Below are 72,089 nucleotides of genomic sequence, written 5' to 3'. Positions count from 1 at the left end.
CCATGCATAGATGTCTTTGATGACAATCAACAAACACAGAATAATCCAGAGTTCTTATTATCCCAGTGGAGTCCCACTTTCTGTCTGGTTTTTGCATGCTGCTCTGAGCTTCATTTGTTCCAGGCAAAGAACAAAAAAGAATGCGTTCTCTGTTTCTCATTTAGAGAGATCCATAAACACATTCTCAAGAAGCAAGAACTTCAGCCCCTTGCAGCCTGTAAGCTCCATGTTTCCACAAAACCTATACTCAGAGAAGGATTGTGAGCCAGGCATAATGAAGTTCACGTTTCCAGGCAAGCAGTGAGCAGGAGTTAGTGAATAAGTAATGGAGCCTATATCTATGATGTTTAATTTTTTTCATCTCTCTATACTTCAGTTAATGATCCTTCTAGTCATTTCAAGTGTTTGATGTTCCTCGAATTTCAGTCATTAGGAAGATTTACCATAATTTCCTGAAAAAAAAAAGTTAGATTTCAGGTTGTTCTGGTTAACTTTTTAGAACAGCTTATGTAAAAATCAAATTCTCTACTTTTCCAAATTTATATTCAGGTTATTTCTTTAAACCATGTTTCTCAAGTGTGAAAATAATTTTTCTCCAATTTTTATTACTTAAATATTTTATGCTTTTGAGAGTGTGTCTTCTATGTATGTCATGTTTTATTTATTTCTTTATTTTTTGGCCATGCTATGCAGCATGTGGGATCTTAGTTCCCCAACCAGGGATTGAACCCATGCCCCCTACTGTGGCAGCACAGAGTCCCTAACCACTGGATCATTAGGGAAGTCTCCTATGTTTTTTAAAAATGGAGTAAACCACACATTCAGCAAAGTAAAATGGTAAAAATTTAATTCAAGTAGTTTTCACATTTATAGTGAAATTTTTGTTGTTCATTCAGTCATTTATTTAACAAATATCTATGAAGTTCCTTCTATGTGCCAGGCAGTGTTTCAGTCCTGGGGACCAGCCAACAAGTTCTCTGCATGCATTATGGTGGAAGAACATAACAGAAATAAGGACAGGCTGGATAAGTAACGTAATAGAATGTTTCATTTTAGCTAGTAATATGTAGTGGGGCTTCCCTGGTAGCTCAGATGGTAAGGAATCCACCTGCAATGCAGGATAACCAAGTTCGATCCATACAAATTTGGATATTGATTTGAAAAGATCTTTAGAGTATAGTTAACCCTTGAACAATACAGGTTTAAAGCACATGTATATGTGGATTTTTCAATGAACTTGTAGTACAGTACTACATGTTTCGTGATTGGTTGAGTCTATGGACATGGAACCCTGGATACAGGGCCATCTTTAAGTTATATCGGATTTTGACAGCACACAAGGTCAGTACTGCTCATCTGCACATTGTTCAAGGGTCAACTGTATATTGTTAAATGAAAAATGGGAGTTGCAAAATAATAAGATATAGGGATCTCAGCTTTATAGCGATCTCGTAGGTGCCTAACCAGAAAAAGAAAGCATATACACTAACATATAAGTATATAAAATGCTAAAAAAAAAAGAGAGAGAGAGACCTTTTGAATTAGGGATATCCCAATATTAAGCACAAAGAAAATAAAGTTGCTGAGTTCTCTGGGACCTTCAAAATATCTATCAGATTTTATGGCCACCTAGAGAGGAATTTTTCCTGATGGCCTGGAGCCTTACTGACAAAAATAATTGTCAGGGTGATAATTAATGTAAGATCTCTATTTGTATTGATATGCTCCACCTTTATGGTCACATTGTCACATTATCTGAAATGCTTTGCGGGTAGTAGGTGCTACATTAGTATTTGCCGCAAGCTGGCAGGAAAGAATGTATGAACTCACTGTGGAATGAAAAACAGATGTCACTACTTTGGAAATGTAATCAAGCCACTTTTGAGGTACCAGGAAGAAGCATATTTGCAAATCAGGAAATACTCAACCTCAAGAAGCAGATGCTAATACGCTTTTGGTCAAAACATCTTTTTCATAGAAAGCCCTGGGTCACCTTTTTACTTTGGTGATGTTCAAAGTTTTTAATCTGTCTAGGGAATTTATTTCCAAAATGACATTCTGAGTGACTACTTCCACTCCCAGCAAGCTGAGTTTTGCAATAATTGACTTTGATGTCTGTTCTGTGGCTTTTCTCCTTTTCCTCAACCCTGTCTCTATCAATTACTATGGGAGGCTGCCCTAACAACGGAGACTATGGCCTCAGTAGAGGCAGTATCCTTGGTGCCAGAGGCTGCAGACACTGCCAAAGGCTATACTGAGAGCAGAGGGAACTTCCAAGGGTTTCCTTACACTGAACTATATGATTTTCCTTTCTAAAATGTATGCTCACGTTCCTTTCTAAAATGTATGCTCATGACAATCACGTTGTCACGTGATTTGGGGTTGCAGTTTCATCTCAACTCTCCTTTGGCTCCCCAAGCTGTGGGCAAAGTGATTTTTAATATTGCAAGGCTGCATCTGGAGTATTCAGAGGGCAGACAGAGAAAAGAGATCATCCTTAGAGTGATAATAGTGCCCTAGGGGCTGTTCTTCATAAACCATTTCAGCCTTCCACACCCAGCAATCTTTCTTGAAGGATTAAGATATTTTATGCTCTGCCAGAGAAAGGAACTAACATTTCCTGAGTAATGATTATGGGCTGTTGGCTGTATATAGATCAGTCTTAATTTTCCCTTATTTAGGAGGTATTATCAGTCTGGGGCCTTCCAGGTGGTAAAGAATCTGCCTGCCAATGCAGGAGACACAAGAGGCATGGGTTTGATCCCTGGGTTGCGAAGATCCCCTGGAGTAGGAAATGGCAACCCACTCTAGTATTCTTGCCTGGAGAATGCCTATGGACAGAGGAGCCTGGCGGGCTACCGTCCATGGAGTCACAGAGAGTCAGACATGACTGACCACACACATATACACACACATCAGCCCACCTCACAAATGAGAAAAATGAGCCTCCCTTAGGGTCTATACTAAGATTTCTTGATTCTAAAATTCATGTTGTTTATACTACAAGGAGAGAGGGGAGTGGGAGTCAAGATTGCTGGCTTCTTTGGTATAGCATGCTCAGTAAATGACACCAGAATGGTACTTCACAAGGATGAGCATAAAATAATCTAGTTATACCAGAACAAAACTCTCACCTTTAATGCATCCTGATTTGGGGAAAATAACTGAAATTTTATGACAATTGAAAGTGCCCCACTATGAAATTTTTAACAGCTTAATAGGTGCCTTGATCCCTAGCTCATCACACCTCTACAATTATCAAGGACCGGGGGCTCCTTTTTCAGATCCTAACTCTCCAGGTTTCCACCGTTGGCCATTTCCCAGTAAGACAAAGGAAGATGCCAGCTATAATGGGCAGAGTTGTACTTTGAATTCTGACTACTTTCCATAGTTCATCACCTTCCAAATATGCCCGAGCAGCAGAAGTTACACTCACCATGATGAACTTCTCAACATCTTTCTGACCCCACCCCTAAAATTGTTTAAAATTGACATATTGTTTCCTATAAATGAAACTGAAATGTACTTGCAAACCTGACAGAGTTGCAGGTAGCAACGGATACAAAGAATTCTTTGAAACCAAAATGTTGTGAAAAGCAGAGACATTACTTTGCTGACAAAGATCTGTAGGTCCACCTAGTCAAAGCTACGGTTTTTCCAGTAATCATGTATGGAAGTGAGACTTGGACCATAAAGAATGCTGAGCGCTGAAGAATTGATGCTTTTGAACTGTCGTGTTGGAGAAGACTCTTGAGAGTTCCTTGGACTGCAAGGAGATCAAACCAGTCCATCCTAAAGGAAATCAGTCCTGAATATTCATTGGAAGGACTGATGCTGAAACTGAAGCTCCAATACTTTGGCCACCTGATGAGAAGAACTGACTCATTAGCAAAGACCCTGGTGCTAGGAAAGATTGAAGGCAGGAGGAGAAGGGGATGATAGAGGATGAGATGATTGGATGGCATCACCAACTTGATGAACATGAGTTTGAGCAAGCTCTGGGAGTTGGTGATGGACAGGCAAGCCTGGCATGCTGCAGTCCATGGGGTCTCAAAGAGTCGGACATGACTAAGCAACTGAACTGAGCTGAACTGAAGATGTAGAAAGGAAAATTATCAAACTCTTGATTGTGTAGAATAGTACAAGAACAAATCCTCATAGAAAATGCTAGGTTGTCTACAAGCAGAGAAAGATGAGTTCTTTAGAAATAGAATAAGATGTTTTTAAGTGGCAACCACTGATTTGGGGAGGGGAAAAAAGGAGATATGACAAGAGAAGCCATTTGACTTCTATTTGACTCATGTTCTTGTAGATGACTTTGTCCCATGACAGAGTTTAAAATAATGTTTCCCTTCCATTGTCATTAAATCCTACTTATCAATATGAAAGGCCAGCTCTCTGAAAAAAGTTGAATACTTAAAAAGGAGCTTAAACTCTGTAGCAAGTCACTAGTATGAGTATACCAAATGTCACAAATTATATTTTGAACTTACAAATCTGATTTTGAAAAATATCTGCTTTTGGAAAACATTTTAATGGTAGATTTAGTTTTAATTTTCCCTGCTTCTGTGCAAAATACCTTGGAGTTTTTGCACAGGAAATTTCTCCTGAAGTTCTCCTAAGTTCCTTTTACCTCTTTTGTACCAGCGCCTCTTAAATTTTAATGTGCAGAGACAGCTTGTCAAAATGCAATTTCTGATTCAGTAGGTCTGGGTTGGGCTTCAGATTCTGCATTTTTAACAAGCTTTCAGGTGATAACAGCATTGCTGGCCCATAAACTATGTTCTGTATGAGACCTAAGATCACAGAATTCTTAAAACTCAGTGGGACCATGTTTCAAAAGAAGAGACTAAATGGAAGACTTTTCATAAGGGGACATTTAAGAGTGAAAAAAATTAGTAGAAATTATCTTAAGCCAGGACTTGTTGAGGGCTTTACTGTGGAGAAACACTGACAAGTTTTAAACAAGGAGAAACTTGATTAGATTGGTTTACTATCATTCCTTTCTTGTTAAGTAGGAATCTATAGCAACAACACACAAACACCCACTGGGGAAAGTAGCCAGAAAACTGCAACAAGGCCATATCGAAGTCTTCATCTCTGTCTGTCTCCCTCATGGCAGGTAAGTGCAAGCTAAGAAATTTCATCAAGTGTTGGAGAAAAGATACAGTCTTTGCTCAAGATATATATTAATATGATCTCAAAGCTACAAACTCCCAGGCCTTTACAGTTTTGTAAAACACAAGAAAAATTATTTAAGAAAGATTTCTGGATTCCATAACAAACTGCAATATCTTTTCTCTGATTCTTTTTAAGCCTTGATATCTTTGCAGTATATCCTCATAGGATCATTATGAGAAAAAAATACATATATATATATATATATATATATATATATATATATATATATATATAGTCTAGACAAAGATCAAGAATCACTGCAATGGGGATCTTTCTTGGGCCCTTACTAGGCCAAGCAACCTCTGAGTTCTCATAACCCCAATGCCTGCTTTGATCATGACATTTAATACCTTGTATTTATAAATCTTTTTTAACTATTGGAAAACATAATAATAAAGGTGGCAACCCCCTCCAGTATTCTTGCCTGGGAAATCCATAGACAGAGGAGCCTGACGGGCTGTAGTCCATGGAGTTGCAAAAGAGTCAGACACAACTTAGCAACTGAACAACAACAAACATTTATTCAGTACTTACCATGTGCAGGCTTATTCTCAATACATTTTATCATTACAACAGTCTAATGAAGTAGATGCTACATTCCACGCCCATTTATAGACAAGGAAACTGAGACTCAGAGTTGTGATAATTGTCCAAGGTCCTTGAGCTAGTTAGTGAAAGGGCTGGGATTAGAGCCCAGGCGGTCAGGGCCTAGAACCCACATTCCACTTGAGCTGATGCTTCCTCAAGCAATGCTCTCATTAATTCTATAGCATAGCACAGTGGGGTATGTAGCAGGCATCTATTTTTGTGGGACTTCACATTGGTGAAATCATCAGGATTTTGCCAGGGATGTAATTAAGGTTTGTAGAGTCTAAATCATTTCCAGAAGTCTCAAGTAGCCTTCCTTTTTTTTTTTTTTTGGCTGTGCCACGCAGCATACAGGATCTTAGCTCCCAGTTCAGAGATCAAACCTATGTCCCCTGCAAAGGAAGCGTGAAGCCCTAACCACTGGACTGCCAGGAAATCCCTGCCTCATGTCTTTAACTTCTGTCCAACCCATTCAAATCCAGCCAGACTTCTGTCTTCATCTCTCCACACTGTGATGTTTTTAAAGGCATGGCTGTCTCCCATTTTGCCATATCTAATATATGCATTCTACTCCTTATCTGCAAAGAGATCCAACTAGTCAGTCCTAAAGGAAGTTAGTCCGGAACGTCCATTGGAAGGACTGATGCTGAAGCTGAAATTCCAATCCTTTGGCCACCTGATACAAAGAACTGACTCATTGGAAAAGACCCTGATTCTGGGAAAGATTGAAGACAGGAAGAGAAGGGGATGACAGAGGATGAGATGGTTGGATGGCATCACCAGCTTGATGGACATGAGTTCGAGCAAACTCTGGAAGTTGGTGATGGACACGGAAGCCTGGCAAGCTGCAGTCCATAGAGTTGCAAGGAGTCGGACACAACTGAGCAACTGAACTGACTCCTTATCTGACACAGCCTCTCAGCAGCATTTGACACAGCCCTCTGGTTTCTCTGACACTGTACTGTTTTGTTCTCTGATATCTCTGTTCCCTCTCCAGTCACCTTTGCTACCTCTTCATCCTCTGTGGGTCTCTAAATACTGGAGTTCCAATTCGATACTGTATCACATCAACTATTCTGTGCTGGTCTTTATTTCTTCTCTCATTCTTTTCCCCACTCCTTCATCCCTGTTTATCCTCATGACTTTAAATGTCTTCTTGATGATGCAAATGACTCCCAAACTTATATTGTCAACCCAGCCCTCTTTGCTGAACTCTAAGCTTAGAACTTTCTTGACTTCTCTACTGGCATGTTTAATGAGCTTTTAAAACTCCTTTGTTTGGGACTTCACTGGTGACCCAGTAGCCAGGATTCCACACTCCCAATGCAGGGGCCCTGGGTCTGATCCCTTGTCAGGGAACTAGATCCCGCATGCTGCAACTAAAGATCTTGCATACATCAAAGATCAAAGACATCATGTGTCTCAGCTAAGACCCAGTGCAGCCAAATAAGTAAGTAAATAAAAGAAAACTCATATGTTCAATATTAAACTTTATTGTAAGGTATAAGCAGAAAAAATAAACCCCATAAGCTGTGGAAACTGAGCAAATCTTTTATCAAAGAAAATGTCTTTTCCCACATGACGTTGACTACAAAGAGGAAACCAACGAGTAAGAAGAATATTTATTAACTACTTGCCCAAAGTTAAAATATGGCTCCCAGATATGTGTGTGTGAGAGAGATTTGTTTAACTTACCAGTAAGGGAACTAGTGGGTCAGGAAGATCCCTGGAGAAGGAAATGGCAACCCACTCCAGTATTCTTGCCTGGAGAATCCCATGGACAGAGGCGCCTGGTGGGCTACAGTCCATGGGGTCACAGAGCGCTGGACATGACTGAATGACTAACAAACAAGGGAACTGGTGAACAACAGGGAAGCCTGGTGTGCTGCGTCCACAGGGTCACAAACAGCTGGACACGACTGAGCGACTGAACAACACAAAGGGAACTGGCAGACAGTAAAGCTGTTCCAAAGACCATTTGAAGAATAGAGATTTATAAGGTCACCCAGGAAGGACATCTGTTTCTCGACAGGAAAGCTATGATAAACCTAGACAGTGTGTTAAAAAGCAAAGACATACTTTGCCAACAAATGTTCGTATAGTGAAGGCATGGTCTTTCCAAGTAGTCATGTATAGATGTGAGAGCTGGACCATATAGCAGGCCAAGTGCAGAAGAATTGGTGCTTTTGAACTGTGGTGCTGGAGAAGAATCTTGAGAGTCCTTTGGACTTCAAGGAGATCAAACCAGTCAATCCTAAAGGAAATCAACCCTGAATACTCATCAGAATGACTGATGCTGAAGCTCCAGAACTTTGACCACCTGATGCTAAGAGCTGACTCACTGGAAAAAAATCACCCTGATGCTGGGAGACATTGAGGGCAGGAGGAGAAGTAAGCGGCAGAGGATAAGATGGTTGGATGGCATCATCAGTTCGGGGGACATGAACTTGGGCAAATTCCGGGAGATGATAAAGGATAAGGAAGCTTGGTGTGCTGCAATCCATGAGATTGCAAAGAGTCGGACATGACTTGGTGACTGAACAACAACCGCAGCCCAGAAAGACATACTAAATAAATTTGCAAGGTGAAAGACACAACTAGTTAGTGTCCTACAGGGCAATAAGACTGTAGCCATTTGGAGATAGCATTTTTGCTGGAGAGGAATCATTTGTCTATCAGACAAAAATCTACAAGTTAACATGTAATTTCCCAGAGTCTGGCAAAAGTGATCATTTCTCTAGAGAATTAAATCATCCTTGGGCAGGCCTGTAAGATAGACCTGAAGTGTGACATGAGAAAGATACACAGCCTTCTTTTTGCCTTATTTCCATGTTTTGGATAATTTTTATTAAGTGTGAGAATCTTTACAAACTTTTTTCTTGAGCACACAGTTTATAATAAATTAACAGAACTGGAATTTTTCTTCCAAAGCTCATATTTCTTCCACCATACACCACTGACACATGGCTTTTATTTAGGAGAGGTGCTATAGAGATTTTCAGGCTCTAAGGCGGACAACTGAATATCCATTACCAGAACAGAATGCTCTTAGAACTCTGAAGGTTGAGCCTTATCTGGATTTTTTTCAAAGCCTGCTCTCTTGAGTCCCATTCAGTTTTCTGCTCCCAGAGACCTAGTAAAAACTTCAGATTTATATCATTCATTCTCCAGGTTATGCAATGTTTTATTTATTGATGTTTAATGTACATGTCTAGTCTTCTCGAGGAGACTAAGTCTCTCAAAAGGAGGTTTTCTTTCTTAATACATTACTGTAGTTACAGCTCCTTGTATATGCTCTACAATGTTCAGTAAGGATTAGCAGTACTGAGGCCATACACAGGTGAAAATGAAAGCTAAAGAAGTTGAGAAAAATAAAAGACACATTGTAGGGACATCCCTGGTGATCCAGTGGTTAGGATTCCTTGCTTCTACTGCAGGGGGTGTGGGTTTGATCCCTGGTCAGAGAACTAAAGTACTGCATGCTGCATGCTGCATGACAGAAAAAAAAAAGACATATTGTCAAGTAAAATAATTTTGCTGTTATTCAGTCTCTAAGTCCTGTCTGACACTTTGTGACTCCATGGATTGCAGCATGCCAGTCTCCTCTGTCCTTCACTATCTCCTGAAGTTTGCTCAAATTCATGTCCCCTGAGTCCCATCACTTCATGGCAGATAGATGGGGAAAAAATAGAAACAGTGACAGATTTTCTTTTCTTGGGCTCCAAAATCACTGCAGCTGTGAAATTAAAAGACACTTGCCCCTTGGAAGAAAACCTATGACAAACCCAGACAGCATATTAAAAAGCAGAGACATTACTTTGCCAACACAGGTTCATCTAGTCAAAGCTATCTATGGTTTTTCCAGGGTTCATGTATGGATGTGAGATTTGGACCATAAAGAAAGCTGAGCACCAAAGAATTGATGCTTTGAACTGTGATGTTGGAAAAGACTCTTGAGAGTCCCTTGGACTGCAAAGAGATCCAACCAGTCCATCATAAAGGAAATCAGTCCTGAGTATTCATTCTGACTAATGCTAAAGCTGAAACTCCAATCCTTTGGCCACCTGATGGGAAGAACTGACTCATTGGAAAAGACCCTGAGGCTGGGAAAGATTGAAGGCAGGAAGAGAAGGGGACAACAGAGGATGAGATGGTTGGATGGCATCACTGACTTGTGGACATGAGTCTGAGCAAGCTCCAGGAGTTGGTGATGGACAGGGAAGCCTGACGGGCTGCAGTCCCTGGGGTCGCAAAGAGTTGAACACAACTGAGCGACTGAACTGAACTGAACTGAAATGAGTTGGTGATACCACCTAATCATCTCATTCTCTGTCACCCCCTTCTCCTTTTGCCTTCAACCTTTCCCAGTATCAGGGTCTTTTCCATTGTGTTGGCTCTTTGCATCTGGTGGCCAGAAGATTGGAGCTTTGGCATCATTCCTTCCAATGAATATTCAGGGTTGATTTCCTTTAGGATTGACTGGTTTTATCCTCAGTATATACTCATTATAGCACATCAGCAAGCTAAATGACATCCAGAGGCACCGTGACAGTTCCCAGGCCAACCATCAAAGACCCAAAAGTTTTTATAAAAAAGCCCAGTTTCTATAAATCTCCAACCCTTCCCCAAAATAGTTGGAATAATCCTCCCACTCATTAGCCTATGAAATTTGTTCTTGTTGTTTAATCACTAAGCTGTGTTCAATTTTTGCGACCTCATGGTCTATAGCCCACCAGGTTCCTCTGTCCATGGAACTTCGCAGGCAAGAACACTGGAGTGGGTTGCCACTTCTTCCTCTAGGGGGTCTCCCCAACCCAGGAACTGAACCAGAGTCTCCTGCATTGGCAGGTGGATTCTTTACCACAGAGGCACCAGGAAAGTCCCCTATGAAATTACCCAGCTCATAAAAGCTAACCATGCCACATTCTGAGGCCACACTCACCCCCTGTGATGGCCCACACTGTCTGTAGCGTGTGTTCCTCTCTAAATAAATCCACTTCTTACCTTCCACTTAGGCTCTCACAGAATTCTTTCGGAGATAAGACATCAATAACCTGAGCTTCCTTAGGTCCTGAGCCAAGTGTCTGATCTCAGTGGGAAGTCTATGGGTTTGGGCCTGGTTCAAGTCCCAGCACGTGAGTTCAGTTCCCAATCTGAGGTGAATGGTTTCGGTTTCACAGACAAATCCTGCATTCATTCAGCAATTTTGACTGAGTGTCTGCAATGTATTAGCCGCTGGGACACAGCTATAAGTCAGACATGGGCATAAACTTGATTACGGTGTACTGGGAAAGAGTAATACTAATTTCACAAAGAGGATTAAATTACTGTTAAGAAATTATACTTAAAAATAGGGACTTCTTAAGCCAGAAAGATAAAGATCATTACAGTATACTAACACATATATATGGAATTTAGAAAGATGGTAACAATAACCCTATATGCAAAACAGAAAAAGAGACACAGATGGTACAGAACAGACTTTTGGACTCTGTGGGAGAAGGTGAGGGTGGGATGTTTCGAGAGAACAGCATCGAAACATGTATATTATCTAGGGTGAAACAGATCACCAGCCCAGGCTGGATGCATGAGACAAGCGCTCGGGCCTGGTGCACTGGGAAGACGCAGAGGGATGGGGTAGAGAGGGAGGTGGGAGGGGGGATCGGGATGGGGGATACATGTAAATCCATGGCTGATTCATGTCAATGTATGACACTACATACCACTACAATATTGTAAAGTAATTAGCCTCCAACTAATAAAGATAAATGAAAAATTAAAAAAAAAATAGGGACTTCTCTGCTGGGCCAGCAGTTAAGACTGGGGTTCCAGTGCAGGGTGTGTGGGTTCAATGCCCGGTTGGGGAACTAAGATCCCACATGCTGAGCAGTGTGGCCAAAAAGTAAAACAAACAAGCAAACAAAAACAATGCAATATGTTGGGACCAGGACACTTGAAAACATCAAAAATAAAGAACTTCTGAGAAATTGTCATCACCTTAGGAAACATGACAATGTGTAAATGTAATATGGCATCCTGAATGAGATTCTGAAACAGAAAAAGGACGTGAGGTAAAAACTAAGGACATCTGAATAAACTACATGATTTAGTTAATATTAATGTACTGAAGGTAACAAATGCGTCTTGGCTCATTAGCTATAATAAATGTGCCCTTTTAATATAAGATATAACAGGGAAAATTGTTGGGATGAAAGTATATGGGAACTCAGTACTATCAATTCAATTTTTCTGTAAATCTTAAACTATTCTAAAAACGTAAAGTCTCAAGCAATTTAAATGCTTGCATTGTAAATAAAACAGAAATTATTTCTGATAAACAATAAAAAGGCAAAAAACTGGATGCTTGTTGTTTGTTAGTGTCTCTAAAGGTGGCAAGGAACACTTCTTGGGAAATCACATAACAGCTGAGACTTGAAATTTGAAAAACAGTTGGCCAAGAAAAGAGGACATTAAGACTCTTCTAGGCCGAGATTACAGGGAATTCTAAGACTGAGAAAATCAAAGCAAGTTCAGTGAGGTCACAGCAAGATCCCCGGGCAAAGATGATAAGATGAGGCCGTGACTGCCCCAGAGAGGCCTTGGAGACCAGGCTAAGAATTTTTCAATTTATATTAAAACCAAAAAACCATTTACTCAATTACCAGTATGATCAGCATGGCTATTTGCAGCTCCGCTAAGCTTTTGGCCCTGTTATTGTTGTTTACTCACTAAGCCATATTGAACTCTTTGTGACCCTGTGGACTGTAGCTTGCCAGGTTCCTCTGTCCATGGGTTTTCCCAGGCAAAAATACTGGAGTGGGTTGTCATTTCCTTCTCCAGGGTATCTTCCCAACCCAGGGATCGAACCGAACCTGTGTCTCCTGCATTACAGGAGGATTCTTTACCACTTGGCACCCTGGGAAGCCCACTGGCCCCATAGCAATGAACAAAACAGTAAAACTCCTGCCCTAGTAAAGACCTCAAGGACAGGGCGGGAGATGCTGGAGGGAAGAAGATGGGGAAATGGACTGAGCACTGAAGGGCCTTTGGTTTTACTCTGAGATGAAGGCTTTTGAGTCAAGGAGTGATTTGACCTTCTTGTGCATTATCTATGAAACCTCACTCAGGCCACTACTCTTCCCCAAATCAACTCCCTGTGTCAGCCACAAAGATCTTTTGCAAACAGACCTAGTCATTCTCCTGCTCCTGCTTTAAAGCCCTATTTTTGTCTCCTTGCAAAGACATAAGAATCCAGACTCCTAAAAGCTTAAAGAAACTCCTAAACACTTAAGACATTTCTGCAAAATATGTCAATCTGAAAAGAAAATGTGATTTTTTTAAAAAATAAGTTTTTATTTATAGTGGTTAAAGGGGGAAAAATTTCCTCTCCAGATCAAACCAGGTCCCAGAGGAATCTTGAAGGCCATTCTGAAACCAACTGCACATGCAAACAAATGTCCTTTAGTTTATTCTAGCAAACCCTCATCTCAGGCTTTTCCTGGTGGCTCAGTGGATAATAGTCCTACCTACAAATGTAGGGGACAAGGGTTCAATGCCTGGTCAGGGAAGATTCCCACATGCTGTGGAGCAACTAAACCCACGTGCCACAACTGCTGACGCTGTGTACCACAATTACTGAAGCCTGCACACGTAGCCGCTATGCTCTGCAACAAGAGAAGCCACGACAACGAGAAGCCTGTGTACTGCAAGGAAGAGTAGCCCCACTCCCTGCAACTAGAGAAAGCCTGCACACAGCAAGGAAGGTTTTCTACGAGAACTCTACTTTGAGGAGAGTTTCTCCAAGAAATTCAATTTCATTTTTTAATGTATTTGGTGGGTTGTATATCTGAGCAAATTTGCTGGAAACTTCCTACGAGATGCAACTGAATAAAAGTGATAAATAAGTACATTTCATTTCTACAACATGATGGAGACAATTTCAGCTCAGCATGCAAATTTTAATTTTGGGGGGAATGTTATAGAATTTTAATAAATGGAATACTGAGAAGTTATTAATAAGAACCAGACATTTGGGCTGATTCATGTCAATGTATGACAAAACCCACTGCAATGTTGTGAAGTAATTAGCCTCCAACTAATAAAAATAAAGGAAAAAAAAAAAAAGAACCAGACATTTGAATATAATAAGTTTAAAATATTAAAGGAAAATTGTATATGTGTATTATAACTAAAATTATTTCCTTCTATCCTGAAATTTTCCTTTAATATACATACTGTAAATGTATATTGTATATGTATTATTTTATATATAATATTAAAAGGTTATATTATATCGAGGTTGGGAGAAAGCCTCAAATGATATGACTATTGATACTACTTATTCTTGAGTATCAGTAATACATAACATTTTAGTTTTCAGATTGTATGTTACTGAAATATTTGACACTTTCTACAAATTTGTTTCTGGTTAGTTGTAAATGCATATTTATAGGAACTAATAAAACAGAACTAAATTAGACACTACATAAAATGACAGCCAATGATTATACTAAAACTTCTCTCTTGGTGTGAATCACGCATTTTATTTGGACTTCCATTTCAAGATGACCTATACTTGTTGACAAATTATCAGTGATTATTCTCAAAAAGAAAAAACGTTATGCCTTCATTCTGGACCTTAAATTAAGAAGCTAATCTTAATTATAATTCCCACTACCCTATTTTTAAAAAATGGCTTACCCAGTTCCTACCCATTACCAACCCAACCCCATTTAGAACTGACCCATAGTTGCTCTGCTCATCATCCATTCTATGAGTGGGAAAAGAGAGATGACACTTGCCTACAGGCTAAATTAGTCTAAGGGAATCAACTGGAAAGGTCACCATCTGAATATTCTAAGAGGTCACTGAGAAAGTTCCCTCCCCTACTCATCCCTCCCCACTTATAGGACTCTATAGGAGGCTTGTGGAATCGATTTCCCCTACGATGTCACTGTCCCCTTCAGTAAGCCTATCTTGACCCAGACTGGGTTGCTGCCGCTGCAGCTGATAAGTCGCTTCAGTCTTGTCCGACCCTGTGCGACCCCATAGACAGCCCATCAGGTTCCCCCGTCCCTGGGATTCTCCAGGCAAGAACACTGGAGTGGGTTGCCATTTCCTTCTCCAATGCATGAAAGTGAAAAGTGAAAGTGAAGTCGCTCAGTCGTGTCTGACTCTTAGCAACCCCATGGATTGCAGCCTACCAGGCTCCTCCGTCCATGGGATTTTCCAGGCAAGAGAACTGGAGTGGGGTGCCATTGCCTTCTCCACCAGACTGGGTTAGATGCTCCTTAAACAGACCTGGTTTGCTGCCACGCACCTCTTCATCCATCTTAACACTTCTAGAAATCCATTGTCATTTTTCCATGAAATTCTCCCTTGCCACTAAACTATGAGCTTCTTTTATCCCTAAAGCTTAGCGACCCAGGGATTGAACCTGGGTCTCCGGCATTACAGGCAGATTCTTTATCATCTGAGCCATGAAACCCGGACCTAAAGCCTAGCAGGGACTAGTTATTTGGCCACAGATATTTATTTGAAGGCCTATTCTGTACCAGGTGCTGTGCGAGATTCTGGATTTATGAAGGTGACCAAAGTAGTAAAACTGACATGGAATTTACAGTCTGGTGAGGGAAATCAGTTTTTTAAATTAATATACAAGTAACTAATCAATTAAAATAGTTTTTAGAGCCACAACATCCAAGTAACAGGTGGTAATAGAGCGCACAGAGGCTTCATAGGACTTGATGCAGTTCAGGTGAAGGCTTCCTGGGAGATGTGACATTTAAGGGGCTTCCTGAAACGAGAACAAGTTGCCCAAGCAGACTGGGTCTGTGTTGGAGTCGGGGTAGGTACTGAGGCCGAGAAGAACCATCCAGATAGTTGAAACAGCACATGGAAATAGTCTGAGACTGGAAGTGGCCAGTGTGGAGGAGTTGGTGGCAGGAGAGATAGCAGCCCAGGTCAGGCAGCTCCTTATTGAACTTGTTAAGCAGCTCAAACATTGCCCTAAAGAAATGAGAAAGCTGGGAGGGGATTTTAGCCACAGGAATGACGTGATCAGATGATCTGATTTGCATTTTTAAAAGTTGAATTTCTGAGGCCTCCAGATGAAGAATGGAATGTAGAAGAGCAGGAATGGGCGAAAGGATTTTAGCTAAGGCAACAGATAATGGTGGCTTAATGGATGTAGACAGCGGAACTTTAGAATCGAAGTATAGGACACAGCGCCTGGAAAGTCCCCGCACATACCTTTCAGGTTCCAGGTTTTATGTCTCAGTGAACAAGGCACCATGAATTATTCAATACTAGCTTTTTCATAGCAGAGCTAGGACTACAAGCCAATTGTGCATTTTTCTCCTGCTACCTTTATTCATGGACCTCATGACTCAACAAGCTTTTTAATTTTAAAAAAGCAGTGCCTTACTAAATGATGGATATATGAACTTCATTACCCTATTCTCTCTACTTTGAGATGTTTGAAAATCTTGATAATAAGAGGTTTTATGAAACAATACTTTAAAACCTTTGGGGCATAGGTATGAATTCAGAGCATTTGAAATCAGTTTAGCAATGGAAACCAGTCCAGAGCTTCCTAGGGCTCTCACATTCACACGGCGCCCTCTGGGTCCCAGCCTGGTAGCCTCAGACAGGTGGTATCTGGACTGAATGCCACAGTCATAGATAGTGCTAGATTTCTGGACTCCATGGCACTTACCTGGGGCAAGACATGGAACCTCCCTTTGAATCTTCTGCACAGTGGGAGTCCATACTGTCAAATGACAAAAATAATAGTTTAGTCATGAACTTGATGTCCCTTATTCATGGCAAAACCATCCATGAATCGAGGAGTACACTACCTTACAGACAGACAATAGAGCACTCTTCCAGAGGGAATCTGAGCAACAGCAGGTTTATAGAGCTTCTAAGAGGAAACAGGAAACAGGACAAGATAGTCTAGGAGGTCAGTCATTTCCTTATAAGCTTAGCAGGTCCTATTTTCCAGGGTAAGGTGAGCTAGGTGAAGCTGAGCTAGGGGATTGTAATGGGTGTATGTTGACAGTGGGGCATTTCCTGGAGGTGCAGGCTGGCTTAAGTTTAGATTTGTGACTTGCGTTGGGCTGCTGGTGTTAGGGCAACCACTGACCGAAACCACCCACCCTGGCCAGGACTGATAGCAACTACTTGCAGGAGTTATCTTACAACTGGAGGTCCTGGTAAGGAACATGGAACTAACAAGCTACCACCAACCGGAAGGAGTCAGGAAAGGTCAAAAGGAGAGAGGAGACACCAGTCCATGCGTCTTACCAACCTCTCAGAATCCTCACTGGAATGCATCCTGGCTGAGAGATGCATGTGCCACCAGGAAAGACCCTGAGTCAGAACGACTGGCAAGAGATAACCAGGAAACTCATGGCATCACCATAAACCTGAGACAGTGAGCCGTGTGACATAGAACTTCTCCTGGGTTCCCTCACTCTGCTGCTCGCCACCCCTTCCCAGAAAAGTCTCTGGCTTTGTTAGCACATGTCTCCTCAGACAATTCATTTGAGTGTCAAAAAAAAGCCCACTCTTGGGCTCTGGAAGTGGTCCCCTTTTCTGCAACAGCACATTTCCTGATCACTTAACATTCTTTTCTCTAACTCTTCCTAGACATTAAGTAATCAATGTCACCACAGCTGTATGCATAAACCCCCCAAGAGTGACTATACAGTTGCCTATTTATGATTTAAATTACATGCTAGAATAAATTTGAAGAAGTTCTGGATTTGTTTTATTTAAGCTAGGGACTGTTACTCATTTAATAGTTTTGGAATACAGAAAGCAAAGGGAAGTGTTTATATTCACTAAAACAACTATATGGAAGGTAGGCTGTGATCATATAGTGGTTAGTATAATCATATAGTGATTAGTACTTTGCACTCTGGAGAGTGGATGTGTGGTGAGGTAATTCTATTGACTTTCAGCCTGAAATATCTGGATCTTGGAGCGTAGTGGTTGACAGTTAAAGGCATTACTTTAGCTATTAGTTTCTCTTAAAGTGACTGTTGTGGCAGGCATTCCTTGGGCTTAGGATCAAAGAACTCTTGAAATAGCATCCTCTATTTTATCTTCTACCCAGTCTTTCTGCACCATGTGATTTTCTTGGTACCCAGAAAACATTTAGTTAGTCATCTCCTTATTTTCTCTCCTTATTAAAATTATTTTTTCACCCTAGTTTTACATTAGCAAGGGAAGATTCAAAAGAGCAAACCCAACGCACTGTAAGTACCAACTAACTGTTAGTGAATGAAGCAATTTACAAGCAAACTTGAACCCTATAATTTGAATATAGCATTACAAGCTGCATAATATAGAAATGCATACTAGAAGATGAAAATTTCCTCTTACATGTGCACTTTACAAAATAATCCTGGCTAATACTTTGACTACTAGTTTTTCTAAAAACACTGGACTGGGTGTTCTTGTATATCTCTATGTGCTATAGGAGGTTATGTTTTGTCAAAAGGTTTCTGTGTGAGTATGTATTTTGGTAGTGTCAACTTACTCTCCAAAAAGTTGTAATAATTTTGACTCCCCTAAACATAGTGTTGTACAATGGTCCATGATTATTTTACTTTAAAAATTCTTGTTTTCAAAAAAATTAAATAAATAAATAAAAATTCTTGTTTTCTAAATTATAAAATTATGTATCCTTTTGAGAAGAGTTGGAACAACTTGGGAACATTTAAAGTAGAAAATTGAGGCATTTCCTATCCCCTAATTTGGCCTTGGAGTATGGAATGAAGCAGGGCGAAGGCTAATAGAGTTTTGCCAAGAGAACGCACTGGTCCTAGCAAACACCCTCTTCCAACAACACAAGAGAAGACTCTATACATGGACATCACCAGATGGCCAACACTGAAATCAGATTGATTATAATCTTTGCAGCCAAAGGTGGAGAAGCTCTATACAGTCAGTAAAAACAAGACTGGGAGCTGACTGTGGCTCAGATCATGAACTCCTTATTGCCAAATTCAGACTTAAACTGAAGAGAGTAGGGATAACCACTAGACCATTCAGGTATGACCTAAATCAAATCCCTTATGAATATACAGTGGAAGTGAGAAATAGATTTAAGGGACTAGATCTGATAGACAGAGAGCCTGATGAACTATGGACGGAGGTTCGCAACATTGTACAGGAGACAGGGATCAAGACCATCCCCATGGAAAAGAAATGCAAAAAGGCAAAATGGCTGTCTGAGGAGGCCTCACAAATAGCCGTGAAATGAAGAGAAGCAAAAAGCAAAGGAGAAAAGGAAATACATTTCCATTTGAATGCAGAGTTCCAAAGAATAGCCAGGAGAGATAAGAAAGCCTTCCTCAGTGATCAGTGCAAAGAAATAGAGGAAAACAACAGAATGGGAAAGACTAGAGATCTCTTCAAGAAAATTAGAGTTACCAAGGGAACATTCCATGCAAAGATGGGCACAATAAAGGACAGAAATGGTATGGACCTAACAGAAGCAGAAGATATTAAGATGAGGTGGTGAGAATACACCGAAGAACTGTACAAAATAGATCTTCACGACCCAGATAATCATCATGGTGTGATCACTCACCTAGAGCCAGACATCCTGGAATGTGAAGTCAAGTGGGCCTTAGAAAGCATCACTGCCAACAAAGCTAGTGGAGGTGATGGAATTCCAGTTGAGCTATTTCAAATCCTGAAAGTTGATGCTGTGAAAGTGCTGCACTCATTATGCCAGCAAATTTGGAAAACTCAGCAGTGGCCACAGGACTGGAAAAGGTCAGTTTTCATTCCAATCCCTAAGAAAGGCAATGCCAAAGAATGTTCAAACTACCGCACAATTGTGCTCACCTCACACAATAGTAAAGTAATGCTCAAAATTCTTCAAGCCAGGCTTCAGCAGTACGTGAACTAAGGACTTCCAGATGTTCAAGCTGGTTTTAGAAAAGGCAGAGGAACCAGAGATCAAATTGCCAACATCTGCTGGATCATCGAAAAAGCAAGAGAGTTCCAGAAAAACATCTATTTCTGCTTTATTGACTATGCCAAAGCCTTTGACTGTGTGGATCCCAATCAACTGTGGAAAATTCTTCAAGAGATGGGAATACCAGACCACCTCACCTGCCTCTTGAGAAACCTATATGCAGTTCAGGAAGCAACAGTTAGAACTGAACATGGAACCTCAGACTGGTTCCAGATAGGAAAAGGAGTATGTCAAGGCTGTATATTGTCACCCTGCTTATTTAACTTATATGCAGAGTACATCATGAGAAACAACTGGGCTGGAGGAAGCACAAGCTGGAATTAAGATTGCCAGGAGAAATATCAATAACCTCAGATATGCAGATGACACCACCCTTATGGCAGAAAGTGAAGAGGAACTAAAGAGCCTCTTGTGAAAGTGAAAGAGCAGAGTGAAAAAGTTGGCTTAAAACTCAACATTCAGAAAACTAAGATCATGGCATCTGGTCCCATCACCTCATGGGAAATAGATGGGGAGATAGTGGAAACAGTGTCAGACTATTTTTCTGGGCTCCAAAATCACTGCAGATGGTGACTGCAGCCATGAAATTAAAAGATGCTTACTCCTTGGAAGGAAAGTTATGACCAACCTAGATAGCATATTAAAAAGCAGAGACATTACTTTGCCAGCACAGGTCTGTCTGGTCAAGGCTATGGTTTTTCCAGTGGTCATATATGGATGTGAGAGTTGGACTGTGAGGAAAGCTGAGCGCTGAAGAATTGATGCTTTTGAACTGTGGTGTTGGAGAAGACTCTTGAGAGTCCCTTGGACTGCAAGGAGATCCAACCAGTCCATTCTAAAGGAAATCAGTCCTGAATATCCATTGGAAGGACTGATGCTGAAGCTGAAACTCCAATATGTTGACCACCTGCTGGGAAGAACTGATTCATTTGAAAAGACCCTGATGCTGGGAAAGATTGAGGCAGGAGGAGAAGGGGACGACAGAGGATGAGATGGCTGGATGACATCACCGACTCGATGGGCATGAGTTTGAGTAAACTCTGGGAATTTGTGATGGACGGGGAGGCCTGGTTGTGCTGCGATTCATGGGGTCGCAAAGAGTCGGACACGACTGAGCGACTGAACTGAACTGATCCAGTTTCTGAAATTACTTTGCAACAAGATGACAATGTGGTCAATTTGATTTTTGTGGTCAAAAATCAATTTTAGATTTTTTTCTTCTTTTTCCTCCGGCAATGTAAACAGTATATGTCACTCCTAAGAAATTCTGGGAAAGGCCTGCCTAGGCCTCTGAGTCCTCAGACATGATTGTATTTTGAAAAGCAAGGCTCTACCTTACTACCAATCATCTTTAAATGCATCAAATACATATTAAACAAAAAAGTAATAATTTAGCATTTTTTCTCTTAAAAATACTTGATTATAAGTAACTTTTTGCCTTTTCATACTGTAAAAAAGTAAACAATGGAAACAGTGACAGATTTTATTTTATTTTTTTTGGACTCCAATATCACTGCAGATGGTGACTGCAGCCATGAAATTAAAAGACTCCTTGAAAGAAAAGCTCCTTGAAAGAGAAGCTATGGCCAAACTAGACAGCATATTAAAAAGCAGAGACATTAATTTGCCAACAAAGTTCTGTCTAGTCAAAGCCATGGTTTTTCCAGTAATCATGTATGTATGTGAGAGTTGGACCATAAAGAAAGCTGAGCACCAAAGAATTGATGCTTTTGAATAGTGGTGTTAGAGAAGACTCTTGAGAGTCCCTTGGACTGCAAGGAGATCCAACCAGTCCATTCTAAAGGAAATCAGTCCTGAATATCCATTGGAAGGACTGATGCTGAAGCTGAAACTCCAATCCTATGGCCATCTGATGTGAAGAACTGACTCATTTGAAAAGACCCTGATGCTGGGAAAGATTCAAGGCGGGAGGAGAAGGGGATGACAAAGGATGAGACGGTTGGATGGCATCACCAACTCTATGGACATGAGTTAGAGTAAGCTCTGAGAGTTGGAAGCCTGGCGTACTGCAGTCCATGGGGTCGCAAAGAGTCGGACATGGCCGACTGACTGAACTGATTGATAGTCTTTTAATTCAATAATTGTCCATTTGTCTTGCAATTCATTTTTCAAGCTTGGAGCATAAGCTTTTGTAAGGGTGGCTGATCTGGCTTAGAAATGGAGAGAAATTTATTCTTTCACAGTTCTAGAGGTCAGAAATCTACAATCAAGGTATCAGCAGAGCCATGCTACCTCTGAATGGCTTCTAGGGGAGGACCCATTCCACGTCTCTTCCAGTTTCTGGTGATCCCCATTTCCTGGTCTTGTGGCCACATCACTACAATTTTTCTCCATCTTTATATTGCTATCTCTGTTTCCTCCTCTGTGTGTCTCTTATAAGGACATCTGTCTGTGGATTTAGGACACAATCAGATAATCCAGAATGATCTCCTCATTTCCAGATCCTTAAATTAAGTACATCTGCAAAGGCCTTCAGATAACATTATTCCAGGCATGTGTGCCTGGAACCCAGTAAGTGGGGTCAAGAAAAGGAAGAGGTACAGTGGGAGATGTTAGGGGAAAGTAGGAGGAAGTGACGCAAAACTTAGATTACTAGTTGTTAAGTGGCTTCACTGTCACTTGAAATCAAAGTATAGACAGTACATATATTGAACTGTGAGTTACTTTGTGAGCATGGACTTAATGTCAGGAGAGATAATCTTCACGTCTACTCTGAGTCAAAAAATCTAAGTGAATATCCTTGTTCTAAACTTAGGTGATGCATCTCTGCCTGTCCAGTTCTGTGTCTCAATGCTCTGTGCACAGCGTAAGGTAAATAGTGCCAAATTTTCCCTTTTGTTTTCCTCTTTTCTAGGTTACATGCAGACTAGGTTCTTAGGGAAACATTCTATTTTCTGAGCACCACACAGGAATTTAGATATCATTTTTGCCCAAGTCAGTATACTGAATTTGGTTAAAGTTTCATGGCGTGACCTTCACAACTGTGATTGGATTACAGTGGTCTGATTCTGTTTTTCGGGGAGACTTCATCACTGCTTGTTTAAGACTTCCTGGTGAAAAGTGACAATGTCAGCTGCTCAATTATGTTCCGCTCTTTGCGACCCTCTGAACTGTAGCGCGCCAGATTCCTCTGTTCATAGAATTCTTCAGGCAAGAATACTGGAGTGGGTTGCCATTCCCTTCTCCAGGGGATCTTTCTGACCCAGGGATCAAACCTGAGTGTCCCGCGCTTTGGGCAGATTCTTTACTGTCTGAGCCACCAGGGAATCTCTAAGACTTCCTTGGAATAAGCCAAATTTATGCTTAAAATGGTGTCTGTTCTAGACTAATGCCACGCACTTTATCTTCAGTCTTGATTTGCTCCAACCCCAGCTGGCTTGCCACTCTGGTTTATTTGACTTTCCTGCATCCCTTCTTCTGACTCTTCATCTTTCAATAGAGGACCAGTCTTCTCTCTTCTTGGATGACATATTAGGAATGACCTTAAGGTAACTGATCTCTAGACTGGAATTTCTGTTTATAAGCTGTGCCCATGAGTTGCTTACTTCCCTCAAATAAATACTCTTCCTCTTCCTTGAAGCTTAGCCTAGCTAAAAGCCATTTCTCCTCCAAACTCTAAAAACTCTTATTGTTCGTGCTTTTACTGAAGCAGGATAAGTTTTATTTCCCCATCTAGATCATAAGTTTGGTGAAGGCCAAAACCTTGTTTATACTTCTTTTTTTAAAATTATTTATATATTTATTTTTGGATGAACTGGATCTTTGTTGCTGTGAGATGGCTTCCTCTACTTGAGGTGAGCAGGGGCTACTCTTTGCTGAGATGCAAGGATTTGTCTTGTTGCAGAGCACATTCTCTAGAGTACAAGCTCAGTAGTTGTGTTCCATGGGCTGAGTTGCTCCACAGAATGTGGGATCTTCTAGGACTAGAGATCGAACCCATTTCCCCCGTATTAGCAGGTGGATTCTTAATCACGGGACCACCAGGGAAGTCTGTAGTTGATATTTCTTTACTTGCCCTCCACCCCGTACTATGTTTTACCTTAAACAGAGACAATGCTTGATAAATACCTGTTGAATAAAACAGCTTTAAGGATAAGAATTGAATTTATAGTATAAATTGGTAGAGACTCTCAAGAGGAAAATCAACATCCATAGATACAACATTTTGTGAAAAAATTTGGAACACTTACCAAATTAATGCAAATAATCAAAACACCCCAACAAAAAAAGTTTCCATTGTTTATATTTTTTCAGGTCAGGTTTACTGAGGTATATTTTGCATTTAGTAAAATTTGCCCTTTTAAAGTGTTCATGTCAATGAATTTTGAGTAATTTTTACAATTATGTATCTATTACCACAGCCAAGAAATAGATCACTTATATCATCCCCCAAATTCCCTTATACCCTTTTCATAGTGAACCCATTTCCCTCACCACCAGCTCCGGGCAACCACTAATTCCCTTTGTATCTCTATCACTTCAGTTCAGTCGCTCAGTCGTGTCCAACTCTTTGCGACCCCATGGACTGCAGCATGTCAGGCCTCCCTGGCCATTGCAAATTCCCCGAGTTTACTCAGACTCATGTCCATTGAGTCAGTGATGCCATCCAACCATCTCATCCTCTGTCGTCCCCTTCTCCTCCTGCTTCAATCTTTCCCAGCATCAGAGTCTTTTCAAATGAATCAGTTCTTCCCAGCAGGTGGTCAACATATTGGAGTTTCAGCTTCAGCATCAGTCCTTCCAATGAACACCCAGGACTGATCTCCTTTAGGATGGATTGGTTGGATCTCCTTGCAGTCCAAGGGACTCTCAAGAGTCTTCTCTAATACCACTGTTCAAAAGCATCAATTCTTTGGTGCTCAGCCTTCTTTATAGTCCAACTCTCACATCCACACATGACTACTGGAAAAACCATGGCTTTGACTAGACAGACTTTGTTGGCCAAGTAATGTCTGCTTTTTAATATGTTGTTTAGGTTGGTCACAGCTTTTCTTCCAAGGAGCAAGCGTTTATTAATTGGGCTGCAATCACCATCTGCAGTGATTTTGGAGCCCCCCAAAATAAAGTCTGCCACTGTTTCCACTGTCTCCCCATCTATTTCCCATGAAGTGATGGGACCAGATGCCATGATCTTAGTTTTCTGAATGTTGAGCTTTAAGCCAACTTTTTCACTCTCCCCTTTCACTTTCATCAAGAGGCTCTTTAGTTCTTCTTCACTTTCTGCCATAAGGGTGGTGTCATCTGCATATCTGAGGTTATTGATATTTCTCCCAGCATTCTTGATTCCAGCTTGTGCTTCCTCCAGCCCAGCGTTTCTCATGATGTACTCTGCCTATAAGTTAAATCAGCAGGGTGACAATATACTGCCTTGACATACTCCTTTCCCGATTTGGTACCAGTCTGAGGTTCCATGTTCAGTTCTAACTGTTGCTTTCTGACCTGCATACAGATTTCTCAGGAGGCAGGTGAGGTGGTCTGGTATTCCCATCTCTTTAAGAATTTTCCACAGTTTGTTGTGATCCACACAGTCAAAGACTTTGGCATAATCAATAAAGCAGAATTAGATGTTTGTCTGGAACTCTCCTGCTTTTTCAATGATCCAATGGATATTGGCAATTTGATCTCTGGTTCCTCTGCCTTTTTGAAATCCAGCTTGAACATCTGGAAGTTCACGGTTCACATACTGTTGAAGCCTGGCTTGGAGGATTTTGAGCATTACTTTACTAGCGTGTAAGATGAGTGCCATTGTGCACTAGTTTGAGCACTCTTTGGCATTGCCTTTCTTTGGCATTGGAATGAAAACTGACCTTTTCCAGTCGAGTTTTCCAAATTTGCTGGCATATTGAGTGTAGCATTTTAACAGCATCATCTTTCAGGATTTGAAATAGCTCAACTGGAATTCCATCACCTCCCTTAGCTTTGTAGTGATGCTTCCTAAGACCCGCTTGACTTCGCATTCCAGGATGTCTGACTCTAGGTTGGTGATCACACCATTGTGACTTCTGGGTTGTGAAGATCTTTTTTGTATAGTTCTTCTATGTATTATTGCCACCTCTTCTTAATATCTTCTGCTTCTGTTAGGTCCATATCATTTCTGCCCTTTATTGTGCCCATCTTTGCATGAAATGTTCCCTTGATATCTCTAATTTTCTTGAAGAGATTAGTCTTTCCCATTCTGTTGTTTTCCTCTATTTCTTTGCATTGATTGCTGAGGAAGGCTTTCTTATCTCTCCTGGCTATTTGGAATTCTGCATTCAAATGGGAATATATTTCCTTTTCTCCTTTGCTTTTCGCTTCTCTTCATTTCACGGCTATTTGTAAGGCCTCCTCAGACAACGATTTTGCCTTTTTGCATTTCTTTTCCATGGGGATGGTCTTGATCCCTGTCTTCTGTACAATGTCACGTACCTCCGTCCATAGTTCATCAGGCTCTCTGTCTATCAGATCTAGTCCCTTAAATCTATTTCTCACTTCTGCTGTATAATCATAAGGGATTTGATTTAGGTCATACCTGAATGGTCTAGTGGTTATCCCTACTCTCTTCAGTTTAAGTCTGAATTTGGCAATAAGAAGTTCATGATCTGAGCCACAGTCAGCTCCTGGTCTTGTTTTTGTTGACTGTATAGAACTTCTCCATCTATGGCTGCAAAGAACCTATAATCAATCTGATTTCAGTGTTGACCATCTGGTGATGTCCATGTGTAGAGTCTTCTCTTGTGTTGTTGGAAGAGGGTATTTGCTAGGACCAGTGTGTTCTTTTGGCAAAACTCTATTAGCCTTTGCCCTGCTTCATTCTGTACTCCAAGGCCAAATTTGTCTGTTATTCCAGGTCTTTCTTGACTTCTTACCTTTGCATTCCCGTCCCCTATAATGAAAAGGACGTCTTTTTTGGGTGTTAGCTCTATAGCCTTTCCCAAAATGCTGTATAAATGGAATCATAAGGAAAGTGGCCTTTTGTATCTGGCTTCTTTCACTTAGCATAATGCTTTTGAGATTCGTCTGTGTAGTTGCCTGTATTAGTAGCTAGTTCATTTTCATTGTTATTGAAAATTATTTTTACCAGAAGACATTTGAATTCCTGAAATTACTCATCTTCCTAAAAGCAGAAGTAAGAAGAATTCAATGATCACAAATCCCTTCCCCTAGAGGCCATCTGTGGGATCCACCAAGGATGCCTGAGGCTTATCATGGGTAATGAGAAGTCTCCACACTACATGTAAACATACATTATCCCAGAACTATCTTATCTCCAGTCTATTCTCCTCAGGTCCATCTATCTTTCCAAAGGTCAATTTGCTTCCCCTTTCTCCCTCCCCTTCCCTCATTGAGAACTCACTTGTTTCCCCTTAAGTATCTTTCTCTCCCTCCCCTTCCCTTATTAAGATGATATAAAAAAAGTTTTCGTTGCTCAGTCATGTCCTACTCTTTGTGACCCCATGGACTGTAGCCCACCAGGCTCCTCTGTCCAAGGAATTCTCCAGGCAAGAGTACTGGAGTGGGTAGCCTTTCCATTCTCCTGGGGATCTTCCCTACTCGGGCACTGAACCCAGGTCTCTGACATTGCAGGTAGATTCTTTACTGCCTGAGCCAACAGGGAAGCCCATTAAGATGGTATAAATCCCCAAATTCTAATTGCCCCTTGAGTCACACATTTCTCTGAACCCATACCTCAACAAAAATATGGTGATTAAATGTTATCTTTTGCTAATCTGTCTTCTGTCAGTTAAATCTGAAAGATCCCTATCACTGAAGGGGGCTTCCCTGGTGTCTCAGCTGGTAAAGAATCTGCCTGCAATATGGGAGCCCTGTTCAATCCCTGGGTTGGGAAGATCCCCTGGAGAAGGGAAAAGCTGCCCACTCCAGTATTCTGGCCTGGAGAATTCCATGGACTGGATAGTCTATGGGGTTGCAAAGGGTCCAACACGACTGAGCAACTTTCACGTTTGATCTCTAAAGCAATACAGGAAAAGTTTTAATTCCCTGACACTTTATTTCGTTGTATGGGTGTATTAAAATTGTTTATCTATTCACCAGTTGGACATTTGGGCTATTCCCAGTTTTGGGACACTTCCCTACCAGCTCTTTGCATAACATAAAATTTCAGTTCTGTTCTGGAACAGGATATCCAGATTATATACTTCAAGTCTCTATAGGAAACATCAAGACTGTTTTCCAAAATGGTTGTATGGCCAGTTTGCATTGCCATCGTTAATATATGAAGCTCCAGTGGCTCAGCATTTTCATCAACACTTTATATTGTCCACTGTTTTACTTCTAGCCATTCTGGAAGGTTAAGTGTTAATTTGAAGACTAACAAGGAAAACATACAGATTACTCATCAAAGAAATACTTATTGATAAAACCAGTGCCTCGTTTTAGCTTCAGCTGAGTTCAACATTTTTTTATTTATTTTTTATTTTTTTTATTTTATTTTATTGAGTTCAACATTTTATCAGATGTTTGATTTTGTTGACTGTCAGGAGTAAGTAAGATCATGTGGAGAACATATGACACAGTACCTTATTTCACAGTCCTCAGGGTCAGGTCAAAGGAACACATGAAAGAAAAGTGTGTGCCCAAGTATACTTGCTATGGCACACCAGGAGCAGAGTAGAAGCTTTCTACCTCTTTCTCAAAGGAAGAGAAAGGCTTCAAGAAGCTGTATATTTGAGTTAAATCCCCTTTCCCCTAAACTAATGATGAGCTTTGTACTTTAAAATGTCAATCCCATATCTTCAGTATTTTAAAAGCTATAGAAGTCAACAAGGCTTCTCCTAGCCAAAAGACAAATAATTTTAGCATAAAAGTATACTTAAGAGATAAGGAAAGATGGCTTGAAGAGACTTCTTGCCTCAAACACCCTGTCTGTGGGGCCATTGAACAAAGTAGCTCATCAGGTCCAGAGGAATTTTCAGAAAAGGATGTTCTTGGGGCCAGGAACAAACAGAAGAATACTGGAGAGTTTGAGACAGAAAGATCAGTGGACCAGCTGGAAATCTCTGTCCCTGGGTCTCAGTTCCAGCTGTGTTCCAACTAGGTGAGCAAACCTAGACAAGCCAAATGCTTGCAGGCCTGCCTTTCCATCTATAAAACAGAGCTTAGACCCCTGAGATCTCTTTCAGTTGTGACATTTTGTGGTTTGCATATCACATGGAGGGAGAATTCTTGAAAAAAGGACATTGGGGAGGGCCTGGGCAAAGAAATGAAATGAGGGGAGGGGCAGGGCTGTGCAGGGAGAGAGGTGTGGCTTGTATGTAAACAGAGGTGGATGGAGGCACTCCTAAGGCTCAAACAGACTCTTCAATTCCCCCAAGGCAATGTGTGGAACTAGGAGTATGCTGGGAATACATATGCAAAACAGCAGGAACATCTTTTGCTGCATCCCATTGGTTTTGAGTTGTGTTTTCATTATCATTTGTTTCTAGAAATTTTTTTATTTCTTCAGTAACCTGTTGGTTATTTAGAAACATGCTGTTTAATGTCCATGTGTTTGTGTTTCTCACACTTTTTTTCTTGTAATTGATATCTAGTCTCATAGTGTTGTGGTTAGAGAAGATGCTTGATACAATTTCAATTTTCTTAAATTGACTGAGGTTTGATTTGTGACCCAAGATGTGGTCTATCCTGGAGAATGTTCCACGTGCACTTGAGAAGAAGGTGTATTCTTCTGCATTTGGATGGAATGTCTTGAAGATATCAATGAGATCCATCTCATCTAATGTATCATTTAAGACTTGTGTTTCCTTAATAATTTTCTGTTATGATGATCTGTCCATTGATGTGAGTGGGGTGTTAAACTTTCCTACTATTATTGTGTTCCTGTCAATTTCTCCTATTATGTCTGTGAGTGTTTGTCTTATGTTTTAAGGTGCTTCTACGTTGGGTGCGTGCTTTCCTGGTGGCTCAGATGGTAAAGCGTCTGCCTGTGATGCGGGAGATTCGGGTTCAATCCCTGGGTCAGGAAGATCCCCTGGAGAAGGAAATGGCAATCCACTCCAGTACTCTTGCCTGGAAAATTCCATAAACGGAGGAGCCTGATGGGCTACAGTCCATGGGGTCGCAAAGAGCTGGACGTGACTGAGCAACTTCACTTTCTATGTTGGGTGCACAGATATTTACAATTGTTATGTCTTCCTCTTGGGTTGATCCCTTGATCATTATGTAGCGTCCTTCCTTATCTCTTGTAATCTTCTTTATTTTAAGGTCGATTTTGTCTGATATGAGGATTGCTACTCCAGCTTTCTTTTGCTTCCCATTTGCATGGAATGTATTTTTCCATCTTCTCACTTTCAGTCTATATGTGTCCTGAGGTCTGAAGTGGGTTTCTTGTAGAGCATATATAGGTCTTATTTTTTTAATCCATTCAGCTAGTCTGTCTCTTTTGGTTGGAGCATTTAATCCATTTACATTTAAAGTAATTATTGATATATATGTTACTATTGCCATTTTCTTTTTATTTTTTTATTGCCATTTTCTTAATTGATTGGGGTTGATTTTGTAGATCTTTTTTCTTCTGTTGTATTTCTTGACTATATAAATCCCTTTAGCATTTGTTGTAAAGCGGGTTTGGTGGTACTGAATTCTCTTAACTTTTGCTTGTCTGAAAAGCTTTTTATTTCTCCATCAATTGTGAATGAGATCCTTGCTGGGTACAGTAATCTTGGCTGTAGATTTTTCCCTTTCAGTACTTTACTTTAAATATATCCTGCCATTCCCTTCTGGCCTGCAGAGTTTCTGATGAAAGATCAGCTGTTAAGCATTTGGGGTTTCCCTTGTAAGTTACTTGTTGCTTCTCCCTTGCAGCTTTTAATATCCTTTCTTTGTGTTTAGTCTTTGTTAGCTCGATTAGTATGTGTCTTGGTGTGTTTCTCCTTGGGTTTATCCTGTATGGGACTCTTTGTGCCTCTTGGACTTCGTTGACTATTTCCTTTTCCATGTTGGGGAAATTTTCAACTATAATCTCTTCAAAAATTTTCTCATACCTTTTCCTTTTCTCTTCTTCTTCTGGGACCCCTATAATTTGAATGTTGGTGCATTTGATATGGTCCCAGAGATCTCTGAGGCTGTCCTCAGCTCTTTTCATTCTTTTACTTTATTCTGCTCTTCAGAAGTTATTTCCACCATTTTGTCTTCCAGGTCACTGATTTATTCTTCTGTTTCAGATATTCTGCTATTGATTCCTACCTAGACAGCATATTAAAAAGCAGAGACATTACTTTGCCAGCAAAGGTCTGTCTAGTCAAGGTTATGGTTTTTCCAGTGGTCATGTATGGATGTGAGAGTTGGACTACAAAGAAAGCTGAGCACAGAAGAATTGATGTTTTTCAACTGTGGTGTTGGAGAAGACTCTTGAGAACCTCTTGGACTGCAAGGAGATCCAACCAGTCTATCCTAAAGGAGATTAGTTCTAGGTGTTCATTGGAGGGACTGATGTTGAAGCTGAAACTCCAATACTTTGGCCACCTGATTTGAAGAGCTGACTCATTTGAAAAGACCCCGATGCTGGGAAAGATTGAGGGCAGGAGGAGAAGGGGACGACAGAGGATGAGATGGTTGGATGGCATCACCGACACAATGGACATGGGTTTGGGTGGACTCCGGGAGTTGGTGATGGACAGGGAGGCCTGGCGTGCTGTGGTTCATGGGGTCGCAAAGAGTCGGACACGACTGAACAACTGCACTGAACTGAGAGTATTTTTAATTTCAGTAATTGTGTTGTTTGTTTCTGTATGCTTATCCTTTAATTCTTCTAGGTCTTTGTTAATTGATTCTTGCATTTTCTCCATTTTGTTTTTTTCAAGGTTTATTTATCATCTTTACTGTCATTATTCTGAATTCTTTTTCATGTAGTTTGCCTGTTTCCTCTTCATTTATTTGGACTTCTGTGTTTCTAGTTTGTTCCTTCATTTGTGCAGTATTTCTCTGCCTTTTCATTATTTTTTTTTTTAAGTTATTGTGTTTGAGGTCTTTCCCAGGCTTCAAGGAAAGTTGAATTCTTTTCTTGAAGAAGGTTGGATTCTTTCTTCGTTTTGGTTTCTGCCCTCCTGAGATTGGCCCAGTGGTTTGTGTGAGCTTTGTATAGGGTAAGATTTGTGCTGAATTTTGTTTGTTTGTTTTTCCTCTGATGGGCAAGGCTGAGTGAGGTAGAAATCCTGTCTGCTGATGATTGGGTCTGTATTTTTATTTTGTTTATTGTTTAGATGAGGTGCCCTGCACAGGGTGCTACTGGTGGTTGGGTGATGCAGGGTCTTGTATTCAAGTGGTTTCCTTTGTGTGAGTTCTCATTATTTGATAGTCCTTAGGGTTAATTCTCTGGTACTCTAGGGTCTTGGAGTCAATGCTCCTACTCCAAAGGCTCAGGGCTTGATCTCATTTTTTAGGCTTTGATAATGGTTTGTACTTGATGTATTTTACACACCATCCAAGAACTTCTTTACAACACTGACACACTCCATCATGAAGTTTTGCATTAATTTTTCATGTGACTCCTCACAGAGGTCAAAGGACACCCTCAGGCCCCTCAGTGCCAGCAAGTCTCTTTTAAACAGGCCTAGTCTTGATCCTTTCCCCTTCACAAAGCCTCTCTCTCTCAAACCTGGCATTAAAAAACTTTTTTTTAGCTAACAGAATTCAGCAACACATCAAAAAGCTCATACACCATGATCAAGTTGGGTTTATTCCAGGGATGCAAGGACTCAATATTCACAAATCAATCAACGTGATACACCATATTAACAAATTGAAAGATAAAAACCACATGATAATTTCAATAGATGCAGAAAAAGCCTTTGACAAAATTCACCCATTTATGATTAAAACTCTTCAAAAGATGGGCATAGAAGGAACCTACCTCAACATAGTAAAAGCCATATACAATAAGCCTACAGCAAACATTATTCTCAATGGTGAAAAACTGGAAGCATTCCCCCTAAGATCAGGAACAAGACAAGGGTGTCCATTTTCACCACTATTATTCAACATAGTTCTGGAAGTCCTAGCTATAGTAATCAGAGAAGAAAAAGAAATAAAAGGAATCCAGATCAGAAAAGAAGAAATAAAGCTCTCATTGTTTGCAGATGACATGATACTGTACATAGAAAAACCTAAAGATAGTATCAGAAAATTACTGGAGCTAATCAGTGAATTTAGCAGTTTCAGGATACAAAATCAATACACAGAAATCACTTGCATTTCTATATACTAACAATGAAAAATCAGAAAGAGAAATTAAGGAATCAATCCCATTCACCATTGCAACAAAAACAATTAAATGTCTAGGAATAAACCTACTTAAGGAGACAAAAGAACTGTACACAGAAAATTATAAGACACTAATGAAAGAAATCAAAGATGACATAAACAGATGGTGAGATATTCCATGTTCCTGGGTAGGAAGAATCAGTATTGTGAAAATGACTATACTACCAAATGCAAGCTACAGATTTAATGTGATCCCTATCAAATTACCAGTGGCATTTTTCACAAAACTGGAACAAAAAATTTCACAATTCATATGGAAATACAAAAGACCCCAAATAGCCAAAGCAGTTTTGAGAAATAAGATTTGAGCTGGAGGAATCAACCTTCCTGACTTCAGATTATACTGCAAAGCTACAGTCTTTAAGACACTATCGTACTTGCACAAAGACAGAAATATAGACCAATAGAACAAGATAGAAAGCCCAGAAATAAACCCATGCACCTATGGGTAAATTATTTTTGACAAAGGAAGCAAGAATATACAATGGGGCAAAGACAGCCTCTTCAATAAACAGTGCTGGGAATTTGGACAGGTACATGTAAAAGAATGAGACCACTTCCTAACACCATACACAAAGGTAAACTCAAAATGGATGAAAGACCTAAATGGAAGACCAGAAACTATAAAACTCTTAGAGGAAAACACAGGCAGACCACTCGATGACATAAATCAAAGCAAGATCCTCTATGACCCACCTCCTAGAGTAACGGAAATACAAACAAAAGTAGACAAGTGGGACCTGATTAATCTTAAAAGCTTTTGCACAGCAAAGGAAATGTTACGCAAGGTGAAAAGATAACCCTCAGAGTGGGAGAAAATAATGCAAACAAAACAACTGACAAAGGATTAATTTCCAAAATATACAAGCAGCTCATACAACTCAATGCCAAAAAAACAACCAACCACTCAAAAAGTGGGGAAAAGACCTAAACAGACACTTCTCCAAAGAAGACATACAGATGGCTAACAAACACATGAAAAGATGCTCAACATTGCTTATTATTAGAGAAATGCAAATCAAAACTACAATGAGATATCCCCTCACACCAGTCAGAATGGCCATCATCAAAAAGTCTACAAACAATAAATGCTGGAGAGGATGTGGAGAAAAGGAAACGCTCTTTCACTGTTGGTGGGAATGTAACCTGATACAACCACTATGGAAGACGGTATGGAGATTCTTTTAAAAACTAGGAATAAAACCACCATATGACCCAGCAATCCCACTCCTAGGCATATACCCTGAAGAAACCAAAACTGAAAGAGACACATGTATCCCATTGTTCATTGCAGCACTATTTACAATAGCTAGAACATGGAAGCAACCTAGATGTCCATCAACAGATGAATGGATAAAGAAGTTGTGGTACATATACACAATGGAATATTGCTGCTGCTGCTGCTGCTAAGTCGCTTCAGTCATGTCTGACTCCGTGCCACTCCATAGATGTTAGCCCACCAGGTTCCGCCGTCCTTGGGATTCTCCAGGCAAGAACACTAGAGTGGGTTGCCATTTCCTTCTCCAATGCATCAAAGTGAAAAGTGAAAGTGAAGTTGCTCAGTCATGTCTGACTCTTCGCGACCCCATGGACACCAGGGTCCTCCACCCATGGGGTTTTCCATGCAAGAGTACTGGAGTAGGTTGCCATTGCCTTCTCCAGAATGGAATATTACTCAGCCATTAAAAGGAAAGCATTTTGAGTCAGTTCTAATGAGGGGGATGAACCTAGAATTTATTATACAGAGTGAAGTGAGTCAGAAAGAGAAAGATAAATACCGTATTCTAACACATATATATGGAATCTAGAAAAATGGTACCGAAGAATTTATTTACAGGGCAACAATGGAGAAACAGACATAGAGAATAGACTTATGGACATGGGGAGAGGGGAGAAGAGGGTGAGATGTATGGAAGGAGTAACACGGAAACTTACATCACCATATGTAAAATAGAGAGCCAATGGGAATTTGCTGTATGTCTCAGGAAACTCAAACAGGGAATCTGTATCAACCTAGAGGGGTGAGATGGGGAGGGAGATGGGAGGGAGTTTAAAAAAAAAAACAAACTCTCTGCTCTTCTGGACTTTGGTTCTAGTAAGGAAAGATAAACAATAAAATGGTAAATAAAATTAAAAAATAACATACAAGGTGTGTTTGTTGGTGATAAACGCTAATAGCAGAGAAGGACAATAGGATTGAGTGCAAACGGGAGAGGCTGTAATTCTAAAGAGTGTGGCCGCTGAGAAAATGTCATCTGACTCAGGAGTGGAAGGAATGAGCTTGCATGGACAGAGAGGTACTGGGCAGTCTTTCAGAAAAGGAACAGCAATTTCAAGTAGTGAGGATTCAAGGAAGCCAGGAATCTGAGTGGAAGAGGAATAGGGGAGAGTAATGCAAAGTGTGGTCTGGGCTCCAAGGAGCCGGAGGAGCTCGGCTCCTTCTGGAGCTCCCCGGCTCACCCCCTTCCCTCTCTCAGCCTTTAGGGAACACGTCTGTGACTCAAGCTGCAGATACTGTCATGGATGAGACCCTGTGTTCTGGTTACCAGAACCAGAATAAGAAGTTAGGGCCCAACTGGCAGCAAGGGTACATGAAGGTACTGTCAACAATACTTGAGCAGGACTTAAATCTCTGTCTTCAGTTCTGAAGGCCTAATGGTGGGTCTCCTCACAAAGGACAAATGAAGCTACAGAAAAGAAACTAGGGTATATTGAACTAAAAAAAAAAACCATATAATTTTTCCAGAAAACACCTGCAGGAGATTCAAAACTTAACAAAATAAAAAGCACCTTAGATTTCTAAACTGCGAGCATTTTAGATATCACCAGTGCAACTGCTTCATTTTATAGACAAAACTCAAGAGAAATGATTTCTTTTTAAAAAAATGTTATTGAAGTATAGTTGATTTACAATTTCTACTGAACAACAATGACTCATTTATACATATATATGTATTCTGTTTCATGTTCTTTTACATTATATTATTTATCTCAGATATTGAATATAGCTGCCTGTGCAGTAGGACTTTACTGATTATCCATCCTAAGAGAAGTGATTTCTCAAAGTAACAGAGGGAAGGAGAAACAGTTCTCTAGCCTATCTGACCAGTGCAGTGTTTAATTTATCACAACTTTTTTTTTAACCTTCACCAAAGTTTCAGAATAAGGTTGTAGAGAGCAAAAAACAATATTTTAAAAATAATTTTATTTATTTCCTTTTGGCTGTGCTGGGTCTTTGCTTCTGTGCGGGCTGATCTCTCATTGCGGTGACCGGAGCTACTCTGCAGTGGTGGTGGGCAGGATTCTCACTGCACTGGCTTGTCTTGTCACGGAGCATAGGCTCTAGGCACACAGGCTTCAGTAGTTGTGGTTCATGGGATTATTTCTGGAATCTTCCACATACAACCAGCATGTGGAATCTTCCCGAACCAGGGATCTAACCCGTATCTCCTGCATTGGTAGGCATGTTATTTACCACTGAACCTCCAGGGAAGCCCTTGAGCAATATTTTAAGTTATGTTGTAAGTTCACTGTGAACTAAATGACGAATAGAAATTGTGCTGACTCAGAGAGCAAAAATTTCAGTGTCAGAGTTTGATCCCTACAGGATCAGTTATATCAGGAGGAGATTCCCAGAGGTGCTAGCAGTGGCAGGTACTATTGGAAATGTAGGGAAAATGGGAGAAAGACCCCCAAACATAAGTCCCTGACAAACCAAAGCCATCTCTTTGGCTGTCTCTTTGGCTGGTGACATCAAGAATAGACTTGAAACCCAGTAATATCAGGATGGAGATGTTACACCCAGATTTTTAAACAATGACAACTTTAAGTAAAATGCGACATTTAAAACAGATTATTGTAATTTAGTGTAACACTAAATGTAAGTTCAGTCAAATTAAGCTCTTTCCTAAAGAAAAAAACGAAAAATGGTTAGGAATAAAAAGCACATGGAAACTCAAAAACAATATTAAATCAAACTTGTGAAATAAATCTCTAGAGAATAATATTACTCAGAACATAGAATCACTGTAAAGCAACTATACTCTAATTGAAATTAATTTTTAAAAGCAATGGTAATTAAAATTTTTAAATGATGAATTAAATATATGGTAAAGAATCCATAGTCTAAAAATGAGTAAACCAGAACTCATTCACCTTTCAAGGTCTTTATTTTGCAAAAGATCTTAAATTCTGGATGCAGCAAAGTAAAATACAGCCTCTTGGAAAAGAATTCCAGTTCACAGCACAGTTTCTCCTAAGGAGAGTTCCTATTGATTTGTAACTTGGCCTTGAATTTGACCTGTGGCCCTCATGTCATGATGATTTGGGTCACTCTGATTATGACATCTCTGGAACAAGGGCCTCTGCTAATTTTAAATGAATGCAGCTGTCGATTGCTATTCATTTATTTGCACCATAATTTATGGGAATAAATTTGCAATTAAAAAACATTTCCCTGAAGCAGTCAGATTGAGGAAATGAAGGACATTTATCTAGTAAGTTTAAAAAGAGATGTTTCATTTTTGCCCTTTTGGACATGAAGAAAGGAAATAAAGTTTATGTCTTTGAAGTGTTGATTGAGGCCAGATTTAGTCCCTGGGCTACGGCATCAAAAAAAGCCATGCAATCCAAGTTAGATTTTAGTTTAAATTTAAAAAAAAATAAATGTTGAAAATTTCATACCACGCCTACAAAAGTTTTTTCTTCCTTTTTCCTCCTTCCTTGCTTCCTTTCTTCCTCTCTCTCTTTAATTTTTCTTTCTCTTTTTCTATTCTTTCCACATTTCTTTCTTTTTTCTCTTTGAGTCGATGAAAATGAATACTTTTTAAGTTTGATTTATAGAGAGGGCTTGCATTTAATATTAAAATCAAAATCTTTGTTAATCACATTAGAGTTTTCATGCCATCTTACATCTGACACTGCAAAAATAATAACATATTGTCTAGATTTAGGGAAACAGGTCTATGAGGAGTAGACCAGGAGAGAAAGGAGTCTGGAGCCTTTCTCATAAGCTAGACAAGTGAAGGGACTTGAAAGAGAAGGAAATGAGGGAGCTCTAGAAAGATTTAGGGAGGCCTCAATACATAGGTTTTGAGGCTTGCTGTTTTCACCGTGTATAATGTTCCTTCCATTATCTTCTACTTGTTGAAATTCTAATTCTCCAAAACCCAACTGTATAATCACCTACCGTGAGAAGTTCTAGATATTCTTGACTGTGTGGATAACAACAAACTGTGGAAAATTCTTAAAGACATGGGAGTACCTGACCACCTTACCTATCTCCTGAGAAACCTGAATGTGAGTCAAGAAGCAACAGTTAGAATTGGACTAAAACAACTGACTGGTTCCAAATTGGGAAAGGAGTACAACAAGGCTGTATATTGTCACCCTGCTTATTTAATTTATATACAGAGTACATCATGCTAAATGCTGGCCTGAATGACTCACAAGATGGAATCAAGATTGTCGGGAGAAATATCAATAACTTCAGGTATGCAGATGATGCCACTCTGATGGCAGAAAGTGGAGAGGAACTAAAGAATCTCTTCATGAGGGTGAAAGAGGAGAGTGAAAAAGCTGACTCGAAACTCAACATTCAAAGAACTAAGATCATGGCATTTGGTCCCACACTTCATGGTAAATAGAGGGGGAAAAAGTGGAAGTCGTCACCAACTTTGTTTTCTTGCGCTCCAAAATCACTGCAGATGGTGACTGCAGCCATGAAATTAAAAGATGCTTGCTTGCTTCTTAGAAGGAAAGCTATGACAAACCTAGACATGAACTTTCCTGTAGCTCATACAGTAAAGAATCTGCTTGCAATTCAGGAGACCCAGGTTCAATCCCAGGGTCAGGAAGATTCTCTGGAGAAGAGAATGGCAACCCAACTCCAGTATTCTTGCCTGGAGAATCCGATGGACAGAGGAGCCTGGTGGGCTACAGTTCATGGGTTTGCAAAGAACTGGACAGGACTGAGTGACTAACCACACACACAGACAGCATATTAAAAAGCAGAGACATCACTTGGCCAACAAAGGTCCATATAGTCTAGACTATGGTTTTTCCAGTAGTCATGTATGGATGTGAGAGTTGGACCATAAAGAAGGTTGAGCACTGAAGAACTGATGCTTTCAAATTCTGGTCCTAGAGAAGACTCTTGAGAGTCCCTTAGACTGCAAGGGGATCAAACCAGTCAAGCCTAAAAGAGATCAACCCTGAATATTCAAAATGGACTGTTGCTGAAGTTGAAGCTCCAATACTTTGGCCACCTGATGTGAAGAGCCAACTCATTGGAAAAGACCCTGATGCTGGGAAAGACTGAAGGCAAAAGGAGAAGGGGGCGGCAGAGGATAAGATGGTTAGATAGCATTACTTACTCAGTGAACAGGAATTTGAGCAAACTCTGGGAGATAGTGGTGGACAGAGGAGCCTGGTGTGCTACAGTCCAAAGGGTTGCAAAGAATCATACAGGACTTAGCGACTGAACAACTCTGAAGCTTCGCAGCACTCGCTGCTCTCTTTATTGTAATACTAGTGATAGTCCAACTCATCTAGATCTGGTTAACCAGGGCCTTAAATTCCATACTAAGGGGCTTACAGAGGGCCACTAGGTTTCAAGGCAAACTAATAAGGCATTTCTGGTGAAAACAAAAAAGAAGGGGGTGCAGAAACTATTTTCTCTCTGCAGCATGTTGCTATGTGTCAGGGATCAAGCATGGCTACCCTAGTTTAAAAAAGTGAAAACAGGTTACTCTCCAAAACTTGCTCACTAAGCAGCTTCCACATCCTCATCACCTTCTCTACCCTCTGTACTGCTATACCGAAATGGTGCTTTGAGGGTTCAGCAACGACCTGCTACTTTCCATGTCTAGGGATTTGTCCCGCTGTCCTCATTCTCACAATTTAAGTCCGTGGTCTTTCAGAAACATTTTCTTCTTACACCTCATTAACAGATCGAGGTTTTTTTACACATATGTAATCCCCCCCGCCCAAAGAAGCTTAATACGAAGCTTAATTGGTTAAGGCTGGCTATGGGTGGAGTCTTCAAGAAATTCTGAAAGGTAATTTTGAGCGTTTTAGACTTGAAAGGGCAGGTGACAATGCTTCTAAAGTGAAGGGTCAAAGTCTGTAGACTTTTAACAGCGCTCCAGGGCTGGGAGATAACTTTCTGTTGTTAGTTTATGAAGGAAATCAACAATTGAAGAGGGGCTCGCGTCTTTTTTTACCTAAGAGCCCAAGTAAGAGACTGGGAGAACTGGGCGCGGTTAACCCTGGGCGCGCCCTCAGCGCAGCCGGGACTCACAACCTACTTCGCCCAGGGGCGGGGCGCGCCAGGCGGCTCCGCTTCGGGCCGGCGGAGGGGGCGTGCCCGGCGGGCGCGCGCGGGCGCTGAGGGGGCGTGTCCCGGGAGTGGCGGCGGCGGCGCGGGTCGGGTGCGCGGCGCAGCCTCCTGTGCTGGAATGTGCGGCTCCCGCGAGCTCAGGGCGCAGGAGCAGAGCAAGCGCCGCCGAGGCCTGGGGCCCCAGAGCCCGCTGTGGCTGGCGGCGGCGGCCCGGAGCGCAGGGCGCGAGCCCGCGGCCTGAACACTCCCTGCAGCCCCACTGGGTCTTTGAGGGCCTCGACGGGCCCAGCGGCCAACTTTTCCAGCGCCTCCCTCCCCTCCCCCGAAACTCCTGCAACAAAGAAAAGTAGTCCGTGAAGGAGCGGCGACGCGGGTCGTCGCCCCTCCTCGCCCAGGAAGGCCGGTAAGCGCGGCGCGGTCTGAGACACGGTCGGGTGGGGGCGGCGGGCCGGCCGGGCGGCCGTGGCCGCGGGAAGGGGAGGGCGCGGAAGGACGCGGAGCGAGGCGCTGTCCAGGGCTGATTTGCAGATACTGTGGCTCGGGCGGCGGCGAGCGCCGCGTCGGGCGGGGGCGGGCGGCCGGGCGGGATCGGGTTACATCGTCGCCGCCGGGGGGCTGGGCCGGGGGCGTCGGTGGGGAGCGGCGCGGCGCCGGGACCCCCTCCCCAGTGGAGGCCGGGCCGCCGCGTCCGCGCGGGCGCAGGCGGCGGGGATGTCTTGTCCCGCGGCCAGGAGCGGAGCTGCTTGGGGCCCTAGTCCTGAAACTTCCTCTCGTGCTCCTCCTGCTCCGGGTCCCGCCGCAGCCCCTCGCCTGCCGGCGGCCCTCGCGTCCTCCTCCCTCCGCGGCCTCTCCCTTTGGCCGGAAGGCGCCGTTGAGTGCGGCCGGGCGGGTTGAGTCAGCCCGGGACCCGGGCGGTTCCGCCAATGGGGCTGGACAGCGATTTCTGCGCTCGGGCCGCCGGGTCGCCGAGGCCCTGCGTGCGGGGTCGTCTGGCCGCCGCAGTCGGCGGGTCCGGGGCGCGCGTCCCGCGGGGCGCCGTGGGGGAGTGAGCCTGAGACTTCCGGGGCGCAGGGGGCCCCCTCTGGCGCTCGGGGCCCGGCGCCTCGGGAGGGCGCCCGCGGAGGCTCCCGGCCCCCTGCGGAGGGCGAGCCCTGGGCGGGCGAGGAGCCGGACGACGACGACGCGGCAACTTCGCTCACTCTTCCCGGGCTGGGGCGCGCGGGCCGGGAGGGGGCAGCCTGGACTGGGAAGACTCGGTCTGGCCCAGCGGCGCCCCGAGTTTGCCCGCCTGGCGTCTTCCGTGGTGGGGAGCCCAGCAGACGCTTCAGGACGACTTGGTGCGTCGGTGGTGCAGCGAGCGGGCCGAGGCGAGGGCGCCGGAGTTTGCGAAGAGCTGCTTTGTGTTTGGTACGTATTTTGAGAAAATGGCCGAATGCCTATTTCAGTTAGGAATGCCGCGGCCGAGGCGGCGCTGAAGGCAGCACGTAGGATCCGAGCGGCACGTTGGGCTTTCGGGCTGTGCGCGGACGGCCTTCCTGGGTAATGTGGGGACGGTAGTTAGGGTTGGGGGAGAATTAGGAATTCCGAGTCGCCTGGGCTGTTTCGTTAAGGCCTCGGACAGCCTTTGCTTTGTGTGATGGCATTTGATTCCGACTTTCGTTGGTACCTATGACTCAACGAGTTCGTGTTTATGCACTTGGGTGAAACTGATTACTGTTTGTATTTTGGGTTTAGCTTTTTTTTTTTTTTTTGTAGTCTTTGTCACCTGTTTTGCTTTTTCTGATTTGTAAGAGAACACCTTATTCGTGAATAACACCTTTTAGATTGGAAAGTAAAGTGTGAAGACGGTGTATAAAAACCCCAACAAGGTTTCAGGGTGATCTTGTAATGGCTCCGCTTTACAAGTGGGCCAAGTCAAGCACAGTGCAAGAAAGTTGCTGATTGTGAAGAGGAGTTGACTTATTTTATATGGGGATTTTAAAGTTTCTTTACTTTGCTTTGTGAAGTCTTAAATACACCAAAACTCTCTTCTTAACAGGAGAAAAGGTGATTACTTTTTTTTTTGTTTGCTTTTACTTTTTAACAGGTCAAATAATAAAAAAAAGACCTAAGTAGTACTTTTTCACAATATAGTTGATCCTTGAACAATACATGTTTGAATTGTGGTGGTCCACTTACACATGGATTTTTTTTCCAAGGGATACTAAAGTTTTTGAGCTTTGCAGTATTTTGAAAAAATTAACAAATCAACCATGCAGCCTAGTAATTTCAAAAAATATTATCACACAAATGAATATGTAAATATATGTAAATACTAGTCTGCTATTACTTACTACTGACCAATCTAACAGAAGGTTGAAATTTATCAGGACTCTTGCACTCAATCGCATAAGCTACTGCACTAGTGCCATTCATAGAAATGTAAATTGAGACTCATTATTAAATCATAATTGTGTGAAAGTAACTCTAGTACATACAGTACTAATGTAATAATTTTGTGGCCACCTCTTGTTAATTTTGTTGAGCTCAAGCCTTGCAAGGGTGTGCTGAAAATGCTAGGTGAGGCTAATCAGCACTCTGTCCAGTAAATTGTGTTTCAGTAAAAAGTCACCACTTGGCCTTCTAGCATATTTTTCATCCTGTTTAGTGCAATACCAGAAACCTTGAATAACGTCATGGACCCATAGTAGCACTTGTGATACTGGAAGTGTTCCCCAGAAGCAAAGTTGTTACAAGAAAAAGTTGAATTGCTTGATGTGTACTGGTGTAGACTGATGTCTGCACTTGAGGTTGCCCACCATCTCAAAATAAATGAATCCATACTAATTTTTTTTTAATTAAAGAAAAAGGAAATTGGTGAGATCATTACTGCAGCTACACCAGCAGGCCTGAAAACCTTGCATGTTTTGGGAAATACCTTTTTATGTCAAATTGAAAATTCACTTAAAAGTCGTTTACTTATTTATTTTTGGCTGTGCGGGGTCTTTGTTGGTGTGCTGGCTTTTCTCTAGTCGTAGGGAGCAGGGGCTGTTGTCCCTAAGTCGTGTCCTACTCTTTTGTGACCCTGTGGACTGTAGCCCGTCAGCTACATGAGATTGCCCAGGCAAGAATACTGGAGTGCTCCTTAAAGTAGTGTTGCTTTGGACAGTGCTCCTGGCCACCCAGAACCCCACAAATTCAACAGTAATTAGGCTGAAGTGGTCTGCTTTCCCTGAGAAAGAATTGTCTCTGATTCTGCCTGTAGATCAGGGAATCTTTAGGCTCATTAGACATGATACATGAAAAAGATGGGAAATGTTGTCAATCCTATGGGAGGAGAACCCTGATAAAACATCATGAAAGTCTGAAAGGATTACACCGTTGAAGATGCTGTTTTTATAGCAAAAGCTGTGAAGACCATCAAGCACCAGGCAGTAAATTCCTTTTGGAGAAAACTCTGTCCAGATGTTGTGCATGACTTCACAGGATTTACAACAGAGCCAATCAAGGAAATTATGAATGAGATTCTGGATCTCACAGCCAAAAAAAAAAAAAAGTAGGATGAAGAGTTTTAGGACAGGGGTCTTGGGGAAATTCAAATCAGAAGAATGAAGATAACTTGATGGAGATGAGTGCTTTTTTACAACATGGAGCATTCTGTGATACCGACAGTGAAGCTAAAGCAACCCGTGTAAGGATTAATACCATATAGGAACATTCTGGGAGAAATGAAAAAGGACAAAAGTCAAACAAAATTTGGGATGCATTTTTATCAAACTGCATGAATCTGACTCTCCTGCCTTCTCCACCTCCCCCTGCACCTCTTTCACTCCTTAGGAGACCAACCCTTCCTCCTCGCAGACTGCTCAGTGTGAATGAAGACAAACAGGTTGAAAGCCTTTGTGATCCTCCACTTCTGCTTAATGAACAGTAAATAATCATCATGTTGTACAGTTAATAAACTTATCAGTTGTGTGTGTGTGTTGTGAAAAATCTAGTAACTTTATGGCAAGAGTCCCGAGACGTTCCTGTGTCATCATCTTTATCACCTAAGTGTTCATTCTGTAGAACATAGTGTGCAAGACTCTATTGAAGTGGATAGCCTACCCTTACATTAATAGAAGGTGATTGATATTTAACGTAAAATTAACTATCTGTTTCCCTGCTGATTTTTTTAACTGTGCTTTCAAAAAATCACACCACCATATAGTATGCCTTTCTCCTAATTGGTAAAACTGTGTATCAGCCTGTTGCCACAGGTAAGTAGTTTTTTTTAATGTGACATTTCCAATGCTGTGTGATGAATATGACTGTAGTACTGTATGCCATAACGTTTTTATAAAGATTCAGTCATTTGCACACATGTTAGACTATCAGGATGCAGTCATATTGATCACATTAAGTTATCATAAAGCAGTCATATTGTTGCTGCTTTGTTATCAGTGCATAAATGTTACACCCATAAATAAATACGAATTTCTTTTTCATTCTGTCTTTTCATTTTTGATGTCTAGCATTAGTAATGTTTAACAACAACATTTTTAATTGTATAAGACAATATGGGTATCTTACATATGTGTCCATAAACTTATGGTATCAGTAAATACATTACTGTAAATATATTTTTTCTTACAATTTTCCTTTTTTTTGATGCTGGAAAATTTTTACTATTTGTCGTCCCACAAAACATCTTTTGTTGACATTCTACAAGTGGTGACATTCAATAATATCCCAAGAAAGTATCTTTTTGATTTCTGTAATATTTGTTATTTCAAGGAGATTTTTTAGAGAAACTTGATGACTTTCTGTCTGAGATATTACATCTTCCTGGTTTATATGTTTTTCTCCCTCTTCGATAAAAGCAGTTGGAATTGAAGTGTCATTTGCTGTGATACCAAAGTTTTTCAAGGCCTGTGAAATACTGTTATTTGGGGAAAGATTGAAAATAATTTTAGTAGGTAAAGTTCTTGTCTTCATTTTTCCCATTTTGGAGAGGTGAATGGCCTTGTTTGCTGCCACAAGTATCTGAAATGCATTGACAGTCACTGTAGGGCTTATTAACTAGCCATCAGTGGCACCTTCTAGGGCATTTTTTTTTCAAGTCTCTAGCATTTTTTACATATGTAAATAACAGAAGGGTCATCCTATATTTGGGGAAATAGGTCCTGCTGAGGTGTTAACTGCATTTCATAGATAAACAGGATTTAGTACTCCCAGAACCTCAAGACTAGCTCCCTGTTCTTGCCAGCTCCTTTGTCACAATTTTGGTGAGTTGGGGGTTACCAGGGTGATGTATAGCCACTAGACTGTCAGCCTTCAAAGGCAGAGACTGAACTGATCATTGCGGGGCTGCATCCCAAGGCCTGACTTTGGAAGGTGCTCCATAAATGAAGGTGCAGAGAGTCTCAAGCCATCACCTGGAAGATCACGATCATGGGTGTCAGGGTTGGGTCTCCTGTTCTTGCCCAGCCCCGCCTGGCCTGGCCCTCCTTATGATTTTATTAATGTCTTCTTTTCTCTAGCTTACTATATTGTAATAATACAGTATGTAATGTATATAACATACCAAGTATGTGTTAACTGTCATCAGTAGGCTTCTGGTCAACATTAGGCCATTGGTAGTTAAGTTTTTGTGAAGTCAGAAGTTTCACTCAGATTTTAGATTACACCAGGGAGTTAGTGCTCCTAGCCCCTTGTTGTTCAAGGGCCAATGGTAGTTTATTCTTTTGAAGATAGTTGAGTTCATATGAGATTTAATTCTCGGACCAATTATTACAAGCTTCTACTTTGCAGACCATACTTTTAATCTATGCACAGTTGGCTTTTGGATTTTTTTCCCTTTTCTGATTTAGACCGGTAAACTGTTGAAGGGGGAGTTAAGAGGACAGCAGTTTACTATCCATGTATAGAATTTAAAATATAATTTTAAGTAGCTCTAAAAATGAAGGTTACTTAGTTTTTCCACCAGAAAGTAAAAGTGCTTGAGGGAAGACACGCCATGTGTCAAACACTTGATAGAATTTCCTATAGGAGTCATAGAAATTTTTTTGATGACTGCAATAAAGAGAATTTGGAATTACAAAGCTATTTTAAAGGCTTATTTTCAATAGTTAATGAAGCTGATTGAGTTTAAAGATTATGTGGGAAAATGTATTTTTTTAAGTTACAAAGAACTACAGTGATGTTTTGTTGTAGACCGGTAAACGTTGTACTTAAACTGGTGCTTCCGTGTGTTTTGTTTTGTTTGTATGCAGAGCACAGACATGGCCACCCAGGTGATGGGGCAGTCTTCCGGAGGAGGAGGGCTGTTCACCGGCAGTGGCCCCATGGGCATGGCCTTGCCAAATGACATGTACGACTTGCCCGATCTCTCTCGAGCTGAACTGGCTGCGCCTCAGCTCATCATGTTGGCAAACGTGGCCTTAACTGGGGAAGTAAATGGCGGCTGCTGTGATTATGTGGTTGGCGAAGAAAGACAGATGGCAGAATTGATGCCTGTTGGGGATAGCAACTTCTCAGATAGTGACGGAGAAGGACTTGAGGAGTCTCCTGAGGTGAAAGGCGAACCCAGTGGGCTGGAGAAGATGGACCTGGAAAGTTTGGAACTCAGCGTTGTCCAGCCACGGCCTGTGTTCGAGGCGTCAGCTGCCTCAGAAACGTACAGCTCCAACAAAGACCTTCCTCAGGAGACGCCCGCAGCAGAGGACAAGTGCAAGACCTTGAAGACCAAACCCTTCCGCTGTAAACCGTGCCAGTACGAGGCCGAATCTGAAGAGCAGTTTGTGCATCACATCCGAGTTCATAGCGCCAAGAAATTTTTTGTGGAGGAAAGTGCAGAGAAGCAAGCAAAAGCCAGGGAATCCGGCTCTTCTCCTGGGGAAGAGGGCGATTTCTCCAAGGGCCCCATCCGCTGTGACCGCTGTGGCTACAACACCAATCGCTATGATCACTACACTGCTCACCTGAAACATCACACCCGAGCCGGGGACAATGAGCGCGTCTACAAGTGCATCATATGCACGTACACCACAGTGAGCGAGTATCACTGGAGGAAGCACCTGAGAAACCACTTTCCAAGGAAGGTTTACACATGTGGGAAATGCAACTATTTTTCAGACAGAAAAAACAATTATGTTCAGCATGTTCGAACTCATACAGGTAAGAGGACCTTTCTCATTTATGAAGTGTACTGTACCCCCCAAAATGGAACAGTCTTAAAAATGTGAAAAATTTCAAGCATCTCAGAAGTAAAGAGAATGCCTCACTGCACCCACAGGTACCCATCACCTATACTCAACAGTTAGAAATTATTGTTTTATCACATTTGGCAATCATACCTCATACATCAACTTGTACTTCAAATAACAGCTTTATTGAGATGTACTCTGCTTCGACACAGTTCATCCGTTTACTGTTAAAATGCATTGGCTTTAGTATGTTCACAGAATTGTGCAGCCAACACCACAATCAATTTTAGCACATCTTCACCCCAAAAGGAAGCCCTTCTCAGGGGTTGCTGGCCATTTCTCCCCAACACCCCTTAATTATTCACTTTTAAATTGACTTTCAAATCTGTGTAATTAAGGGGTCTTAGTTTTTAAAAGCAATGTTTGTAACTATTGATAATTGCATTATATTTTCTTGGTGTCAATTAGTACCTTTGAGGACTGATTACTGGTCTGAACAACATAGATAAGATAACCTAGTACTCTGCTCCTCCCGTCAACAGAGAAAAGAGCTGTGGAATGCTGTTTGTTTCACATCCCATTTGCAGTAGTTCTCACTCTGTAGGATTGAACCCCGTGCTAAAAGTGAGTCTTAGTGAGAAGAGGAATTGATGTTGAAGTGGTAGGCAGAAACAAGAAAGCTTGCAGGTGAAATTCCATTACAAGAAACACATTTGCAGCAAGATTTCTAAGCTCCAACAGATGGCTTCTGTGTAATTTAAAGCTTTAAAATCTGGTCAAGTAAAATACTTTGCAGTCTCCTTGGAATTTGTTTTAACCTGTAATTAATTGTCTCCAGGCTTTGAAACCGTTTTGTTTCAAAAGTAAAAAAAAGGTACAAACATTTCAAAATTACATGGCATAGGACAGGAGAGTTTCTGGGAATCCTACACCATTAATCACTTAACAGTTTTAATTAAACAGACTAAACTAACCTCACCAACAGTATCATAAAACAAGTTCCAGATACCAAATATACTTCCGCCATAAATACTTCATGTTCCTTTAATAGTTTTGTGAAACCTTGGGGCCTAATTTAGGATTGGCCTTAATCTGTAGAGCTTTCAGGTAGTAACTGACATATGGTAAAATGCATGAGTTCTACATGTACACATCTATGAATTTTTTTAAAAAGGTATTATTGACAATGGTGAATATTTACAAATCTATACTCATAACCAGGCTTCCCAGGTGGTGCTAGTGGTAAAGAACCCACCTGCCAGCACAGGAGACATAAGAGACCCAGGTTCGATCCCTGAGTCAGGAAGATCCCCTGGAGGAGGGCATGGTAACCCACTCCAACAGTCTTGCCTGGAGAATCCTATGGACAGAGGAGCCTGGCGGGCTAGAGTCAGACTCAGCTGAAGTGATTTAGCACTTACGTAACCACCATACAAGTCATCATAAGGAATATTACCAGGGTCTTTGTCATACTAAATTTTTATTTTATTAGTGTCAGTTATATTTTAATACTTTAAAAATTGTTGAGTCACTGAACAATTTAAAAAATTTCCCCCAAATCTAAAAATGTTTTCAATGATAAATCTAAGTAAGTTGATTTAAGAACATTTTTAAATGTTCTTAACATTTAAAAAACGAGGAAGATGCAGAGATCTGGAAAATTTTTACTTCTAGTATAAATTTCCAATTTTTTATGTGAATTTTTTGAAACTTAAAAAAAAATTATTTATTTTTGGCTGCATTGGGTCCTCCTTGCTGTGCTGGAGCTTTCTCTAGTTCAGAGTAGGGGCTACTCTCTAGTTGCAGATTTCTCATTGTAGTGGCTTCTCTGTTGGCAGAGCACGGGCTCTTGGCTCATGGGCTTCAGTGGTTGTAGTCCCGGGGGGCTTGATGGCCTTGTGATATCTGGGATCTTCCAGACCAGGGATCAAACCTGTGTCCCCTGCGTTGACAGGTGGCTTTTTAACCACTGGACCACCAGAGGAGTTCAAATGTTTTTTGTTACAGTGGTTTTTTGTCATTTACTTACAGTCTAGGTGCCTAATTTAATGTTTTGAAATTTTATTTTTATTGAGTTATAATTAGCATACAGTATTAGTTTGAAGTATATACAACATAGTGATTTAACATTGTTGCATATCATGAAATGATTAGGTGACTAATTTTAATGGCTGTATTTTATATACTTCATCATCTGTTGAATAACTTTTCCTCACCTTAATGTAAGATTGATATTTCCACAATAATATTATGACTTCCATAGGTACACATATCTCATTTTGCATTTTTAGTGTTAAACTTAGTGTGTCTTAATACTTTTAAAAAGCTTCCTTCCCCATCACCCCCATTATAATTATTTGTGGTGTTTAAAAAAAAATTTCAAAATAATTTGTTGGTGTATAAATAGAAGGATACTGTTTTGATTATGTAAATTCTGAGTACCTTTGGTTTTAAATACATGCATGAAAATTGTATTTATGGAAAAATTAATGTATCTAGTGCTAATGAGCAGAAATATAGAAATGATCCACAGGAATCACTTGTTTCTTACTTTTCACTTAGGGAACCTTTTCAGGCTCCTTAGTGGGTCTCTTAAGTTCCTTTACTGAGTGCTAAGGGTTAGGTGCTTTTACTCTGCTAATCTTCAGAAAAATTTGCTGAGGAAGCAGGGTGTTTGTTTACCAAAGGCCTGAAGTGATGTTCCCAGGGTCACATGCAGCTAAGATTCAAAGTTCTGAATCTCTTTTTATAGGTAATTATCATGGTAAGCGGCTGAGGATTTTTATTTGACTCTTCACTCAAAAGATTTTTCATTTTGTGGGTTTGCTGTTTAGCTGGTTCACAATTTCTACTTTTTTAAAAATTAATTTTTATTGAAGTACACAAATTCTACTTTAAAAGCTGACATTTTTGCCTTATGTATGACTGAAAAATTACTAGCATTTCTAGAGTATTTATGCCTGGTTTGTGCATTACACACCTGGATCAATCTATTTGTTATGAAAAATTTTAAAAGTAAATTATCCTTAGTTGATCCTTCATGTTAATCTGAAAGGGTATTAAATTTTTCTTTCATTCACTTTTTTTGGTAACAGCTTCACTAATGTACAATTGATAAACCATACAAATCACTGTGGATTGAACTATTCTGAGTATTTCATATAAATGGATTCATATGTGACCTTTCACTTAGTGTATTTTCAAGGTTTATTCATGTCATATGTACAGTACTTGTTTTCCTTTTATTGCCAAATAATATTCTGTTGTATAGATAAGTAATATTTTATTCATCCATTCATCAGTTAATGAATATTTGGATTATTTCCAGGTTTTGGCTGTTACGAGTAATGCTGTTATGAATATGTATATGTTTTTGTGTAGATGTAATATTTTTATTTCTCTTGGGTAAGTATACACCTAGGAATGAAATCTCTAGACCGTATGGTAATTATGTTTAATCATTTGAGTAACTGACAGATTGTTTTCCCAAGTGGCTGCACTGTTTTACAGTTCCACCCATACTGTACCGAGGTTCTGAATTCTCCACAAATAATTCTCCTAACAAATATATTTTAATATCTGTCATTTTGATTGTAGCCATTCTTTGGGTGTGATGTCTTCATGTCTGTGGTTTTGATCTGAATTTTTCTTATGGCTAATGATATTGTGCATCTTTTCATGTTTTTATTGGCCATTTATATGTTTTCTTTACAGAAATATATCCAATGTTTTTTAAGCTGTCTTAAAATTCTTCCATGTCAAAGTATGCATTTTGTTGCTATGATGTATTTACAACTAATCTATAGCTACTGACTAATAACAACTGAATAGTTATTATAGATACATTTCACACTCATCAATGCTTTCTATTTTTTTTGTACTCTTTTCCTTATCCCATTTTTTTAGAGACAAATATTACTGTGACTTACAAAATAATAACTGATGTTTATTGAGGGCTTTGTGTGTCAGGCACTGCATTAAATGCTCTGCATATATTTTCTTGATTTAAATTCTCACAGTTCTAGGAAGTAAAGATACTTTTACAGAAAAAGAAGCTTGTCCAGAGTCATAAGTATTATCTTGTGGCCAAAGAACAGATGAAAACAAATTATCAAGCCTTTTTTTTTTTTTTTTTAATGTAATGTTCCATTGCGTCCTGAGAGACAGCTGATTTTATTTTTATTTATTTTTTAATTTTTCTGGCTGCACCCCGTGGAATGTAGGATCTTTGTTCCCCATCCAGGGATCCAAACCATGCCCTCTGCATTGGAGGTGTAGAGTCCTAACCACTCGACTGCCAGAGAAGTCCCTATCAAGCTTTGTTTAAAAACTATGTTTTGTGGTTGACAATGTGTGTCGAAAAAATACGTATTTCCTTCCTTTGAGTCTTTGAATTATTTAGTAAATTACTGGCCTGTCATCCTCAGTTACTCTCAGCCCCTGTCACTTAATGATTATAATTCGCTTTAACACTGACCTGACTGTTTTATAAAAGTTCTGGCTACCACTTGAAAATTTTAGCTTGAAACAATAGCTTCCTCACTCAAAAATGTTACTGCTTAAAGCTTACAATTTCAAATAGTAGTTTTATCATTTATAAAGGCCAAAAAAATTACCCAAGTCATAGCATCAGAAAATTTGGGTAGATTTTTAAAAGAATATCATTGAAATATAGTTGATTTACAATGTTGTGAATTTTTTTAAGGATAATTTTATTTTTAAAATGTTGCTGATAACCTGATCCAAGATAGTTTTTCAGTTCTTAATATTTAGTGTAATAACCATGTAGCATTACTGTGAAAATTAAAAGGGCTATGAGAATTCAGAAAGCCAATGATACTTATTAGCAAAGCTGAAATAATGTAGTTATGTGTATTTTAAATGATCTTTCTAATACATGATAAAAATTGATCATTTTGCCAGGAACAGGGGGAAAAAATCCTTGTTTAAAAAATGCTCAGTACTGCATGATGTGTATATGGTTGATAAGAATGGTATTTGCATTATTTTATCATTTGAACACTAATCATTATATTTTTGTAGGTGAACGTCCGTATAAATGTGAACTTTGTCCTTACTCAAGTTCTCAGAAGACTCATTTAACCAGACATATGCGTACTCATTCAGGTTGGTAAGAAGTGGGAACCAAAAAAAAAATGTGTTTTATTGTAGTTGCTTTGTATCGCTGTGTTAGTGGCCACTCTACAGCAGAGTGACTCAGTCACATGGTGTACACATCCACTCTGACTGCTTTCCCGTCTGGGTCGCCCCAGATGGTTGAGGAGAGTGCTCTGTGCTATGACAGTAGGTTCTCATTAGTTACCTGTCTTATACATAGTGATTCATGTATATGTGTCAGTCCCAAGCTTCCATCTATCGTTTTAAGTAAAAGTGCCATGATAAGAAAGTTCTTCTAGACTTGGAACTGGATCCTAAATGTTTACTTAGAGCATAATTCTGAAATTAGAATTAAAAATTAGTGGTCTACTAGGGTAGAGCTGTATTAAATGGAGATTCCTAACCAGGGAGTCCATAGGTGGGATGTCTGAAACTGAATGTAGATGTATGTGTGTACTGTGTCCAGGCAGAGGGTCCTCAGTTATCATCAGAACTTAAGTTCCATGATGTAATAAAAGCTGAACATAGACCAAGGCTGGTTCATCCTTGTTGAACCGCCTCTGCTTTTTCATACTCCCACCCAGCTGCACTGCCTCCCTCACCCTCCAGCGGAGCGTAACACCAAGTTTCATAGGGTGTGGTTACCAGGTTCCAGGGGTTCCTTCTTAGCTGCTCAGTTTCTGAAATTTGGATTTGTTCTCTTGGGAGTTGACAGGGTTTCTGAGGGCTGATTTATAAAAAGCCAAACTTTAAAGAATGGTAGATGACCAGGATCTCAATTTATTAACTTATAATAGATAAAATATAGGGCTATAGCAAGTTGAAGATTTATATCCCCTCCAGTGACTGAAATTATCAAGAGCACCAACCATAATTGGTCCCCATTATTAAAATACATAGATAGATGGCAAGGTTAGGTCAGTATTAGCATAGTGGTCTTGAGTGGATAATTCGTTTTAGTCACAGTGACCCTTGGTGAACAAGCACATCTGATCAGCGTATTCTCCTAAATTTAGAATATATAGCCCCGTGGGGGAATTCTGCCAAAATTTTGCTGTGTACCAAAGTGTATATAGACCCAACTCCCTTACCTTAGGATAATAGTTTGTGCTGTCTAATTGGATAGCCACTATCCATATGTGGTTACTGAGCTTGTGAAATGTGGCTGGTTTGAATTGAGATGCATACCTGAATTTAAACAGTATGAAGAAAATTATATAAAATAATCTTTTTAAAATATTGATTACATTTTGGCATGATGCTGAATATAGTGGGTTAAGTAATAAATAAAATTATTGTTACTTGTTTTTTTGGGTTATTTTTTTTTTAGCCTTTGTAATGTGACTGCTAGACAACTTAAAGTTACCTCTGTTGCTTGCATTTTATTTCTGTTGGGAATTGCTGTTCTAAGTCAGTGATTAAGACTTGATTACAGTATGAATTCTAATTTGGGCAACTGTGAGGGATCACAGCATGCTTACTGGCCCTTCTTGACCTTACATGCTTGTCAGGTTTTATACTTTGAGTCTTCTTAACTATTGAGTTGAATCACTTAACCAGAAACCTGTTTCTTTTGGGTGCTTTGTGGTTTCACTTTCTGTGGGTATCTGTTGAGGATAGGCCATCGTATCCTACTAATATTTGTGCTGTAGCCTTTAAATAAAAGAGTTTTTCATGACTTAGATCATTTCCATTTTCATAACTGTCTTGTGATAATGTGTGTGTGTGTGTTAGTTGCTTAGTCGGGTCTAATTCTTTGCAACCCCATAGACTGCAGCCCACCAGGCCCCGCCATCCATGGGATTCTCCAGGCAAGAACACTGGAGTGTGTTGCCATTTCCTTCTCCAAAAGGAACTGTAGAAAGAAAGAAAGGGAAGTCGCTCAGTCGTGTCCAACTCTTTGCAACCCCATGGACTGTATAGCCCACCAGGCTCCTCCATCTATGGAATTCTCCGGGCAAGAGTACTGGAGTGGGTTGCCATTTCCTTCTCCACTTGTGATAATAAGTTCTGTTATTGTCCCCATTTTACAAATGGGGAAATTAAAGCCTTGAAGAAATACAACCATTTTTTCTGTGGAATGTCCTCTCCTCTGGATTTGTCCTAACTTAGCTTTCTCATGGTGTCTTGAGTTTTTCCTCTTCCCCTGTGCCGTGTATAACATGCGCACTGGTAATTAGGTCTAGTGCCTGGCTGTAAGTGTCTCGCTTTTAACATCTGGTTGACCTTATATTAGTGTCACTGGGTCAGAATGACAGCGCACTTGTGTTTTTCATTGAATCAGTGATACTGTTGTCACTGTATAAATGTTTATCTCTCTTTTACAGAGATATTGTTGTTACACATATTACTGTTTTACACCAAACAATAATGATTGCCTGAATGATTTTGCATTGACTACTGTTATCTTTTGCTGTATTTTAAAGTTGACTTTTACTATTTGCCATTGTAATAGAGCAAATATTTTTAAAGTGTTAATAATGAGTAGCAGTTACTATTTATTGTATGCATGCTGGGTACTGAAAAATTGAAACTTGTTATCTTAAATCTTTGTACCTCTAGAATACTTATATACCGGTTTATAAATTAGGACACTGGTTTTGAAACGATAAATGTTTTGTTTAAGGTTAATTTGTCATTCTTCCAGTTTAGGAGAGCTAGGGTTTGGCGTCAGATTGTCCCACCCTCATTCTTAGTCACCAGCAGTGTTTAGAGAATGTTGTGCTCAGAAGGCGGCTCAGGAAGCCAGAGCGACGGCGCTGGGACACGGGGTGGGCAGAGAGCAGAGCCGCCGTCTCTCACTGGACACCAGTAATTGTGAGTCACGAACAGGGAGCAAACATGGCTCGTTGGTGCCGAATTATTTCCAGTGGGTCCTATATTGTGAATCATTGAGGCTGAATGTGGTCAGACTGGGAAGGTAGCCTTCCTAACTGGGTTGCATAGAGTGAACATCTTGGGTGCTTTCTCTGTGATCTGGAGTCTGATCTTTACAGGTCAGCTTGGGCGTTCACTTCTCTGTTCATCTTTTAAGGAAGAGAAGTGTGTGCTTAGATTCATTTCTGGAAGAGATTAGGGTCCATTGAGTTGGTACATTTTAGCTAAAATGACAAATTAGTTAAGAAACAAAACCACATTGGTTATTTCCTTGGGTGGCACTTCCATTCGGGTAGGTCTTCTGAGGCCAAAGTAAGAAGGGATCAGAGTAATGGTGTGGTGAAATATATAGACACACTAACCTAATCAGCTGTTATTCTGTGTTTTATATGTGTTTGTAAGTAATGGTTTTGAAGCATCCTCACTTAAATAGTTTATAGAGATCCTGATACATTCAATTTATGTTTGCCATTATATTTTTGTATGTATCACCCTGGATAGTTCCCCCATTCACCTAGCATAGGAGTTCATTTTGAAAATTTTTAAACAGCATTTTATTAAGTCTAATTTACACACATGAAAATGCACACATCTTAGGTCAGTGACTTTATATGTTTTCTTATTTGACTGCCATCTAGGTGAAGACACCAAATGTTTCTACTACCCTTAGAAAAGTTCCCTCTTTACTGTTTCCAGTCAGTACTCCCCTGTTTCCCCTCAACTGATAACTGATTTCTGTTAATATTTTTTTACTTCTGTATAATGTTTTTAAGATTCATTCCATGCTGCATTATCAGAACTTTTTGTTTATTGCTGAGTAGTATGTCCCTATTACTGTTTAATTAGAAATTGCCTTTATACTCTTTCTGGGCTCTTTTTGATAAGAATGTGCCTTACATCTATAATTTATTTAGGAAGAATAAAGTAGACATATGACACATTCATAAAAGTAAAATTAAGAATGAGTAAATATTCCTAGAACTGGAAAAGGGAATTAAGTTAAAACTGTTGGTACAGGGCAAAAGAATGTTCATTCAGCTAGATACTAATAAACTGAACTGGATGAATTGATTTTTCAATACAGTAAAGATTTAATGACAGTAAAGCAAAAATGGGGGTGGAGTGAAGGAAGCAGTTAAAGGATGTCATCATAGTTTTAAACAGAATCCTAGGCACTCCCATTCCCAGACTCTTTCACACATGGAGGCTTACACCTTGATGCAGGCTGTGTAAATACCCTCATTCATTACGGCTTATAAAATGACATTTATTTATTTATGGCTGTGCTGGGTCTTCATTGCTGTGCAGGCTTTTCCCAAGTTGTGAGCCGGGGCTTGTCTTGGGCTGCTCACTGTCATAGTGTCTCCTGGTGGGGAGCACGGGTTCTTGGGTGCACACGCTTCAGGAGTTGTGGCACGCAGGCTTAGCTGCTTCTCAGCATGTGGAATCTTCCTGGATCAGGGATCAAACCTGTGACTCCTGCATTGGCAGGCAGATTCTTTACCACTGAGCCACCACGGAAATCCATAAAATGACATTTTCATTATAATTCTTTTATGAGCTCAAATATTTTCCTAAAGGGATCGACTCCATTCATCAACTGTTTGTATTCTCAAAGGCAGGGTTTATATAGTAAGGCAAGATAAGCACATGAAATCTTCCCTTTTGTTTAGCCATTCTATAACTTAGACCAGTTCATTCCAAAAGTCATGAATTACAGGTAATGTGTATTGACTGTTTGGCCATTTGTCCTCTACTAAGTGCTTGAAATGGATTGGATTATTTATAGCTTATAACACTGAAGAGTACTTTACAGATGAGGAAGTTGAGCCTTAGAGAGTTTTCAGTACTTTGCTGAAGAACTCATGGTAAAGTTACAGAGCCCCATATTTGATCCCCCCAGGTATTCTTATTGTAGAACAAGTTCTTAACAGTTATGTCACGTTTCTTTTCCCCATTCTGTGCCTATATATGTTAAGTAGGTGTTTGTCTCCATTTAAGTCATTTAATGGAAAGGACAAGATAGGACCAAGTAGAGAGTAATGCATCGTGTTATTAGAAATCTGTTGGTAGACTAATATGTGGTCACTGACAACGGGAACATAGTCATAAACTGCGTTTGCAGTTTGCCATGCCTGAATAAGTTTTTGTGACCTGTCGTCAGACACCTTTTTAATCAGGTAAAGCTTACCATCTATGTGGTTTTATTAATGTCTGCATATAGTTTTGCTTTATGAAAAAAGATTTGGTGTGAATTTGAGAATGTTCGAGAGATGAATTTTCATAAATGTCAATTTCCATTTTTCTGCTATGCATTCCATTGGACCAGTGGGGTTTGGATACCGTTTGGTAATATTTGCTAGACTGTGATCTAGATGGGTATGTATTCAGGTAGAATGAGTTAAATCTTACGCCTTTAATTTGGGGGTGGGTGGGAGGCTTCTGGTCTTGTATGTGCCTGTGGTTATGACTTCTTGTCCTTATTTTATATGCCATATCTATTTGTATGCCCCTTTTCATTCACCTAGTTCCTTTGCCCAGTCTAGAAGAAGGTGGGAGAAAATCAAGAAAAGATGTTTAGCTTGTTACACTTTTCCTGTAGAATAGCAACTCTGGCACTGGAAAAGTTTGACTCAGCTCTTGCCATAAAGGACAAAGGGTTAAATAGAAAGAAAACACCTTTTGCTCCCTGAGGCCAAGGCATTGTTTTAAAACTTTCACAGGAAAAAAAAAATAAATAAATAAAACTTTCACAGGGAAGGTCTGGGAGTGTGGCAGAGTGTAAAATACTTGAAATTCCAAGGTTTATCTTAAATGAATGTATGGGAATTTTGTGTTCTATTCCATTATATGTTTAACTAAAGATAAAAACTTTAAAATTACCTTATCTCTTTGAGTGCCCTTGTCCTAGAATTAACATTAAAGAACCCAAGCCCCAAGGGGTAGCCAAAAAAAAGCCCAGATCAGTTTGCCAGTAATTGTGTACTTCTTGATGAATCTATGTTCTTTACTAGTGACTGAGTGCATTAGCTTAATGAATTTTTAAAAGATGATTAATTGAGATTATTCCATTTGGTATGAGAATCAGTCAAAGGACAGAGTTAAGATATACAAATAAATATGGTAAATATAAGTTGCATGATAAAGTCTTCATGAAATAGTTTCGGTGGTTTTGTTTTATTTATATATATATATATCTGTATCTATCTCCACTTCTTGATGAGCATATTTGAATAAAATCTTTATTTCATTTCTTAACTTGTGCCATCTGTAACATGTCTTGTCTGCCTTCAGGTGAGAAGCCATTTAAGTGTGACCAGTGCAGCTATGTGGCCTCTAATCAGCATGAAGTAACCCGCCACGCAAGACAGGTTCACAACGGGCCCAAACCTCTAAACTGCCCCCACTGTGACTACAAAACAGCAGACAGAAGTAACTTCAAAAAGCACGTGGAGCTGCATGTGAATCCACGGCAGTTCAACTGCCCTGTGTGTGACTATGCAGCTTCCAAGAAGTGTAATCTGCAGTATCATTTCAAATCTAAGCATCCTACGTGTCCTAATAAAACCATGGATGTCTCAAAGGTGAAACTAAAGAAAACCAAGAAGCGAGAGGCTGACTTGCCTGATAACAAAATCACCAGTGAGAAACCAGAAACAGAGCAGGCAAAAGTAAAGGGGGATGTGACTGGGAAGAAAAATGAGAGGTCTGTAAAAGGGGAGAAGAAAGAGAACGTTTCAAAAGAGAAACGGCCTTGTAGTAATGCCTCAAGCCAGGTGACCACCAGAACTCGCAAATCGGCCATGGAAGCGAAAGAAGTGGATGTGTCCCCAGGAAACAATTCAGAAAAGAGCTGCAGAAGCAAGAAAAGCAAAAGGAAGGTGGAAGCTGAAGCCCATTCCTTACAAGAGCCTGTTAATGATGAGGAACCTGTGACAAAAAAGAAAAAGAAGGCAGAAAGCAAATCCAAAAATAGTCAGGCAGTGCCAAAGGGTGACAGCAAAGTAGAGGAGAATAAAAAGCAAAACATTTGCATGAAAAACAAGAGGAAAACCGTGAGAAGTAAACCATGTAAGAAGAGCAGCCAGCCTGCTCAGAGGAGGCCCACTCAGATGGAGTCTGCTCAGGTGGGGTGTGTTCAGACGGAGCCGCCCCCCCCTCCTCCCCCTTCCCCTCCCCCTCCTGTGGGGGGCGTTGAGGTCGAGGTTGTCCAGAAGGGGCCTGTTCAGATGGAGCCGCCTCCTCCCCTGGAGCCGCCTCCTCCCCTGGAGCCTGTTCAGGCCACCCCTGTTCAGATGGAGCCGCCGCCTCCCCTGGAGCCTGTTCAGGCCACCCCTGTTCAGATGGAGCCCCCTCCTCCCCTTCCTCCTCCTCCCCTTCCCCGTCCTCCCCCAGAGCCTGCTCAGGTGGGGTCTGTTCAGACAGAGCCTCCTCCTCCCCCTTCCCCTCCTCCTCCTGTGGGGGACGCTGAGATGGAGGTGGTTCAGACGGGGCCTGTTCAGACAGAGCCGCCGCCTCCCACGGAGCCGATCCCCAGAAGGTCTCCTCGCAGAGATCATGGAAAGGAGAAGTCCAGCATGCTGAGTGAAAGGGCGCGGAAGGAGCAGGTCCTCATTGAGGTCGGCTTAGTGCCTGTTAAAGACGCGCAGCGTCTGAAGGAAAGTGCCTGTGCCCAGGATCTCTCCCCACCGTCACCAGCCCTGCCAAAGGAAAACTCAAGCGGGGAGGAATCGCAAGGCCAGCATTTGTTCCCTGCAGGCGAAGGAAAGAAAGAAGCCCCTCCTCAAAAAGCGGGAGCAGAAGAGGCAGATGAGAGTCGAGCTGGTCTTGCTGCTGTTATCAAGGCATCTGCCAACACTTCATCCTCTGAACAAAACTTGAATATGCCAGAGGGGGAAACTTCAGAGGATAAACATCAGGCCGAAGCTGTGCTCTGTGAAATGGAGGTGGACACTGACGAGAGGAAAGCAGCGAATTTCCCCAGCAGAGCCGCGACAGTTGAAGAACCAGTTTCACCACCACTTCCTGCTCTGCCGCTGGAAAAACATGAAGCGGTGTCCACGGCGGCTGTGGCGTCCCCACCTCTCACCGTGGCAGTGGGTGAGTCTCAGGAAATGGATGAAGACGAAGGCATCCACAGTCACGATGGAAGCGACCTGAGTGACAACACGTCAGAGGACAGTGACGATTCTGGATTGAACGGGGCTCGGCCAGTCCCACAGGAGGCCAGTGGGAAAGATGGAAAGGAGGCCTTGGCTGCCAGAGTGGCCGAGGGAGATTTCGTTTGTATCTTCTGTGATCGTTCTTTTCGAAAGGAAAAAGATTACAGCAAACACCTCAATCGCCATCTGGTCAATGTATATTTCCTTGAAAAAGCAGCTCAAGGGCAGGAGTAATGACACTCTGGTCAAGGTTTCAGTTCTTAGTGGATAAGGTCTCTGACATTTTATATTCATTTGCAGTAGTAGACAGCCTTTTTTTAAAATTAATTACTGTCCAATCTTGATTTTTAAGTGGCACTCTTTTTTTCTTAGGACTCCGTGTACCTACTCATGTACACATTTTAGTAAATCCAAGGGAGTTAGTATACTAAACCAGCAGTCATCTAAACATGTTACCTTTTTAAAAATATTTTTATCTTTTGCCTTTAACTGAACCAAGGATGCCAAGGTGGTATTAGAGCATTCTATCAATTTGTTCAGTTATAACTTGTCAGTTTTTTCCTGTCTTCCTGTTTCACTTTAGTTTATTCTTCATTCCTTGTTTAGCCCTATAAAAATTGGCTTACTTAAATAGCAAATTACTTGAAGAATTTGCTTGCTTCATATAAAGTTAGCACTTTAAAATTGTGTTAAAGATGAGAAAATACATTGAATTTGAAGAGAAATTCTGCCAGCATTTGATATTCTGTCAGTTCAGGTATTTACTTCCTGAGCTTTGATCAATAGGTATTTCTTATTTGTGTATATGTTAATTGTCATGAAAACTGATTTTGGTGTGTTTTTTTGTTTTGGTGCTTTAATGGCTTAAGATATTGCACTTTTTAAATCTATGCAGTTACATTTTTTTCCCTAGAACTAGCATTTGTGTTGAACAGTAACACTTTATACATATATTTGCATTTTATTTTTTCCTCTTTGGAGGGATGTTTTTAATCTTGTTTGCAAAAGGGCAGGTGTTTTTTTTTTCCCCTTGCTGCAACTGTCTTGCAGAATATTATTGTGTGCAAATTTCTGAGCAAATGAAATATGCAGGTTCAATTCATATATATGCCAGAGTCTGCGTTTCATATGTTATTTATTTTAAATGGATGTAGTGAAATCATAGCTCTCAGTTTGAACTTTATAATAAATAAACCACTAGGTCTATGTTGAATGGATATTTATCTCAAATATCAACCATAAGTAAATTTTTGACATGTCTTAGTACATCTGCTTCCTTAAAGTGCAGTGTTAAATCGTATCTTAGAGGAAAACCTCATTTGTAGATGGTTGTTGTTTATGTCTACTCCGCTGAATTAAGAGCTGTAATTTTTATTTGGAAACTGCAAATCTGGAACTAGGAGGCATAATGACTCCTTCAAGTTACACGCAATATCAGTTTGTGAGACTCCAAAGCCATAGCAGTTACACAGAAAACCCAGGATGAGGAAGGTAGTGTGAGTGCTGGTAGACCAGCTGCTCCTCCTGTGAGCATGGTGAGGAGGGCTGGCGAAACGGAAGTTCAGTCCAGATTCAAAATCACACTTTCTCAGGGATCTCCACCAACTAGTGGGTGTCCTGGCTGTTACCGGGACAGCCTTTTTCTATAGATGAGGCCTCAAATGAGTTGCAGCTATTCTGGTGTTCCTATGAGGGTACTTTGTATGGAAGAGTATATACTCCCAAACTTTGCTGGTAGATTCTTTGGCCCGTCACCAGAGTATGAAAGAATCCAGCAAAGGATTTTTCTTATTGCTAGCAGTTACTCATCGTAGTCCAGTAAAGTATGATCCCCATAGGTAGCCTTGAATAATTTCAACCCTCCCATATTCTATTCTGAAATTACCACTTTATATTTCATTTATATTCTTTTGTCTGATAATGTCTGAGAAAGGTTTCAGAGTTCAGTGCAACGTGAAAGATTAGGAAAACTATTGAAGTATTGGTGGGAAACTTGATAAAAAATCATAGATTGAAGTTTGTTAAAAGACATTTGAACTTGGAATTGACTGGGAGGCCAAAGATATAAAGAAGCAGAAGACTTTCTCAAGACATGAGTAAGTTGTGTGTTACTGGTGTGCGTTTTGTGTGCATGATGGGGATTTGTTGAATGATGTTGAATTCTAAGCTCCGACAATCATTGTCAACGGAAGATCAAGCTGCAAATATTTATGTTTTAAAACTTAAATTATAAGGCTAGTTAAACCTTTCTAACTATTTTTAATGTTCATGGGTACATTTTGTATGTTACCTTTTAACAGTACATGTGAAAAAATTCATGTTAAGTACAAATTGCCAACTGGGAATCAGTTTGGGAAAGAGGTTTTGTGGATTCTTTGATACTTCAAAAAAAAAATTTTGACTTCTGGGGAATTTGGTTAATTTTCTTATCTAGATTTTAAGGCTAGAATGCCAAAAGTGAACATATGAAGGAAATTAAAACCCTTTATTAAAGTGATCTGTGAAAACATTGTTACTGGAAATTGAATGGACTTGAGGCCTTTCTTCTAGAAAACAAGGACTTGACTGTCAGGCCTATATTAGGTTCTGAAACTTAATGCCATGTATTTGTACTTATTAAAAATTGTTTCAATGAAAAGTGTATTAGTAATAAGAACTTCTGGTCTAGTTGGGAGTTCTTCCATTTAAAAAATGTGATATTTACGTGGAGCTGTTTTGAGTCTTTTTGTTTTCTCAGTTTCCCCTCCACTGGATAGGATTGAAGCTAGAATTTTCCCTTTTGATAAAGGAATGAAAGGTGAACATGTTATTTGTAAATTGATATTTAGTCCTAGAGCAAAAGTTGAAAGACTAGAATATGTTATAAGCCTAATCCTAGGTAGCCTTATAAAAATATCTCTTTTAACTATCTTCTGAACCTATATTCACATTGGTTTTTAAGATATATTAAGTTATATATTTTTTCTCTTTTCAGAGCTGCTTCTGTGGGGCTGCCCCCCTCTTTTTTTTTTTTTTTTTTTTTTAATGAGGTGTCGTTCACAAAGGGCTGCCTTTTTTGAAATATTTCTTACAACTATGGCTGGGTGTTTTAGTCTTCCAAGAAGGGCCATTGTAACTTTATTGTAACTTTAGAAGTGACTTCTGAAGTCAAGTGGTCTTTAACTTTGGGGACTACTTTGCATGTAAGTGCTAATTCAGATTTAAGCTTGAGTTATCGCATATCATCCCATGAATATTGACAATGGACAGAATACCTTTCCTGTAGTTTCAGTTCTAGACTGAAAAGCTTGGGAAGAAACTTCATTTTCTTTTTTGCACAAATCAGAAAAACAGCTACTGTGCAGAGTCTCCTTGTTGACCTCAGCAGGTGAACTGGACTGCTAGTTTTAATTCAGACTAGATTGGATGGCTTTTATATTTTCACATGTATACATAGACTCTGCATTTTCATCAACATCCATTAGTTATTGAACTTTATGAACTGGCATTGAGACATTACAACAGTGTTTTGTTGCACCAACTTTATTAATTTTTACAGTGCAATACATGTTATTTTTCAGAGACAAACCAAAGTTTAATTTCTCAAGGTTCATGCTGTTTACTTCAGCAGCATTTGATGGAAGATCTTTTATATACATTTGTAATAGATAAAAATAAACCAGACTGCAAATCCTTTTTCTTTCTTTTTTAAAGCAAACCATGTACCAAGTTTTTTGGTTCAAATTGTGTAGGATAAGTTAAATTGCATTCTATTAACCAATATGTCTATTTCTGTAAGTATAGTTATGTTGAAATAAAGTTTTAAAACATTTCATGGCTTTATTTATTATTGGTATATCAAGTAAGTCAAATTTATTTGGCTGAAATTACAAGTGTATTAAAAATTTTCAAAATCTTTTACCCAAGGTAACAGTAACTCACAGTAAGTGGAAAGATTGTGGCAGACATTGTCCTTTGGGCTAACTGTCCTAGTGGTAGTGGTTTCAAGCCTTTCTTTCTATAATTTGTTTTCTGGGAGGTGGAGATGAAGGTCAGGGAGAAAAAACCTGCAGACGATTTACAGGAGGTTTTCCATAGTAATTTCTTTCCAACTACAGATCCCTTTTATAGTTTTAATGTAGATACCCCGTCACAGTCGCAAGCCTGATATTAATTTTGACTCATAATTGGGAAAAGATGTACTGAAGAGAAAATTAGAAGTTACATTGAATGTTCACTAGTTTAAGGATTTTCCTGTATTCAGTGGAAATTGAGAAGAGTACGAAAACCATGAAAAACTGATAAGCCATATTCTAGTAAGATTCTGTTTGCTTTGTTAGTGGAAATATACAATTGTGCTGTATGTTGAAGGCTTAGATATTTCTGTGGCCTTTAGAAAGAGGGAGAACAAGTTGGAGAAACATCAGAACAACTGGATTGCATTTTGTCTTGATGCATCAAGTGACCTATAAGATCGTGAATCAGGAAAGAATGGATTTTTCTTGTTGAATTGATGAGCAATTCACCTTTACCCTCCTGTAAGACTCTATCAGCAAAAAGAAAAATGAATTTTCAAGCATTTATTTTATTGGCATGGTTGAATCAACAGGAAGTACAAGTTTTCTGCATGGTGCAAGGATATATGGGGAAATTATCATGAATATATAAATGTTATTGATGTGTGGCTTAGTTTGTTACCTTTAAGTTATCAGTGTATTTGGTTACAAGTGTGTTTCTCCTGTCCTTTGCCACTCCTTTCTCAGAGGTTCACCCTGTTTTAATTTTTTACTTGTATCATTTGTTTATCCTTAACCTCTTGCCATTCTTGGATTCTGCCCATGGTCTCACTAAGAGCTTGACCCTAATTTGTAGGTAGAGTTAATGGTACAGTATTATGAGCTCCCCTCCAATGTTACCTCACAGCTCTTATCTTCAGCTCCATAAAGGCAGGTTGGCAAAGATGCTATTAATAATAGTAAGGACAATGTACTGATCTTTAAAAGGATTTTAATGTTCACTGTATTAAGTGCTCTGTGGCCCTTGTTAGAGTTGTGTTCACAATAGGCCTCTCTCCCTTATTATTGTAATTGGGCAAATAAATTTTAACTTTATTAAACCTGTTTCTTCATCCTGAAAATGGGGTAATATGGACCTTGTATCCATAGAGTGGGTTTGAGTGTTGAATACTTACTGAGCACTTAGTCTAGTGCTTGGCATGTAGTTTTAGTGTTAAGACTTTTTCCACTAGATAAGAGAGTAAATATCCTGACATATATAAAGTCCTTCCTCTGTTTGACTTGAGTAAGTTGTATAACACCTACTTGTCTTATGTGTCTTGTAAAATAGTAGAGTTTTAATGTTAAAGTGGTATGTGGGCTTTTGTGTCCACAACTTTACTGAACTATGTTGTAGTGTCCATAAGAATGCTTTTGTGTTCATTGCTTTACTCAAGCACCTAACATTGTATCTGGCCCTCAGAAGGGCAAATAGTTGTTAATTGCCCAGGCCAAGAATAATTGTGTGGGTGGTGTTTTGTGGCGTGTGTGTGTACGTTTCCTTGATTTCATCTAATTAATATTCAGTAGTAGTTGTAATTTTAAGGTTTTGATAATGCAGAAATCTCTTTGTTCATAGAGTAGGATATTTTTCTGAATGCATTAAAAAGTCAATGTAGCAGGAAATAGCAAGTCTTGAGAGAGATTTTGTTAAGAAGCTGTGGCTTGAGAAAGGTTCAGACTTAAAAAGAAATTGCAAGAGTGGTATACCCTGAAATCTGTGTACCCCTTTGGGATCCACCAGTCATACTTCTAGTAGGTATGCATTATGTAGTGGAACCCCAGAAATTAAGTTGCAAGCATACCTCTTCATCTCTGAATACTTCAATTTGTATCTCTTAAAGATTAGGGCATTCTCTTGTACAATTACGTTATAATGATGAAATTCAGGACTTTAAACATTGTGAAGTCACTCAGTCATGTCCGACTTTTTGTGACCCATGGACTGTAGCCTGCCAGGTTCTTCCGTCCATGGGAATTTCCATGTAAGAATACTGGAGTGGGTTGTTATTTCCTTCTCTAGGGATCAAACCCAGGTCTCCCACATTGCAGGCAGGCTACCATTTGAACTACCAGGTAATCTCATCTTTAAAGATTAGTGTAGCCTTCAATCCACAGTCTGTTCAAAGTGTGCCCCATGAAACACTAACCTTTAACAGCTTCCCGCTCCTAATCCCTCATCACCTTTGGTTGTCAGTTTTCTTTCATTGGAAACAACTCCACGGCTTTCGTCCTTGACAACATGAAGAGTTTGAGGAGTGCCTGCCAGCTGTCTGGAGTATTGTAATTGATTCCTCATGCTTCAGAGCAGGCCATGCATCTTGGCAGGAATAGTAAGTACTGGCACGTTACATCAGAAGACACATGCTGCTGATACCGGTGTTTTTTTGTTTTTTGTTTTTTTTTTTGATACCAGTGTTTTAACTTCTGTTATTTGATTAAGGTGTTGTCCATCATATTTCTCCACTGCAAAGTTATTTTTTCCCTTTATAATTCCGTGGGATGATATAGTGAAACTATCTTATTCTTCAACACACGCATTGATTATATAGCATCTACTGATCCTTGCTTAAGTCAGTTACATAACTTGTGTGGTAACTGGTATTCTCTGTCAAGAACAGCTTTTTCCCCATAGACCTAGGTTCTTGTTTCACGTGCTGAGTTACTCACTTTAACCTGTTCAGTAGTGGGGGATACCCTTCTAAGCTAAGTGAATTCTCCAGGCCAGAACACTGGACTGGGTAGCCTGTCCCTTCTCCAGGGGATCTTCCCCACCCAGGAATTGAACCGGGCTTTCCTGCACTGCAGGCAGATTCTTGACCAACTGAGCTATCAGCTGCAAATTGAGACAGGGGTCCCTGCTTGAGCGTGAGCTACAACAGTAGCTGGAATTGGCCATTTCTAGTGAACTAGTGTGGGGACGCCAGCAGGACTTTTATCTGCCTGGAAGAACAAAGGTTTTTCTGACGTGATATAGCACATCTTACATATATGGAGAGTAAGGCAGACAAGTTTACCTACCTAGTAGCAAGCATGGGGCCTTGCAGTTAACAGGAGCAGAGGCAGCTATAGGGATTGCATTACCCAGGGACTGGAGGGAGCCAAGGGCGTGAATCTGCACTGCTGCGTTAGTGCTGAGATGGCCTCTTCGGTAGAGGTAGTGATGAACATGATTTTTCTGCAGGTCAGTCGTGGCAGCAGTGGAGTGCTGAGGCGTGCGTGTTTCTGCTCTGTGGCCTGTGTGCAGGAGTATGAAATCACACTAAAGGGAGCTGCTGTTGGAGAGGAAGGGACTGGCTGACTTCACATATGAGTAGGCTAGCCTTATTCATGATCCGTGTGAGCCACCCCTGGGGATACCCGGAAATAACTGGGAAACATTTTGCATGGAACTGGAGATCTCACATGAACATGCAGGAGTAATCCTTTTCTAAGTACCAAGCACTCTTCTGAGCACTGCATTAACTCAGTCCTCTCAGCACCCCCAAGAAGTAGGCAGGTGTTCCCACTTTGCTTCCTGCAAACAAGCAAATTGCCTAGTGTCCCGCAGTGTGGCAGGTTTGTGCCACACTGCTTTTCTGATTAAGTGAAGAATATCACGTGGGGAGATGGATGCTGTGGTAAATGGAGCAGCTAGGAGTGGAGGTGAAAAGGATTTAGGCCTAATCTGAAGGTTTCCGATTTATAATAAGGTGTTATTTATATTAACATGATAAAGAGGGTACTCTTTAAGCAGCCTTCCCTCTATCACAATACCTAACCAGTTCATAATATCTACCCGGAAGCTAAACATAGCTTTTATATGCCCAGCAGGCTTTCTCTCCTGTTCTGTTTCTGTTTGTGCCAGCACCATACTGTTTTGATTACTGTAGCATGGACATGGAACAACAGACTGGTTCCAAATAGGAAAAGGAGCGCGTCAAGGCTGTATACTGTCACCCTGCTTATCTAACTTATATGCAGAGGACATCATGAGAAACGCTGGGCTGGATGAAGCACAAGCTGGAATCAAGATTGCCGGGAGAAATAACAATAACCTCAGATATGCAGATGACACCACCCTTATGGCAGAGAGTGAAGAGGAACTAAAGAGCCTCTTGGTGAAAGTGAAAGAGGAGAGTGAAAAAGTTGGCTTAAAACTCAACATTCAGAAAACAAAGATCATGGCATCTGGTCCCATCACTTCATGGCAAGTAGATGGGGAAACAATGGAAACAGTGGCAGACTTTATTTTTGGGGGTCCAAAATCACTGCAGATGGTGACTGTAGCCATGAAATTAAAAGATGCAAGACACATTGTTATATTCACTAAGACAAAGCAATGTGGGGGAAAAACCCGTTTGTCCTCTCCTTGAGAGCCCCAGACCCCTTTCTCCTCCTCAGGGACCTGGACTTCTTATCAACCTACCTAGTAATTGACTCTCAGCATGTTATACTGCATTTTCCTCAAGGTGATGAACATACTGAAACCTTGTGATAGATGAAAATGGCTACAGATTCTTGGCAGCCCTTCCCGTCAGCCTGAGTCCTTGCCGCTACTGCGGCTTGCTCTGGCCAGTGGAACACAGCAGAGTGACGCTGTGTGATTTGAGCTTCAGCCTGCAGAGGCCTTGTAACTTCTGCTCGTGCTCTTTCTGAACACCGTCACCTGTGAACGAGCTTGAACTGGCCTCCTGAGGGTGAGAGCCTAGGTGGAGAGAGCCATGGGAAGAGACCCAGGTTTCCCAGCTGTTACAGCCGTCCCAGCTGAAGTTCCTGACATGGAGTGAGGTCTGCAGATGCATGTCCCGTAGAGCCTAAGAAGCACTGATCTGAGCCCAGATTAAACTGCCAGTCCAAAGAATTGGAACAAAGCCTGTTTCAAGTCACTAAATTTGGGGGTGGTTAGTCACTCAGCAACGGATGTGGATGAGATGGTTGGATGGCATCACCGACTCAATGGACAGTCATTTGAGCAAACTCCAGGACATAGTGAAGAATAGGGAATTCTGGCAGGCTGCAGTTCATGGAGTTGCAAAGAGATACAACTTAGTGATTGAACAGCAATCAGAGCAAAGCTTGTTTAAAGTCATTGTTTTGGGGTGGTTAGTTACTCAGCAACAAATGTGGATACAAACCTAATTATGCCCTCAATGTAGCTTAAAAAGAAGCATTTCCAATTGACAAATGAGCAACTGTACCTAGAACTTTCTGAACCCATGCTGAGTTAGTGAGTTAGTAAATGTTAACCATTGTTTTCTTTTGTTGAGCAATCTCATCCAAGTTCCCATGCTATAAATTTTGTGCTTATATCTTGGAATTAATTTACATAATAGTTTTTTCATCCAGTGAAAAAGACATTTTCTTTACCAAGTATTTCAGTAAAATATACTATCTGGTATTTAAAGGAAAGTAGTCAGCATTTCTCTAATTTTTCTTGTGTTGAATATTTAACCTTAAAGTGAACGATAGAAAATGATAAATCTCTTCCAGCTAGATGTGTGTGCAACTAAAATCCCCTTTTAATGAAAGTAAGATATGAAAAGGAATAGGAAACAGGATGAGTGCTCAAGGAGAAAGGCAAGGCCATTTTTAAACAATTTTAAGGCCAAGTTAATTTTTTAAATAATTTAAATATTTGACATGTGAATAAATAGAAACCACTAGTTTTTAAAAATCAGTTTCTTTTTTAGGATAGTTTACTGGTGTATTTCTTTGTGTATTTGCATTGCAAATTTCCTGTGAATCAGAATTGTGGGTCAGGTTCTCCACGCATGCTGTGATCTGTCCGTGGTACTTGGCAAAGCTCACTAGCAGTGTGTAAACATTCCCAGCCAGTTCCGAAAGCACTTTCGATTTAAAACTATCTGAGATGGTAAGACGGCACAGAATTCACAGTGGGACACAGTTTGGACAGCACTGCTGAAGTGAGCAAGGGTGCAGCCCATCTCGCACTCACGTGCTAGCTCTGGAGTATTCTTAGGCTGGGATTGTATATGGGAGGATTCAAAGGAAGCTAGAGGGAGAACTAAGTGGCACTAACAATTTCCAAGGAAATTGTTACCTTTGAGATCTTCAAAATGGGCTGCTTTTCTGAGATGTGTCCCTCCTAAGGTTGAAAAGTTCCCGCCTTTAGATTTGAGATGGATTCTAGTATATACAGGGACTGTTGTGTGGTGGTGATAACGCTGGGTGCTGTTAGAACTGTTACATATTTTGATTATGCTGGTTAATGAGCTTATACATACATTAAAATCCAGAGAACTGTACATCAAAAGGAAAAAGTGAAGTTTTACTGTATAATTAAACCCACAAGGTGCTGGAGCACAACTGCTTGGGTTTGTTTGGAATCACAGATCCATCACTCCTTAATTCTGAGCTAATTACGTGAACCTTAGGTTGCAATCTCTAAATGCAGGTAATAACAATACCTCCAGCATGGGGTGGTTGTAAGGATTCAGTTAATGTAAAGTGCTTAAAAGTGCCAGGCTCGTTGTACATGTTTAAATAAGATCTATTAGTAGTATTAAAAGACTATAAAGAAATAGGCACTCTATGGGTTATCATATGATCATAGTAACTGTGAACAGCCTCAAACACAACTGTCCTGAGGTTCTGTCTTTAGGCAGGATAGGAAGAAAAGTGTCAGTGCTACTAAGCAAATTTAATTCTGCTGTCTTGCTATTTTTTAGGGAAGGCAAAACCAACTGCCAAAACAAAACAGTTCTCTGTTTTTCCTAATTCATTCATTCACGCTGGCTGCTTTCCAGGGACTTACTGAAAGCTTAGGAAGGATTTTGGCAATTTCTCATGTTCACAATCACTTGATGATGTCGTCTCTAGAACGTGTGTGTGTGTGTGTGTGTGTGTGTGTGTGTGTCTGTGTGTCTGTGTCTGTGTCTGTCTGTCTGTCTGTCTGGCCTCAGTTTTCTCAGCTCTGCCAGTGTTTCTGGCCAGAGGTACTGACAGTATCTGATTAAGCATCATCTTATACCTACCAGGGAGAATACTACAGCGAAATGCTTCCACCAGGTTAAACAGCCAGAAGGTAAATTCTGAGAATTGTTTGAGAAGCAAAAGGAAACTTCTGAAAAACAGGAACCTGCGGCTCCAAGACATGGGTTTTTTAAGGATGGTCTAGACCTAAAAATATTCAGATCATGAAACTTCTGTTCTAAATGAGAAAATATTGGTGGTCTTTGACATGAAGGGACAAAGTGAAGCATCGTTCCTATATGATGTTAAAATACTAATCTCAAGCCATTCCCACCTACTGACAGGCATCAGTGGGACAGATGGCAGGACAAAGATATTAAGAGCAGGCAGAGGTGCTGCTGGGCTCACACGGGCCCGAAGTCTTGTTTTTAT

The 72,089-nt window shown here is 40.5% G+C and overlaps 1 protein-coding gene across 2 annotated transcripts; it reads left to right on the top strand.

The window, feature by feature from the left end:
* Positions 1–40,544: 40,544 nt before the first annotated feature.
* On the top strand, positions 40,545–64,520 carry LOC133058859 (RE1-silencing transcription factor-like). 2 transcript variants are annotated; one of them, XM_061145882.1, is made up of 4 exons: positions 40,545–40,788; positions 46,619–47,522; positions 52,595–52,678; positions 58,841–64,520. In XM_061145882.1, the coding sequence occupies exons 2-4, from the start codon at positions 46,628–46,630 to the stop codon at positions 60,940–60,942; spliced, it is 3,081 nt and encodes a 1,026-aa protein (XP_061001865.1). In that variant the 5' UTR covers positions 40,545–40,788; positions 46,619–46,627; the 3' UTR covers positions 60,943–64,520. The 2 variants fall into 2 exon arrangements, with proteins under 2 accessions (XP_061001865.1, XP_061001864.1); XM_061145881.1 differs by lacking the exon at positions 40,545–40,788 and adding an exon at positions 41,548–41,792.
* The last annotated feature ends 7,569 nt before the right edge of the window (positions 64,521–72,089 follow it).

The sequence above is a fragment of the Dama dama genome, chromosome 6 (assembly GCF_033118175.1).
Source record: "Dama dama isolate Ldn47 chromosome 6, ASM3311817v1, whole genome shotgun sequence".
Classification (NCBI taxonomy): Eukaryota; Metazoa; Chordata; class Mammalia; order Artiodactyla; family Cervidae; genus Dama; species Dama dama.
This window is presented reverse-complemented; position numbering and strand designations above follow the sequence as displayed.

What these genes read in the sequence shown, in the direction of transcription:
- LOC133058859 (XM_061145882.1), top strand. Translation starts at nt 46,628, where the DNA reads ATGGCCACCCAGGTGATGGGGCAGTCTTCCGGAGGAGGAGGGCTGTTC. An exon ending in GCATGTTCGAACTCATACAG is followed by an intron (nt 47,523 to 52,594) that starts GTAAGAGGACCT and finishes ATATTTTTGTAG; the next exon opens with GTGAACGTCCGTATAAATGT. An exon ending in ACATATGCGTACTCATTCAG is followed by an intron (nt 52,679 to 58,840) that starts GTTGGTAAGAAG and finishes GTCTGCCTTCAG; the next exon opens with GTGAGAAGCCATTTAAGTGT.